This window comes from Cynocephalus volans, chromosome 1, assembly GCF_027409185.1.
Source record: "Cynocephalus volans isolate mCynVol1 chromosome 1, mCynVol1.pri, whole genome shotgun sequence".
In the NCBI taxonomy this organism is placed as follows: Eukaryota; Metazoa; Chordata; class Mammalia; order Dermoptera; family Cynocephalidae; genus Cynocephalus; species Cynocephalus volans.
Genome location: NC_084460.1, coordinates 107,634,181 through 107,700,143, shown reverse-complemented (window position 1 = coordinate 107,700,143; position 65,963 = coordinate 107,634,181). Strand labels below are relative to the sequence as shown.

General features: G+C 41.2%; 2 protein-coding genes and 1 non-coding gene across 3 annotated transcripts; 2 read left to right on the top strand and 1 right to left on the bottom strand.

Moving 5' to 3' along the window:
* Positions 1-9,128: 9,128 nt before the first annotated feature.
* On the top strand, positions 9,129-15,405 carry LOC134384130 (cytochrome P450 2J2-like). Its single transcript, XM_063105771.1, has 5 exons — positions 9,129-9,293; positions 9,865-10,006; positions 10,326-10,513; positions 14,947-15,088; positions 15,188-15,405. Exons 1-5 carry the CDS (start codon positions 9,129-9,131, stop codon positions 15,403-15,405), a joined length of 855 nt encoding a protein of 284 aa, XP_062961841.1.
* A 5,701-nt stretch (positions 15,406-21,106) lies between these two features.
* On the top strand, positions 21,107-65,487 carry PARL (presenilin associated rhomboid like). Its single transcript, XM_063107136.1, has 10 exons — positions 21,107-21,252; positions 30,673-30,868; positions 31,530-31,670; positions 33,159-33,207; positions 49,094-49,189; positions 49,912-50,061; positions 51,517-51,587; positions 61,352-61,453; positions 61,585-61,682; positions 65,177-65,487. Exons 1-10 carry the CDS (start codon positions 21,128-21,130, stop codon positions 65,286-65,288), a joined length of 1,140 nt encoding a protein of 379 aa, XP_062963206.1. The 5' UTR covers positions 21,107-21,127; the 3' UTR covers positions 65,289-65,487.
* On the bottom strand, positions 22,886-22,957 carry TRNAV-GAC (transfer RNA valine (anticodon GAC)). The gene has a single exon. It is a non-coding gene; the product is annotated as a tRNA-Val (tRNA).
* Positions 65,488-65,963: the final 476 nt, after the last annotated feature.

The following is a 65,963-nucleotide window of genomic DNA, read 5'->3' as shown; positions in this document are numbered from 1 at the left end:
CAGACATACAGAGGGCCAGCCCGTGGCTCACTCGGGAGAGTGCGGTGCTGATAACACCAAGGCCCCGGGTTCGGATCCCATATACGGATGGCCGGTTCGCTCACTGGCTGAGCGTGGTGCTGACAACACCAAGTCAAGGGTTAAGATCCTCTTACCGGTCATCTTTTAAAAAAAAAAAAAAAAAAAAAAACAGACATACAGAGCTTACAGTGCAAAGAAGCAGAGAAACCTCAAACAATCTGCTCTCTTTCTTTTTCTTGCCTGCCCTCCTCCTCCATGCCTTCGTGTCTCTTGTTTCCTGCAGCTGGCACATTGAGAGTATCCAGGATCTCTCATCACCGGGGAGCTGGCTGGAACAGTTCTGCCTGGAGTCATACAGAGACACCCTTTCTCTCTTTTCCTTGGTGTTTTCTACTTGGGAGTCCTCCTTTCTTATCCTGGGTGGGTAAGATCTGAAGGTCCAGTATGAGGGTGTGGGCCCTCCTCCAGACCAGCCACAGGAGTCCTCATGCACCAGACTGTCCAGACTAGCCCACCAAGCTGCCTCACAGGGACACAAGCCAAGGGTTTTGCCTTGAACAGTCTCTGTGTAATACTTCCCTTGGGAGCCCCACAGCTGGACAAGAATGCAGGGGCTGGGTCCCGGCCATATACCGTTTGATACAACCTCTGGCATTCCTATTTAGATAAGCAAAACAATGTTTAGCTAAGAGAAGTGATACCTTGGGAAAATACACGCCATCTCCCCATTCCTAGGTGTGATGGGGTTCAACCCTTAAATCTCCCCACCCCAGCGGAGCCATGCTGTACTCACAGAAAGACCACCACTGCTTTGGTTTCAATACTTTGTCCTTGGCCAGTTCTGGAGCCACTCTCAGAAATGGGCATGTAAGGAAAGCTGCTGCTACACCTTTCTTAAAATCTCTGTTGACAATATTGTCTACCAAATAATAGTCCACACAATAAATCTCTTTCAAAATTTGGTATTAGGAAAATTCTCTGCTTCTTGATGAGGATTCTGGAACACAGTTTCTCCTCTTACTTTGGCTGACAGGAAGCTCAGGCACTCTAAGTATATTTATCTCAATCTGTTTCCCTTATCTTTCAAAAGATTATGGATCTTTCCTTTTGACTGTCTTGAATAGATTTAATACTTTTAATAATAGCTGCCATAAATATTTTTTGGATAGGAGGAATATAATAAGAGGGTGTAATAAAGACATCTGGTTTGATGAATAATTCTACTGCCCCTGGAGTTCTTTGAAGGCAGAATGCACTGGTGTGTGGGTGTGCCTGAGTGTAGAGGGGGTGGGAGGGGAGGATGTTGGCTGCCCTTTGCCACGCTCTTCAGACAGTAAGCTCTCCCTCAGCCCTGGGATAATACTTCTTGGAGCACAGCATGGCGCTGGAGTATCATTTGCTGCCCTGCCCCCACTTCTTCAAAGCTGAGGTTGAAAGAAAGCAGCTCCCTGTGGGAACTCCACTGGAACATGCAGCAGAATTCTAGATGCCAAGTTGATTGCAAACCGTCAGGCATCCCACCGTCATTTCCCCATCTACAAAACCTGGAGACTTGCAGAATCAGCAGTTGAGGAGTGTTCATGAGGGGGTGTCAAACTGGGATGCTTTTGAAAGTGAAAGAAGGCACTGTAGATGATGAACTATGCAAAACAGAGCTGTGTCCTCTAGCCCTGGCTGTGCCCTGGCTGCCTAGACATGGTCCCTGTCTGCCCCTCCTTCAGGTAGGGATTCCTGGGTCTCCCAACCCTCCCCAGAAATAGCTACTGTCTTTTGGGGACTTCACATAATGTCCAGAGGCAGGCAGGCACCAGTATGTGCTCCAGTTCACTCCCATTGGGCACTGGAGCACAGTGGGCAAGTTAAACGCAAACATGAATAAAAATCCCTCTCTGTGTTCAGGTGGCAGGAGATAAATTGGGATCTCTCTCTTCCTTATCGTTCCTCATTTCTTCCATCTCTGGTGATCTCTATATCACCTTATTTTTATCTCCTCTCCCCTCATAGTGGAGGGAGATGTGCTGGGTAGGACTACCTTGCTGGAGTGAGAGTGTGGGGTGGACCAACCTCCAGGCACTGAGCATGGATTAGGCACTGGGTTTGGTGGATCTAGAGCTGAGAAAGGGCATCTTTTTGTTCTGAGACCCATCCATTGCAAGGGCTGAGGGGCAGATTGTTACAGAAAATGGCCCTTGCCTGGGGCACAGGCCCATTGGCTGAAGCCGTTTTTACACATTCCTTATCCACTGTTTCTCCAAGGCCACGGAATGGGCTCTCCCCTCGCTGGGGGTCTGCAAGAAGAGAAGGGAGGAGGAGAGAAAAGAGTATTTATATCACCTCTGAAGAAGGGGTTTCTGGTGCAGCATCAGACAGGAGGCAAGCAGCAGGCCTTGGGAGCAGCTGGAGAGCCCCAGAAAGGAGGCCTCTGAGGCTGGATCATGGAAGCATGACTAGCTCTGGGTTCCTTACATTTGTTTTCTCTTAACTTTAAGTGACCTTCCTTTTGAGAATGTGGGCCTGTCCCAGCTGGGAGGCAGCTGTGGAAAGAGAAGATTGAACTTGGAGACAGAAGACCTGGGTTAGAATTGTCACCCTCCCACTTTCTTGAGCAAATCACTTCACCCTTCTGAGCCTTGCTTTCTTCATCTGTAAAGTGGAAGCAATAATATCCTTCACAGTATTGCAGAGGATTGGCTTAGAAATTTGATGTGAAAATACCTCACATAGGGAAGATGCTCAGCGAAGACATAATAGTTGAATTGAATTGTTCTTAAAGGAACAAAGGAGAAGGATCTGAGTTTTGTCCATTCTTGGCCTAGAATTGTAGAAAGGAAACGGGGAGCCCCATGGCCTGGGTGGTGAAAATGGTTGGAATCATAGGGAAACCACTGAGAGGGAAGGTACAATTTGAAGGTGGACCACCACAGGGTCACACACTCTGCATGGGCATTGCCTTTAAGAGGGAACCTTGTGGCTCACCTCCACCATCTCCCTGAGGAGGCCACACCTCACAATCAGACGCTGAGGGCCCTGGCTAAGTCATGAAGGGCTTGTCCCCCAGGGCCTCCATTCCAGATCCATGTCCGCGACCTGCCTGCCCTGGAATCTGATCGCACTCTGGCCCAGTATGCTGGGTGTGTCTCTGTTCCAGGAGCCATGTCCCACCCTCAACAGCCAGAACTCCGTGACCCTTGGGCAAGGTGGGAGGAGAGGAGACTGGGCAAAGTTCAATATACTTGGGAATGCTGAGCAGGCAAGTCTCCACTAGGGTGATAAATTTCTCCATCTTAAAGATAAGTCTCCAAATGCTATATCTGATTTTGAGGAGGCTCTGAGAAACATTCCTGGCCAAGATAACCAAATGACCGCTGGAGCTCAAAATGAATGAGGCCAATGGGTAGCAGGCAGATAGCATCTTTCTATCCCACCTGTCTCCAAAACCATAATCATCATCACAGCCACTGCCTAACCACCTTCATCCATACCCAAGCCCCTACTAAAACCCTCGAGACCACCAGCACCACTCGTCACAGCCACCTCCCCAAATTACCAGAAACATCTGAAATAAATTGAACGCTAGAACAGTGTACTATTTTGGCTGAGAATGTTCTCTGGCCTCAAGTAGCTCACATTGCAGTGGGCAGAGAAGGGGCTCAAATGAGCCTGGCCAAGTGCGAAAGGCGCAGCGTGTGGGAGCTCCTTTTATCAGCACCACACTCTAACCAACTGAACTGGCCAGCCGAGGGAGCTCTCTTTTATAAAGGGGTCAACAGTGTGCTCTCCCAGAGGGACACTGAACACCGTGGGACAGGGACTCATGGGCTGCCAGGTCCTTTTGTCAGTGAGTCACATCCCTCAATGGCAGTTCGGGACTCCAAGCCATTGTTGACACCATCAAAGAAACCCAAAGCAAGGGAGACCTGGTGCCTGCCCTTGAGCTGGCCGTGCTGTGGAAAAGATGGGTGGACACCCAATGTAGTTAACAGAGCTGGGAATCAACCCAGAACAAGACGAGGACCACTGAAGAAGGTAGGGGTGTTTGGAGGTAGTGGTTAGAGATTGGTGGGGTTGGCTAGAAAAGCTTTCAGAGACCTGTAGTCTCTCAAGCACCATTTTGAGGAGGGAGGAACATGACGTGGAGCAAGGAAGGCAACTTACAAGCACAGCAGGCAGCAGTGTTGTGGAAATTGCAACAGTAACACTATGTACAGGCGGGTACATTACCCATAGTACTGTCAGGTAACATTGTGTCAGCTCCTCTCCCAGCAGCCCTGTGAGGTGAGCATTGTTACCATCATATTCGCTTGAGGTAACCTTTGAAGGCAGAACTTCTAGAGGTGGAGACGCAGGGGGAAGGCGCTCCAGGCAGCAGGAACTGCATGAGCTTTTCAATGACCCTCTTCCCCCAGGTAGAGGCACCAGCTTCCTCCAACATCTCTGTCCCTTGACTTTTTCTTTAATTGTAGTAAAATATACATAACATAAAATTCACCATTTTAGGGCCGGCCCGTGGCTCACTCGGGAGAGTGTGGTGCTGGTAACACCAAGGCCAAGGGTTCGGATCCCTATACAGGGATGGCCTGTGGCTCACTTGGGAGAGCGTGGTGCTGACAACACCAAGCCAAGGGTTAAGATCCCCTTACCAGTCATCTTTAAAAAAAAAATTCACCATTTTAAGTGTACAGTTCAGTGGAAGTAAGTGTATTCACATTGTTGTGCAATCATCACCACCATTTATCTCCAGAACTTTAATGAAACTCTGTCCATTAAACAATGTCCCTTGATTCTGTAAGCCTCAAGTGGAAAAGGCTCCCCATGGTGACTAGTATGATGCCTGTGGATTCCCTAACTGCTGCCCACACACCTTTACAAACAGTCTCTTCATTTAACTATCCTCAATTTACCCAACTGGAATGTGGCATCTGTCTCCTGCTGGGCACTTGTACAATAGCTCTGTGAGGTGGTTGGCTAAAATTATTATCTCCTACCTCTGTTGTACAACTGAGGAAACTGAGGCAAGGGGAGGCTAACTAACTTGCCCAAGGTCACACAACTAGTTAGGGGTAGAACTGGGATTTAGACAAAGCTGTCTGGCTCCAAGACAGTTGAAACACAAGAAAAGGCTACAGAACGTGACCACTAACAAACATGGGGATCCAGGGCAGGTGAAGAGTCCAAACAGACCAGAGGTTGGGGCTGGGGGGCGGGAGAGGCCTCGGGACAGGCTGCTGTGCACCTGGGGGAGGAGAGCAGGAGCAAGAGCCCAGCTTCAGTTGTGTTGAGATGGAACAACACACCCCAGGGGAGATGTTGCCACTCGCGGTGGCTGCCCCTGAGCTGACTCGTGCAGTCAGCTGAGACTGCCCAGGCAGAGGCTGAGAGAAGCCACACCAGGGTTGAGCTCCATGGGCCAGAGGTGCAGTTGATGCTGATGCAGGAGTGAAGATGTCCCAACCTGTCCCAGGCCAGAGCCCTGCAGCCCTGCTGAGCATCATGGCCCGGGTGTGACTGGTGTGACCAAATGGATTTACTCCACTGGAAAAAGATTACTGGGGTTTGCCTCCCTCCATGACGCTGCCTGATAGCACCAGTATAAAAGCGAGGTCAGGCAGGGGGAGAAGAGGGTGGCCAGAGTGTGCTGGAAGCTTCAGGACTGGCAAGCAAAGGTGGGGAGAGGAGATGGTCTCCCTGCTCAGCGGGCTGGCTTTGCTGGCTGTCTCCTTCCTGCTCCTGAAACTCGGCACCTTCTGCTGGGAAAGGAGCCACCTTCCTCCTGGCCCCTTCCCCATCCCCATCCTTGGAAACCTGTGGCAACTAAGCTTTCAGCTGCACCCAGAGACACTGCTCCAGGTAGGGAATCTGTCCTCGTGTGGGAGGCTCTGAAAGGGTTGGACAGGTGAACCTTCCTCTCTCTCAGCCCAGGGTCACTGGAAATAGAAAGAACTGGGGTCAGACATGTACAGGGGTGAATCCTGGTCCCACCACTCAGTAGCTCTGACACTTTGAGCCTCAGTTTCCTCGCCTTTCAAATACAGGGTTGTAAGGAGATTGCAAAAATTGAATGCAAAAACTTTGTGCAGAGTCTACCTAAGAGGATTCTGAGGGCAGAAGTCCATTGCAAATGTAACTCGATGGGAGAAAACTGTATTTAACAGAATTCTACTCCAGGAGAGCACTGTTTGTGGCTGGAAGGAATTTTCTGAAAAGCCACTTGAGATGGGAGTTGGGGAGAATGGGACCCTCAGGGGAAAACTCAAGTAACATTACTCAGTGATTGCTGCACGAAGCCACTCTCTGATATAGATCCATCAGCTGGAGGGCTTCAGATATATTGAGTGGGGTGTGAAATATCGCCCAGAGCTGAATAAGTATTTTTTTTAAATATCTGGTTGAAGATACCAGATGATTATGATTCCTAGCTCCTCATGCAGTGGAAAGGTCACTACACTGGGAGCTGGGAGACCTGGGTTTGAGGTGCTGGTCTTTTGCTATCTTTTTTGGCCTCTGTTTTCTAAGACATAAAATGGAGATAAAGATACCTAACTCTCGTGCTTATACTGAGGGTGGACTCGAGTAACATACACAAAGCTCACACAGGACACTAAGCCCTTAAGAAACTGTGGTATTATTTAATATCATATGTAAAACAGGTGGAACATACCCACTTCCCAGGACAGGGCCCTGACTACACACACAGGGACGTGGGGATTGGCATGTCTGGGGAAGGGGCGGGTGTGCTCTGAGGAGGTGCTCCTGAGGTGAGGGTTACCTGGTCTCTCTGCAGCTGGCCCAGGCTCACGGCCGTGTGTTCACCGTGTGGGTTGGTCCGACGCCGGTTGTGGTACTGAGCAGCTTCCAGGCAGTGAAGGAAGCGCTGGTCTCCAACTCAGAGCAGTTCTCCAGCCGGCCCCTCACCCCACTCTTCCGGGACCTGTTTGGAGAAAGAGGCAATGCTGCCCCTCTTGTTGGGGAGGGGAGGTGGCTGAATGGGTCACCACACTCAGAGAGTCAGGACTGGCCCAAAACTGTTAACAGAGGGGGAACTACCCGGAGGACAGGGCTCTCCTAAAACACGTCTGTGCGAGGGGAGGAGTGGCATGGAAAGGAACCAGCTCTGGGGGCCAAAAGGAGCTGGATTCAAGTCTCAACTCAGCCGCTTGCCAGCCCTGTGGCTTTGGGCAAGTCAGCCTCATCCTCTCCTCCTCAGTGTGCTCATCCACTAGGGGGTGCTGTCACATCCCCAGGAGGTGGGAGAGATCAAGCAGCCCCAGTACATGAGCATGCCCAGTGCAGCCTGGATCAGCAATGCTCCGATCCTCTTGTCCTCCCACAGGCTCCTTTCTCCCTTCCCTTCTTTATTTCCTCCTCCACTTCTTGTGATGACTCAAAGGCAAAATCAGGCTGGTAGACCAGGGAATGGCATAGCTGAGCCCACTTTGAAAGCACCAGGCTCACTAACCACCCCTTCAAATGCCCCTCACCCATTGGTCAGAGCACTGGCCCAGAGCTGGTTGGGAAGGTGGTTTGGGGGTCTGCCCTCTAGGCCTGGGTGAGAGCCAGGTGGTCTTGACCTTGGAAGCTGGGAGAGCTGGTGACTGTCCACCCCCCTGCCCTGGGTCCAGGGGTCATCTGCAGCAATGGGCACACATGGCGGCAACAGAGACACTTCTGCCTGGTGACACTTCGTGGGCTGGGCCTAGGCAAGCTGGCGCTAGAGGTGCAGTTGCAGAAAGAGGCAGCAGAGCTGGCTGAGGTCTTCCACCAGGAGCAAGGTAAGGGCCGGGCTAGGGGGCAGGCAGGCTGGGGTAGGCCTACCTTAACCCCCACCCCCACCCCCATGAACATCCCTGCAGAGGAGGCTGAGCCTTGCAGCACATGGTTGCATGCATGTGTTGCATGCGTGTGTGCATGCGTGTGTGTGAGCGTCTATGAAGCCTGAGAAAATTATCAGTGGTTTTGAGCTACATCAATAGAGTGGGAGGAGTTGCTCCAAGGGGGGTGGACAGAGGCTCAGGAATGCCCAGTCGCTGGGAAACAAGAAACCCTCCTCTACAGCAGGCTGAGTGTTTCCACCAGCATCCAAGGCTTTTCACACCTCCAACCATTTACACATGCTGTTTTCCCTAGCCCACACACCTCCCTTCCCTGTGAGAAACCACTGCTCCTTCTTTCAGACCTGGCTGAGGTCACCTGCCCTAAGAAGTCCTCCCTGAATCCCAGGCACAGCTAGTCCCCCCACCCATTGTTCCCATCTGTGACAGAGCTGAACCTACATCTGTTGTCATTTAAATGGCTGTCTGTCTCCCACAACTCTATCTATAAACCCAGCACCTGTCACAGAGCCTGGCTCCTAGAATGTGCTCAGTAAGCATTTGTTGAATGCATGAATAAGAAATGAGAATGAATGACTATGTAAGTGAGCGACTAGATACAAGATTGGATGAGTGCTCAGGGAAGTGCTCTTTGTGCTCTCTCACCCTGGGCCCTGCCCCTCTACTCTCAGGTAGACCCTTCGACCCTCAGGTGCCCATTGTCAGAGCCACAGCCAGAGTCATTGTGGCCCTCGTGTTTGGTCGCTGCTTCCCCTCGGAGGATCCCATTTTCCAGGAACTGACTCAAGCCATCAACTTTGGCCTGGCCTTTGTCAGCACGGTGTGGCGCCGGGTAATTGGCATTTAGGGAGGCAGGGGCCTCAGCCAGGGCCTGGCAGGGAAGGCGTGAGGTGGGCAGGAGGGAGGCCTCAGAGCCTGATTCTGGGTTCCTTAGGTGGCTTCTGCTCAGCAAGCTGACAAGTTCACAGCATCAAACCTTTGCTGAGGTTCAGCACGGGTGTGTGGGCAGGGAGTGAGAGGCAGATTATATCCTCAGAAACACAGCTTTCTGAGCCTGCAACATCCTGGCTAAACCCTGAGCACAATCCCTGCTACCACTGCTCTCATTTCTGTCTAGATTATTTGAGGGTCCCCAGATGAGAGGCAGCCCTGGCTGCCTGTGTCAGAGGCGCTAGCCATCTTTAGAGCGCCTAGTATAGTTCTCAGGTGCCCTGACTCAGGGGCTGGCTCACACCTGAGTAGGCCCTGGATGGACCTCTCTCCCCACAGCTGTATGACATGTTTCCCTGGGCCCTTCGCCACCTTCCGGGACCGCACCAGGAGATATTTAGGTATCAAAAGGCTGTGCGGGGCTTCATCTGCCAGGAGATCATCAGGCACAAGCTCAGGGCCCCTGAGGCCCCCAAGAACTTCATCAGCTGCTACCTGGCCCAGATCACCAAGGTGGGCCTGGAATGGCTGCAGAGAAAGGCACGGAGGAAGGGGGCTGTCTTCCTGGGCTGCACCTCATTTCTAGGCCATGGTCTCCGCTCCTCAGGGTTTTCCTCCCTATCTTTTCCCAGGCCAGAACTGGCTTCTACAGACATGGGTAGGGTGGGAAGTGGAGGACCTGGCTGATATCAGGGGCAGAACCCCAGGGCAGCCCCCCATCAAAAGTCAATGCAGTCCTGGGCTGGTACGTGGCTCACTTGGGAGAGTGTGGTGCTGATAACACAAGGCCAGGGGTTCAGATCCCTATATAGGGATGACCAGTTAGCTCACTTGGGAGAGCGTGGTGCTGACAACACCAAGTCAAGGGTTAAGATCCCCTTACCGGTCATCTTTAAAAAGAAAAAAAAAAAAAAAGAAGCCAATGCAGTCCTGGGACTGAGGCCCTCCCAAGGGGTTGGACCCCATGGAGTTCTGTTCCCACAAGCCTTGGGGCAGGTCAGGCCTCAAGGAGACACCAAGTCTCCGATCGGGGAAAACTTTAGACCCAGCGTTGCTCCTCCAAAACCCCTTACCCACCTGCCAGGCCGTGGATGACCCTGTTTCCACATTCAACGAGGAGAACCTGATCCAGGTGGTGATTGACCTGTTTCTGGGAGGCATCGATACCACGGCCACCACCCTGCGCTGGGCACTCATTTACATGGTCCAGTACGGAGCTGTCCAGGGTGAGAGGCCCTCTGTTACACCCTGGCTGACCACCCCCTCACCCATTACCCCTGAGTGGGGCTTTTGGGCTGCAGGTACCACCCCCATCACTCTCTTTTCTCTATGGCTCCAGAGGTGGGTCCTGCTCTTTCTGCTGTGGTACAGGAAGTGTTTGTGGCTTGGAGTCAGACAGGAGGGGCTTCAGCTCCCACCTTGCTACTTACTGTGTGATCTTGGGCAAGTCATTCCACTGCCTTGCTGAAGTCTCTTGGTTGGGATGAGGGTGGGCGAGGACAGGCCACAGGCCCTTTCCCCAAACCCACACTGAGCCACCCGCAGAGAAGGTACAGCAGGAGCTGGATGCGGTGCTGGGTGCTGCCCAAGCAATTTGCTACAAAGACCGTGAGAGACTGCCCTACACCCACGCCGTCCTCCATGAGGTGCAGCGGCTCAGCAGTGTCGTGGCCGTGGGCGCTGTTCGCCAGTGCATGACCTCCACCTGTGTGTGTGGCTACCCCGTGCCCAAGGTAGGTGGTCACTATGTGGCCCCACCCCAACCCAGTGACTGCAGAAAGCACCTTTCCTGCCCAGCATAGCCATCTGCTGCAGCTTCTGCCAAACTTTGGGCTCTCTGTCAATCAATTAGTCATCTATGTATGGTATTTGGAATAGGGGTTATGATTATAAATGAATGTACTCCCTGGGCCGACCCCTTGGGTCACTCAGGAGAGTGCAGCGCTGGGAGCGCATCGGCGCTTCCGCCGCGGGTTTGGATCCTATATGGGGATGGCCGGTGCGCTCACTGGCTGAGTGCGGTGTGGAGGACACCAAGCCAAGGGTTGCAATCCCCTTACCCGTCACAAAAAAGCAAAAAAAAAAAAAAAAAAAAAAGAATGTACTCCCTGATGGATAATTTTAAAGTTCCCTATTGTTCAGAGATCAATCCTTGCAGACATTTTAATACACCTCTTTCCAACATTTTTTCCAAATATGATTTATATACTTGTGATTGTGCTGAATATATTATTGTGAATACATCATTTCATTTAACTTATTATTCAGTTTCTTCTACAGCAGTGGTTCTTAAGCTTCCAGGTAAATCAGAATCACCCAGAGGGCTTGTTAAAACAGACATGGCTGAGCTCCACACCCAGTGTGTCTGTGGTGGGGTCTAAGAATTTGCCTTTCTAACAGGTTCCCAGGTGGTGCTGAAGCTATGGGTCCAGGGACCACACTTTGAAAACCACTGCTTATATCACTCTTAATGGCTGCATAATATTCCACCAAGCAGATGTTTTCTAATTTTCAACACTTGGTGAACATTTAGGCCATTTGCAATTTACATGCCTTAGGCTTGGTCTGCATTTTATATAATTTCCTTAGAACTGATTTGTAGCAGAAATTGCCTTTCTTGTTTTTCATTTTATAACAAGGTTAAGAGAACAAGTACCAAATAAGGGGAAAAAGAGGAAAAGAGTTATATAAAAATATTTAAGTCAAGAACAGCTACTTCATGTGCACATAAAACTTCAGTCTAAGCTTTCTTGGAGTCAAGGCCAAAAAGAAAAAAAGGAAATCCCAGTAAGTTATGACTCTTATTATGTACTCAAAGGAAGCATGCCTGTACCAGGAAAGCATTGGCTTATCACACTCCAAGAAGTTATTATGAGGCTTATCATTTATAATATTCTTTTGAGGGCCGGGAGCCAAAATAATAGTTAAAGTTTATAGCTCTCTGGTAATCCAGCTTGAGACAGGTTTCTATGGAGGTTTTTGACATGAGCTGGACAATAACATAACAATACCTGCTCTTTGCCAAACTTACTGTGTGTCCACTACGTCATTCAGTCCTCACTACAACAAGAGGTACAGTGGTCTTTTATATTGTTGATTGAGCCATGCAGATGCTAGACAAAGGATGTTGAATTAGTTATTTATCTTACTGTGTTACAAATTATTCAAAACTTAACAGCTTCAAACAGCAGCATTTATAATTTCACAGTTTCTGAGGTCAGGAAACTGAGTGCAGCTTAGATGGATGCCTCTGTCTCAAGGTCTGTCGTGATGTTACCATCAGGTTGTTGGTGGAGCTACAGACTAGGGGAAACTTCACTTCAAGCTCACTCACATGGCTGTCTTCAGGACTCAGCTGCTCATGGACTGTTGCCTGGAGGCCACCCTCAGTTCCTCGACACATGGGCCTCCCCATAGGGCAGCTCAAAACACGGCAGCTGACCTCCATCAGAGAGCAAGCGAGAGAGCACCCGGAATAGACGCCACAGTCTTTTGTTAGAAATGAGTTACTAGACCCAGCCACCCTCAAGGGAAGGGGATTATGTAGAGTGTGAATCCCAGAACTCCAGGATCATTGGGGGGGGGGGGGCATTTTAAAGGTAACGTACCACAGATGTGCAGGTGGCAACGTTGCCATTTTCATTAAAATGAAAGTCACTCATCTTAGAGCAACCCCTCTGTACGTAGAGGTGGGGGCTGGAGCCCCGAGACTTTCCTCAGAAATGGACTTTGGCTCTGCCCTGATGCTCCAGCCCATCTTTGGTGGGAGCTGCAATGGTACACTGTGGACACTAGGGAAGTGATGGGGAGAGAAGGTATGGGCACCCAGTCTTCTTCATCATGAGAGTCTTTGTTCAGCGCTTACAACTGACCATGGTTTAGGGCCTACTCCACTCCAAGGGCCCTGCCAGAATGCTATTATTAAACTTATTATTAATTTGATCAGACTTGAGATGCCACCTCCATACATCTCTTCTTCATAGCAATCTGATCCTTTAGATGTTATTGTTATTCCTTTTTTACAGACAGGGAAACTTCAGTGTAGAGAGTTCAAGTAACTGCCCAAAACACACAGCTAGTACGTGACTTACCTGAGTTTCAAATTCATGTTCCTCTGACTCCAAAGTTTTTGCTCTGACTCTGAAGTTTTTGCACCATACTCCCTGCTGTTTGTATTGCTCCAGAAATGCCTCTCTAGGTAAGTAAAATGTACTAATGTGTTAAATGGAGATGTTTTGCATTGTCCATTGGTCACCTGACTGGCTGATACTGTCTCCTGGAATGTGAGGACAGGATCAGCTAATCTTACTGCTGGGATGGCAGGAGGGCCCAGGCCCAGGTTATCTAAAAGCTGTGCCAAATTAGGTCAAGTTAAAAAGTGGGGGACCAGAGTTTAACACTGTCTCATGCCATTGGAGATTAGAACTTCCCTCATTAAGAGCCCATTCCTGCTGATTTGATTCTAGTTGTTCTGTGATAAAGACTCCAAGGGACCATTAACAACCTGAAATTAATATTCAGCTTTTACAACTTGGGTGAGAGATGTTTGCTGAAAGTGGAGTCAAAGCCTGACAGTAGATCATTAAATGTTACAGATATTCCTAAACATTTCATCAGCTGAGCAATAGTGACAACAGCATTGGACCCTAGTACAATGGTTGTGCTTCAAGCCTGTCTCTCTTTAAACATCCTATTTGATTGTAAACTCCAAACTGCCATTTACTGGGGAGGAGCTGGCATAGAGTCCCCGGGGGGCACCCAGCAGGCAGATGGTTCTGTAATCTGAGGGGGCGGGAGGGTTGGCCTTTTTGCACAGTGGATAGGCTGTGCTCTGAACCTGTTCCATGAGCTAAATCAGTCACTTTGCAAGGAGGCCAGATCACCCCACAGAACAGGATATAAATTTCCCTGGAGAGAAGAGTGCCTTGCCAGGAACCTCTTCATCTGAAGATGATTATTAAGAACTGTTGCAATGCAGAGGGTGACTTAATCCCAAGTAGAAAAAACAGGGGGAATTCCCAGGACTATAGTTGGGAAATGTATAGCTCACTCAGGCAGCAGCAAGGACACTTGCCTCCCTAACACCTCTGCTTAAAGTCACAGGGTAACCAGGTCTGGGCACGCTATTGGTCTGGATGGCTAGAGTCAAGTCCCCTCCTTAAGCCTACAGTATTGCATCAACAGCAAAAAAGAAAAGTGCCTTCTAAAAATATTTACAGCGGCTCAACTTCTTTACTTGCTTCTATTTGGGATGCAGACTTCAAACTCTGCCAAGCTATATTTTTTTCTTTGTTTTAAATTTCAAGCTATCTTTGTGAAAACCACGAATCCTATAGTTAGCCTTCTGATTCCCACAGGGGTGGCTGGTTTAATTCCATGTATTTGGAAAATGAGCCACAGGTATAAGGCCTTCCTCAGAACACTGTAGCTGACTGTCCTAGGTCCTGAGACCATAACCAATCCTATCCTTGTTCCACTTTGGCCTCCTTATGCTGTTTCTGGTCAGCCCAGAGCCCACATGATAAGAAGCAGAAGTTGCCCTGACAGGCTTTGGCTCCTTTCTGCTTCCATCTGATCCATCTGATTCTTTTTCTAACCACTCACTTCTCCTTTGAGGTACAGTGAAGGCTAGGGTTAGGGTTGGAGTTAGGGCTGAGGTTATGGTTCATGTTCTCCTCTTCCCAACCCTAAAGAGTGAAGCTTTCTGTCTTCTGTTCTCCTCTCTGCCTTTCCATCACTCATCTTTCTTTCTCGTTGTTTGCCATTCATTTCTCCTCTTCCTGTTTCTGTCTCTGTCTCTCTCTGATATACACACACACCCTACCCCAGTGTTTGTTGCCCTGTGCCATACCTGGTCACTTCTAGTCATGCCCAGCAGCTGCTGGCCTCCATAGGAGGGAACAGCTCTATATCTCTAGACCTGGGTTGGGAGTCTTCAGGAAAAAGGTGGGTTGCCCTCAGCCAGGAGGGTGTAAGACTCAGCTCCATCACTGATGTGAGCCCAGAGGGAGGGTATCCTAAGAGGGCCTGCCTACTGAATCTCCCTGAGCCAGTGCCCCCAGGCCACTCCTACACTGGATGTTCTCCGAGCTCACTTTGGCCCTGTGTCAGGGCTGGGTACTGGGCCATCTGAGGCTCCCTGAGCCACACCAGCTCCTCTCTGCAGGGCACCATCATCTTGCCTAACCTGGCCTCTGTGCTCTATGACCCCGAGTGCTGGGAGACCCCTCGACAGTTCAACCCTTGCCACTTCCTGGACAAGGATGGAAACTTCATGGTCAATAAGGCTTTCCTGCCATTCTCTGCAGGTACTGAGCACAGTGCTGGATTCTGGGTGGGGGGTGGGGGTGTGGTGGGACAGATACTGGGGACAGCTGCTACCCTCTGACCTTTCCCTCTCCTTCCAGGGCATCGCATGTGCCCAGGGGATCAGCTGGCTCGAATGGAGCTCTTCCTGATGTTTGCCACCCTCCTCAAGACCTTTAGGTTCCAATTGCCAGAGGGGAGCCCAGGTCTCAGGCTAGAGTATATCTTTGGGGGCACTCTGCAGCCCCAGCCTCAGGAGATCTGTGCAGTGCCCCGCCTGAGCAGCACCCGCCCACGTACTAGGGAGGAGGGCCTGTAGCCAACTGGGGGTCTGCAGGCCTGTCCCCCATGAAGTCCTTCCTCAGTTTCAGCTCCTGCAAAGTTAGAGAAGAGGAAGAACAGGGGTTCCCCCGGCTCAGGTGCTCTGCCCACAGAGCAGATCATGTCGTGTAATGTGAGGTGACATTAGAGAGTAGACATATCAAGGATTCTACAAAGATAGTTCAGTTTGGGTAGTTCAGTTCTTAGATTAGTTATGCTTTGGCAGGGGAAGATTTCACAAGGTTAGGAGTTTGGTATTAAATCAGTTCACAAGGTTAATTTGGTGAAATTGAGTCTCATAAGGTAGCACCTAAGTACATTCAGAGGAAAAGGCTATCAAACAAAACTATAAATACAATAATGCATGCAAATAGTATGGATGCTGAGGACTGATAAGCCAAAAAAAAAAAAAGGCAGCTTATTTTCTGCCCTCTCCTGACCAGAGGAAAGAAGTGCAAGTCCCTGCATCCCTAGCACAGGTAAACAGCCCCCAGTCTCCATCAGGAAAAGCCAGCGCCAATGTAACTGTTTCCAGAAAACTCTCCACCAAGAACCCCCTTTAAATTCCCCACAAGGGTCCCCAAATTTTGAAACATTGCGTCTTCAGACAATTCTTACTTATTAAAAAAGAATGACTAGTATTAATGAAATTCAAATTCAAATCAAAATGTGATACCACTACACACTTATCAGAATTGCTAAAAACAAAACTCTGACAGTCCCAAGTACTGAAAAATATACAGCGCAACTGGAACTCTCATAAACTGTTCGTGGGAATTTAAAGTGGTACAACTACATTGGAAAACAGTTTGACAATTTCTCATAAAATTAAACATTACGGGCCGGCCCGTGGCTCACTCGGGAGAGTGTGGTGCTGATAACACTAAGGCCACGGGTTCGGATCCTATACAGGGATGGCCGGTTCGCTCACTGGCTGAGCGTGGTGCTGACAACACCCAGTCAAGGGTTAAGATCCCCTTACCGGTCATCTTTAAAAAAAAAAAAAAAATTAAACATTACACCATACAACCCATTCCCACTCCTAGGTATTTTACCCAAAAGAAATGAAAATATACGTTCACACAAATGTATGCTATATGATTCCCTTTCTATGATATTCTTTAAAAGACAAAACTATAGGGACATAAATAAGTCATTGCCAGGGTCTGGAAGTAGGAATATAAAAGGACATAAGGGAGCTTTCTGGGGTAATGAAAATGTTCTGTATCTTGATTGTGGTGACGGTTACATGGCTATCTGTGTTTGTCAAAACTGATACAGCTATACACTTAAAAGGATGAATGTTATTTTACATAAATCATCTCTCAATAAACCTGACTTTTAAAGAAGAAATGGTTTAGGGCTGACCTGTGGCTCACTTGGGAGAGTGTGGTTCTGATAACACCTATAAGGCCATGGGTTCGGATCCCTATATAGGGATGGCCGGTTAGCTCACTTGGGAGAGTGTGGTGCTGACAACACCAAGTCAAGGATTGAGATCCCCTTACTGGTCATCTTTATAAAAAAATATAAATAAATAAAGGAATGGTTTACCTTTATCCTTTGTTTTTTTTATGAAGACACATAGGAATGAACCAATGCTTCCAATTAGTAGGATATCAATCATTACTACTACACTGGGATGGGAGGATTCCAGCCAGAAATAAGGAAATGTAATGCATTAATTCGCCTCTGGCCATTCTGCAGGCAAATGTACAACTTCCTCTAGGCTTTTTGAAATCTTGAAGCTTTCCCACAGACACCCTATTTTCTTTGTGAAACCATACCCAGGGCCAGGGAGTCTAGCCTGGGACCCACTGGGCAAGTGGAGTCCCAGAAAGCAGTAGAAAGCTTGGGGGTCTCATGTCTGGGAGATCCCCCACCACACCCTGGGCTGCCAGCTGAGGCAGGCTCTGGGGTAGAGAAAACAAAGCTGGGCCTTAATTCAACGGCTCCCTCCTCACTTTCTTAACCTTCTGTCACTCCTCTCCCTGTTAGAGCCCCTGTGTGGAGCTTGCAGCACCTTCTAACACCCCCCCACCCAGCTAGCCTCTTGTCTTTGGTCCTTGGTATGTTACTCCCTCCCCTCAAAGGTCATCTCCTACAGGAAGCTTTCTTCACATGGGCTTTGACCTTGGTTAAAATCCTGGTTTTGCTCTTAATAACTCAACTCTTGTGTGCTTCAGTTTCCTCCTGTGTCAAATGGAGCTTTCCCTTAGGATTGCTGTGAGTGACAATGCTCAGCACAGAGCTGGCATGTGATAAATGCTCTGCATAAGTTGGTGGAGAACTTCTTCTACCATATGACATCCAGAAGCACTTCGCACCTTTATTTATGGACCTAAAATAAAATGACAATGGTGAGAGGAGCCCTTCCCCTATGGATAGGCTTCCCTCTCAGTTTCCAATTATTACCTCATAATGGCATGACATGAAGATAAGCTATCATGTGTTGAATGCCAACTGTATGCTAGTGAGTGAACTAGGTACCTAACATATACAAGTCATTTAATCATCCAAGTGACAAGGCACACATAATTACCTGAATTTATAGGAGTGACAGTTAGGATCTTGCCCATGAACAAGGAGTTAGAAAGTGTGCTAATATTAATAAACCTCAGTTTTCTCATCTGCAAAGTGGGGATAATAATGCTAACTCATTTGATATTAAGATTAAATTAAATATGATAATACACACAAAATACCTAGCACAGTACCTGGTACATACTAAGTGCTCAATAAATGGACAATAATAATAAGAAATACTCTTTTGTCCAGATCATGGTCAGCATACCCCCATATATCCTTCTACTCATTGTCTCAACTGACTGACCCCTGGCTGTCCTGTGAGGACACTGCTTCTCCTGCAATCTCCGAATGGAGGCTGTTTATTTTTCCTGTGTCAGTTCAGGTTCTGGCTGGAAACAGCACTCTATCTTACTCAAATTGAGCAATGAGGAGAGTTTAATAACAGAACACAGAAGCCAATCCATGTGCCTCAAGGAAGAAGAAAATAGGAGAAATAAGTACTCTACACTCATTCTCCTCCTATGGGCCAACTTCATGTTCATGCTTGTAATTGGCTGAGCTCAGTTGGGAGCAAGATAGCGAGACAGCACACTGATGTGGTCCATAAGAGTCAGCTTCAAGGGGCCTGGAACAGCATACAAGAGTGATCTGGAGGGGCAAGCAGAGAAGATCTGCATATCCCAGCCCCAGATCCCTTGGGTTCTGGAGGTGGACTATATCCTCTTCATGACCTAATGATTTTTCTGCAGTACTTGTCCACAGCTCACCCTGAGCACTCATTTCTCCTCTGTTGAGACTCTGCTCTTTATCTTCAAGTATCTCTTCAGCCCTTTTTATAATCTCTGGTTTGTTCCCCTGATGGCCAGCCACCAAAAGCAAAAAAAGAAAAAAGAATCAAGCAATACATTTAAGACTAGTAAAATTTACACACTTGATTGATTATATGCCATGCCTCAATAAAAAATTATTTAAAAAAAAATCTTCTGGCCACCTCCTCTCATTACTGAAGTCTTAGGATTCCATTCCAAATCCTGCCATCATCCTGGTGACCCTAAGTTCATGTGAGCAACCCAGTCAACATCCAGGACTCTCAGTTTCTGGGATTTCTCATCTTTAGTGATATCCACCTTCAGCCATCAGCCGTATGGCCACACCCAAGTTCTTGTCAGAGCCTAGAGAAGCTCCCCCTCTGAAACTATAAATTCACAGATCCCTATGAAGAACTTTGAAGGGTCTGATATTTCACCCTACTTGAAAGCTAACAAGTTAGCCTGACACAATTTTATGGGTGTTGGTAAAAAGACAAGACTCTTGGGTCAGAGATGAAGTGGAATTTCTTACAGCAACAGCATTAACCAGATTATTAGAATTTTTGTGCTGGTTCCCTGAATCCCAATTCTGATGGAGCAATACAAAGAGGGCTAGATGTCACCTACACACCCAGTGGGTTGCATTATGGGAGAAGAATGCTGACTTTTGGAACCAGAATCTTTTACAATGGGCAGTATGCCTGCCTGTGCTGTATAGGGCAATGCTATCTTTCTTGAAAGGTTATAAGCAAATCTGCCTTTTGGTCTGAAGGAAAACATTATCTCTACTATCTAATGTTGTTTGCTTACTGACTGTAAAAACATACTGTAAAATGGTAGATTCCCCATGCCCAGGGCTCTTAGTTGAGATGCAAATCCACTGCATGTTCAGCATCTATTGGCCCATGGCATTGCCACCATGGGACTTGAAGAAAAGGGGAACCATGCAAGCATGATGCTCATGATACTTGCTGTGCTATGATAAAGACTTTTGTTTCTACCCCAGACTTTTGCCAGCACCTAAACTTTAAGCTTGCAAATAGAATAAAATCAAATCCTAGAGTTGACATCTATGACAAGTCATGCCCTGGGAGACATCACAAATGTTATTTTCTCGGCCTAGAACATTACAGCCCCTCTCTTTGCTTGGTGGCCTTCATCAGTTTCTCTGGGAAACATTCTCCTCTAGCCTTCCATCTCCCATCCTTCAAATGGGTTATATCCCCCTCCTCTGAACTCCCACAGAGCCTTATGCTTCTCTGATCATAGCACTTCTTACAATGTATTACAACTGCCTTTTTATTTACTTGCTCCTTTCTCCGCCAATACAGTAGGACCTCTGTGAGGTCAGAAATAGTATCTTTCAAATTATATCCCCAGATTTAGCACATTGCCTGGCATACTGTAGGTGCTTAATACGTATTTATGGAACGAGTGAAGTGCTATTGTAGAGGTATACATGAAGCAATATAAGAGTACAAAAGAAGGGCATCTAAACCAGAGTGGAGGTCTGGGAAAGGCCTCCTTGAAGATGTAACATTTGAGGTTGATCTGAAGGACAAGTTGGTTAGGCAGGTTGAGAAGGGAAAGGTGTTTCAGGCAGTGAAATGGTGGTGTGAATGCACAGAAGTGGGAAATGGGATGGTGCCTGCCAGTTGATTCACTATGGCCCTAGCTAGGGTTGGAGGGATGGAGTGGCAAGGAATAAGCCGACCGGCAGGTAGGCAAGAGCGGAATCACGAAGCAGTTTGAATTTTATCTAGAAATCCAGATTTTCATTGCAGGCTTGGACTTTTTGTTAAAGGTATGAGACACATACTCTCACGTGTGCCATAACGAGACAACATGAAACGGTGACATGCAGAAGAAAGAAGAGTAATTTAAGGAAACTTGGCTTGCAATACTGGTTCCTGCAGGGACCAGCTCTGTAACTCTGGGCAAGTCACTTCACCTCTCGGAGCGTCTGAGGCACTGTGAAACAGTGATGAGAATATCTACCTCAAGCGGTGTTCCGTGAGGATTAAATACGATGACTTAGGTAAAACGCCTGGAACGTGGCATTACTCAATAAATGTTAGTTTTTCCATTCTCTTTTCCTCTGGGCCTCATCTTCCTCGTCTGCAAATGGGATGGGGGCCGGGCCGCTCTCTCATGCCGCTCCTGGCTCCAGGCTCAGCCCTGGGACAGCAGGAGATAGGAGGAGCATGGCGGCCCCTGTTCTTTCCGCTAGTTCGGCCTCCGCTCGGCCGCACGGGGGGCGCTCTAGGCTGCTGCTCGGCGCTCTAGGCTGCTGCTCGGCGCTCTATGGCTCTCCTTCGCCCCGGAAGTGATTCGCGGCTGGGGTTAGTAAGGTCGGGCCATGGTGGGGCCGAGGTTGGAAAGATGGCGTGGAGAGGCTGGGCGTGGAGAGGCTGGGGCTGTGGCCAGGCGTGGGTTCCGCCGGTGGGCGGCCGCAGCTGCGAGGAGCTCACTGCGGACCTGGCCCCGCCGCGGCTGCTCGGACGCAGGTAATGGCCACCGCTCCGGGCTTCTTGCCTCTGGCGCCTGAGTTCCGGCCGCGCATCCTCAGGGGCGGAGGCCGTCCGGGCCTCTCTTGCTGTCCCCAGCGCACCTCTTCTTGCCTACCTATCCTCCTTACCTGCTCTTTCCTCTCTCTCCCTCCCGTACAGTCCTTTCTCCGGGTCGGGGCGCACAGGGGCCGGCCCCTGCCCAGCCCTTCGTGAGCCCGCGCTTTGCCCTTTAGCATAGGGAGGGACGTGACGGGAAGAGAAACTAGCCTGTGAGGGCTAATTGTGTGTCACACTTCATAATCCAGAGTGGAAACAGTTGAACCCATTTTTTAAGTGAAGCAGTTGTACAGCTGGTAGAATGGCAGAGCTGAGATTTTATTCTTTGTTGATTCTAAGTATCAAACGTATGTTCCACTGCAACCACTTACCTTTTTAAAGCGTTTAGTGGACGAAGGGAGGACAGAGTCAGAGGAGGACATTATTTTGCCTCTTGCTAAGTCGTAGGAGAGGCTTTTCTGTTGAAGAATGGAGACTATAGAATATCTGGTTTCCAGATGTCCTGGAGAAAACTTCCCGATTCTGGATTAGAAGCTGTGTGAAGAGTATGGTCTTTATCAGGATTTGCTGATTTTGCGTTAGAATAATTCAATTCTAAACAGGGAGGAGAGAGAAATTCCTCAGCTGTCCAAGAATCTGATGTATATTTGGCTAACCCTCCCAATGTCTGACTTAGATGGGTGCCTTTAATACCTGATTGATGGTAGCAAGGAATAGGAAGTGTTTTTAACACGTGGACGAGGACCAGCCAGTGGTAAATAACTGAGGCTGCAATACGGTGGGGCCATTGCCTAATCTTAAAGCATCGCCTGGAGTGTTTGTAGAATACAGTATGTTATTTCCCAGGCCCCACCCCAGTCATACTAAATCAGAATCAGGAGAGGGGTGGGAAGAGTGGAAGAACCTGTATTTCTTTCTATCTTTCTTTCTTTTTTTAAAAAATAAAGATGACTGGTAAGGGGACCTCAACCCTTGACTTAGTGCTGTCAGCCCCACGCTCTCCCAAGTGAGCCAACTGGCCATCCCTATATAGGGATCCGAACCCACAGCCTTACTTACTGTTATCAGCACCACACTCTCTCCCTAAGAACCCGTATTTCTTATAAGTACTCCAAGTGAATTTTATCAGGTATTTGTGAAAAATTTGCATACATTGTATCTTAAGGGTACACTGCAACATGGAGCTTTAGGCACTAATCTTAAAGTCCTGGGAAGATGTAGAATGAGGAGGTCAGGTGGAAGTGGTGATAGATTTCAATGGTCCTGATTTCATTGAAATCCAAATCTCATTTGAAATTGCATGGTTTGAGGGGAAAGAAAAGATTAATATGTCTGTTAGGAAGCAATAGCTGTGTTAAATGTTTCAGATTTGTGTATACATCACTGTACTGGTTTTAGGAAGGGTAAGTAAAAGGTAACTTGATTAATAAGGAGCCTCCAGTAAATATTGGGTGAGAAAACCATTTGAAACAAATGAGCATGAAACACTTGTGACGTTGAAGATTAGCATCTAATTTTTTTAAAGCTTGCCATTTGTAAGTTTCTTTTCTTTTCTTTTCTTTTTTTTTAAAGATGACCGGTAAGGGGATCTTAACCCTTGGCTTGGTGTTGTCAGCACCACGCTCAACCACTGAGCTAACCGGCCATCCCTATATAGGATCCGAACCCGTGGCCTTGGTGTAATCAGCACCGCACTCGTCTGAGTGAGCCACGGGCCGGCTCCTATACAGAAAGTTTCAAAATGATGTTTTCGTGGTTGCATAGAAAAAATATACATTACATGAGAGTGTAGGTAAGCCTGAAATAGAACATTTGCATCCTTGCCTTTGTAAATAAGCATTTAAAGTTAGTAGGGAGCATGAGCTATTTTGTATAACTTTTATTAGGTCTGTTTTGACTTCCTGTGGTTCTAAAATTAGCATGCCGAAGAATGACCCAATCCATGATTCCGACCAGGAATTTGCATTCTCCAAGCACTATAGATGGTAATACAAAGGTCTGCAAAGAGTGTAGGCCCAAGGCAGCCCACCAGCCAAGAAAGGGTTGTAAAACAAATGCAGCAATATGTGACAGGTTTCAGTAGTCCACAAAGACTAAAATATTTATTATCTGGCCTTTTACAGAAAGGAGAATCTCATTTAGGTTCTTCAGAAACTTTACTGTTATCAAACTTCTGGCAGTACTTCTGTAAAACATGATTTAGACTTGAAAGTAGAAACCTGCATAATTAACAATTGTATGAAGCTATCCAAGGGAAGAAAATAGTACAGAACTTAAATTTTTTATATTGAGATGACAATCTTAAGATATCTTTAGATAAGATACTTGACAAATTAAATCAAGTATATTAAATTAATTTCCACATTTAGCTCACCATGTATTAACTCAAGATGGGTTTTAAGAAAATAATTTTGGCAGGCAAGAGTTTACATAGAATCCTCCCCCCAACCCCATATACCTATTTTGTTTTAAGTGGAATGAATCTACTCTGTGTGCTTAGACTCATCTTGTCTGCATTTGAGCATTAGGCTATTTCTGTTCAATTTGTTCGTACAAATCTTTTGTAACATATGAGAGTACTTCAAAAGTTCGTGGAAAAACAGAATTAAAAGATAATATGAATCCTTCCATGAACTTTTTGAAGACCCCCTGTAGACATTATTGCTGACCTGTATGCACATTTAAGTTTCTTTGTCTTTATCCTCACACTGTTAAAAAAAAAAATTCACTAACCATTAAACCAACAAATATATGGATATAACTTCTATTTAAAAGTTATAGGATCATATTAAAAAACTGAACTCTAACCATTGTGTGGCTAGTGGTAATTTAAGTATTCATGAAATCTTCCCACTTTGAGCACATTGGGCTGCTTCCACAAATCACTAGTTATTGGCAGAAGGACCTAAGTAACAGAGCTAAAAGGCAGGCCTGCCTTCATGAGTTGTTATACCCCTCAAGGAACCCTCTTCCTCCATCCCCATCCATTTTATTGTGTTGCTTCACTTTTTGTTTTCCTAACTTATTTCAGGTAATTTTTTTCCATCTTATATACCCATCTGAATGGGTAGAGCTAAATAACCTAAACCTGTGAATAAGATCTCAAACATTTGCAGTTAGAGAAATTTAGCAGGCTTTTTTCTGGTTGGTTTTGCATTTTAAGAAATTTAAAACAAAAGCTCCCTGAAAAGAATGCACCTTGTCATATAATATGTAATGAATGTACTTACTACAGCTAAAAGAATCCTTATGCCAACAGAAAACCCAATTCTGACCTAAGCAGTTAGGGCAGTTTTATGCGATTGAAAATTCTAGAGGTAGAACTGGCTTCTAGTGAGACAAGATCCAGTGCCTCAAATAGTCACCAGAACCCCACTTTTTTCTGATGGAACTTTTGTATTGGAATTCTTTGTTTTGTTTACTTAGTCAGATAGGATTAATCTGTGGATAACAAACCATCCTGACATCTGTAAGTATTGTTGGGAGAGTGGGGAATCAGGTTGTAGCTCCTTTCTATTCAAAGTGGTTAATGAACTAGCAATTTGGGCATCATCTTGGATGGGGTTTGGCAGACTTATTTTGTAAAAGCCAGATAGAAAATCTGACCACATATGGTCTCTGGTGCACATTCTTTTTCTTTTAAACAACTCTAAAAATGTAAAAACCATTCTTAGCTGGAGGGTCAACTCTACCCTGCAGACCATAGTTTGTCAACCCCTAATTTAAGAGCTTATTTAGAAATGAATCTCGAACCTACTCCACCTCAGCTGTACTAAATTAGAATCTGATTTTAATGAATCCTCTGGTAATTTGTATATAGACTAAAGATTTTCCCAAACTTGTAGATCTCAACACTGGCTCCACATGAGAATCACCCGGAGAGCTCTTAAATAATACTGAGGCCTTAGTTTCACTCCTCGAGATTATAGTTGATATGAAGTGAAGCCCTGATACAGTATTTTAAGAGCAGATCAGGCAATTTTAATGTATAGCCAGGATTGAGAATTACTGTAAGCTTTTAGAATCCTAAGTGCCTCTGCCACAACTGGTATGGTAGATTAAAAAATATGGCCACAATGTCTTGCATCTCCTGTCATCTGGAGTTGGAGTTGATTCCTTATTCTTTAGAGCTAGGTTGGCCTGTGACTTGCTTTGGCAAGTAGCATGTGGCAGAAGTAATGTTGTACAAGGTCCAGAGGCTGGGTGTCAAAATGCCTTACAGCTTTTGCCTTTGACCTCTTAGACAAGCACTCCTCCTGCCATTGTAGAAGCCTCTGCTAGACTGCTGAATAGAGACCATGTGGGGCAAGGTAGCCAACAACCAGCACTAAGGCTCCAGATGTGAGAATGAGGTCATCTTAGATTTCCCAACTCTAGCCAAGCAGTCACATGACTGACTGCCTGAGTGACCCAGGTGAGACCAGCAGAAGAGCTGCCCAGCTGAGGGCAGCTAACCTACAGAATCATGAGAAATAATAAATTATGATTTTAAGCCAGTACGTTTTAGGTTGGTTTGTTATGCAGTAATAAGTGAGACAATCGGGAAAGCTGCTGCCAAATCAGGATCTGCTGATCAAAGAAAGATCTATACCACCTTCACTATTATTTTCACAAGCAAAATCGATGCCTCACGTCTTCTTGTTAAGTTCGGTTCCAAATTCAAGTATTATGCCAGTGTATGTGATTAGCACACCTTGATCACATCTGGAACCCTAACTACTAGGAGGCCTGGGAAATAGTTTTTGGCTTTCCAGTCCCTGTAGCATATGAACCTAGCACCTGAGGTAGTAGGTTCAGTGAGCCAAGACATAGTATCTAATTCTGTCCAATAAATTCTATGTCCAACTGTAATTCCATATGTATACACAACACAAAATATATGTATACGTCATCTGATACGTATACAAATATTCTAGGCAAAACGTCTGGCTCTGCTGCAATTTCAGATTCCCACCTTAACGTGTTTGTGTTCCTTTTCAAACATTCTGTGCTTCAAAAATTTTAAATGAATTGGTGTGATTTAGAAGAAGTAATCTGTTATTAGAACTGAGTGAGTAGTATTAAGCTGTTGGAAATAAAAAGGGTTCTCATTTGTATTTCTTGGTCTAGTAAGAGAAATGCTAGAAATCAACAATACTAGGTTAAAATTTGTGATCTCTATAGTGTATACATTTCCATTACTTTATGTCATGCCTTTGTTTTGGCCCAAAGTAACATCACTTGTTTTGATTACTTGCCACTTTATTTACTAGACCTAGCTCCAAGCTACTTTGGTGTATTTAATAAAAATCAAATTCAATTGCAAAGGATTAACATCTGCCACTTTAAAGATTATATCTGTTAGGAATGCATTTGGCTGTAAGTAAACTGATAGTTATTTAAATAAGTGGGAAGGAAGTTATTTTGGAGGTAAGTAGCCCCAAAATGTTAAAGTTAGTATCTAAATCCTTTTGATCTTTCTCTTGGTATTCAAGATGACTGCCCCATTTCTAAGCATGACATCCTTTTTCAAGGCAGAAAGAAGGGGGTGTGGTTTGTGTGTCATCAGTGATGTGTCCATTTTTATCAGGTAAGCAAAACCTTTCCTTGAGGCTCCTGAAAAATTCTTAAGTGTCATCTGGCCAGGATTCTGTGTGATGTGGCCACCCCTAGCCGTAGGGAAGGCTGTAAAAGTTAAGGTAGTTATCTTTTCTAGCTGCTACAGAAAAAGCAGGCAATAGATTTGGGATTAGCTGTTCAATGGTGTTTGCTAGAGGATATTCATAAGACTGTTAACAGGCTCTGAAGGCCATTTAGGGCAACATTAGCATTGTTGATAAGTTTATAACTTTCTCAAGTAGGTTTCTTTGAAAGCAATATCACTGATTTGGAAGTGTAAATTCTGGATTAAAATTTCTAGTCAAATTACCTTACCATCACACCCATCCTCACTATGTGATTTCTGAGAAGTTGAACTGAGGAGTGGACTCAGTGTTGAAGAGAAAGGCCAGTCTAGGCAAGTAGTAATAATAATAGTAGCTCTACCACTTTTCTGAGTTTCATTTGTTACTAAATACCTCCACCTGGATGTCCTACAAGCATCTTTTTAATGCTAAAAATACTTTATTGAAATATAATTTACGTATAGAAAAATGTACAAGTATTAAGTGTATAGCCTGCGAATTCTGATAAATGTGTATACCTGTGCAGCCATCACCTAAACCAAGATAAAGAACATTTCCATCATCCCAGAAAGTTTCTTTTGCCTCTTTCCAGTCAAGCTCCATCCACTCCAGGCAGCCATTATTCTGATTTTTATCACAACAGATCAGTGTGCTGTTCTTTAACTTCATATAAATGGAAATCACACAATCACATATTATGTACTCTTTTGTGCTTTATTTCTTTTGGTCAACAATGTTTTTGAGAGTTATCCATGACATGTGAACAGTATTATTTTCTTAGTTTTCTCCCCCTTTTTTGGGGTCGGGGGGTGGGGGAGTGTAGTAAGTACTCCATTGTAGGACTTTATCACTGTTTATTCAGTTCCCTATTGGTGGAAATTTAAGTTCCAGTTTTTAGCTATAAGAATAAAGCTGACAAAGGTTAAGGGTTTGGAAGCCCTTACCAGCCAGCTACCAAAAAAAAAAAAAGAAAAAAAAAAAACCTGCCATGACTGCAAGAATTTTAAACAGTGTCCCAGATGGAATTGTTCATCTCTCATCTTTTAATTTCCCATTTTTAGGCATTGATTTTCCTTATCTTAGTGAATAGTACCATATTCCTCTTAGTTATTCTAAATGAACCACTCATCTTTGATCCCTTCTTCTAATAGATAATTGTGACTTATTAGGGGCTAGGCTTAGTGATAGAGATACAATGAATGCAAAACTGTAATCTTGTGGGGGCATGGGCAATAACTGAGACAAATATTACAAGAATGCTTTAGAACTCTAGAAGTGCAAAGGAGAGACCAACCCAGCCTGGGTGGCGGAAGGATAGGGAAGACTTCCTGGAGGAGGAGACATATGAACTGAATTCTGAAGGGCACAAAAAAATTAACAAAGGGAAGTATGTACCAGAATAAGAATAAAGTAGTAGCATTGTCATAGGTGAGAAAGCAAGGCAGATCATGGAAACTTTAAGGAAGTCAGTATAACAGGTGTAGAGATGATTTGGGGTGGCAGAGAGAAGTGGCAAGAGAGAGGAAGGGATAGATTTAAGGTATGTGTGCTGCGTTTGATGGAGTGATGAAAAATTATTGAAGTTTAAAGCAGAGTAACATTTGAGAAGGATGAATTTGGAGTGGGGCAGCATTGTAAGCAAGGAGATCTGCTGGGAAATGGCAGAGTATTCCAGGCCAGAAGGGATGAACTAAGGGGTTGTATTGCAATCAGGGAGACATTTTTGGCCCTCTAAAAGGGCATTTGAGGAACTATTGAATGAGGAAAAGTAATGTGAGGAAAGAAGATGCAACGTATTAGCATTTGAAGTTTAGTAAGCTATTGCCATAATTCAGGTATGGGGTCAGGGTTTAGACTAGGAATGAAGAAAAATTTTGACAGAGTTGGTTTTATCTAGGCTGGTAAGAAAAAGGAGAGAAAGAACACTGAAATGACTTAGATTTTTAACCTCAGTGACTGAGAGAACTGTGGTCCCACTGAAAGAACAAGGACATCAAAATGGAGCTGTTTGGGGCCGGCCCGTGGCTCACTTGGGAGAGTGCGGTGCTGATAACACCAAGGCCCCGGGTTCGGATCCCATATACGGATGGCCAGTTCGCTCACTGACTGAGCGTGGTGCTGACAACACCAAGTCAAGGGTTAAGATCCCCTTACCGGTCATCTTTAAAAAAAAAAAAAAAAATGGAGCTGTTTGTAGAGGAGAATGAGTTAGTTCCCTTTTGAAAATTTGGTTTTATTTTATTTATTTATTTATTTATTTAAAAGATGACCGATAAGGGGATCTTAACCCTTGACTTGGTGTTGTCAGCACCACGCTCTCCAAGTGAGCTAACCGGCCATCCCTATGTAGGGATCCGAACCCGTGGCCTTGGTGTTATCAGGACTGCACTCTCCCAAGTGAGCCATGGGCCGGCCCGAAAATTTGGTTTTAAAGTAATGGGGAGCACATCCAAGTAGAAATATTCAATATATAGTTGAAAATACAGGACTAGAAAATTGAGATTAGGACTAAAAAAATGTAATCGAATCATTTACCTGCTTAAAAGTCATTCAAGCCACAAAAATGAATTAATATATTTTTTAGAATTGTATTTGTTTATCACTTGTACATTTTTGTGGGGTACAGTTTGTTGTTTCAATACACGCATGTGCTGCATGATGATTCACTTATGGTAGGTAGCATAGTTTTGTACCTGTTAGTCTTTTGGCCTGTTTTTTTGTTTTTGTTTTTTTGTGGCTGGCCAGTAACAAGGATTGAATCCTGGACCTTGGTATTATCAACACCACACTCTAACCAACTAAACTAACCAAGCAGCCTGAATTTATTCTTTATTCAACCAATGTGAGCATTTTATTTCAGGGACTGGGTTACAGAGATGAAAATACATGTTTGATCTCTTCTTTCAAGGAGTTTTGAGTCTAGTAGGATGGCATGTTTAGGGTACAGCAAGGACAAACAGGAAGGGAACACTCCTTTTTTGATCTGGAGAAGTTATGGTTTTACTAAAGAAAAAGAAAAATATTTGAAGAATTTATATGGGTTGAGTTTGAATGAAGTAAAAGAGCTATTGGAGCCTTTGAGCATATCTATCATTAAGGGATAGAAGAAAAGGGGAAGCTATCAGGAAAGTTAAAGATGAATTTGAACTTTAGGGAGTTCAGTCTTACAGAAGCTAGGACTGGAAGACATGATTGATAGTGCTAGATTTTTTTTTTTTTTTTTTTTTTTTTTTTTAAGATGACCGGTAAGGGGATCTTAACCCTTGACTTGGCGTTGTCAGTGCCACGTTCTCCCAAGTGAGCCAATTGGCCATCCCTATATAGGGATCTGAACCTGTGGTCTTGGTGTTATTAGCACGACACTCTCCCAAGTGAGCCACGGGCCAGTTGAGTTCTGTAGCTTTTTCCAGGGCTGGGGATTCTTTCTTTGTGGAGGGTGGATAGAAATTATTTTGTTGATTCATACAAACTAATAGCCCAAACAGGTACCCTTTGAAGTTGCTGTAGTTTGTGTCTCACCTTTCCCAGAAAGTTTAAATGTTGTGACTCTGAATTCTACCTGGGAGTAGTTCTAGCTCTTTTTGGACTGTAAAGTGAGAGTAAACTTAGATGGTGATGATGCAGGCCAAGCGGATGCTCAGAGAGGCTGATATTTGCAAGATGCCATTCTATTTCTAATCCGTGATTTTCCCCGTAGGTTTAACTTCTTTATTCAGCAAAAATGTGGATTCAGAAAAGCACCCAGGAAGGCTGAACCTCGAAGATCAGACACGGGGACAAGTGGTGGAGCATACAAGAGAAGTGCATTGATTCCTCCTGTCGAGGAAACAGTCTTCTATCCTTCTCCTTATCCTATAAGGACTCTTATAAAACCTTTGTTTTTTACTGTTGGGGTAAGAGCTCACATCACTAGGTGTTAACCTACCTTGCTACAAGTGCATTTTTAAATGCACCCTTAAAGTAAGGACAGGTAGATGGGAATCAAGAGGCTCTGAGTAGTTGGGCTCACGAATTCTGATTACAGAATAGGAATTTAATAATTGCTTTTAGAATTTGGCTGAGTTATGTAAGCCCTGGAGAAGAAACTTATGGACCTCATATTTAGTACAGTATTTCAAGTAATACTGAGTTGGGATTTTGAATTTTTTTTTTTTTTTTTTTTTTTTTAAAAGATGGCCGGTAAGGGGATCTTAGCCCTTGACTTGGTGTGGTCAGCACCACGCTCACCCAGTGAGCGAACCGGCCATCCGTATATGGGATCCGAACCCGGGGCCTTGGTGTTATCAGCACCGCACTCTCCCGAGTGAGCCACGGGCCGGCCCGGGATTTTGAATTTTATTTGAAGATTTATAGCTGGAAACAGACTCCAGGCTACTGTGAAGCTAATAAAATGGGAAACAATAAAATGTATTTTTCACCTAATAAGTTTCACTGTACCAGATGTTTCTTCTGTTGTTTTGTAAATGGCAGTGAAAATGAAATATGATCCTTGAAAATATATATAACTCTTCTTCCCTTTTAAATTTATTTTGTAATATATCTAATTTTATATAGTTTACAGGCTGTGCATTTGGGTCAGCTGCTATTTGGCAGTATGAATCACTGAAATCCAGGGTCCAGAGTTACTTTGATGGTATAAAAGCTGATTGGTTGGATAGCATAAGACCACAAAAAGAAGGAGACTTCAGAAAGGAGGTAACAATAAACATTTATTTCTTCTAGTTAATCACAATTTTTGAAGTCTAGTTATTTATGAAGTGTTTTTAGTTAATTGTAACATGATCTAATGTTACATCTAATGTTCACATCTAATAGATGTGAACTCAGTGCACTTAATATTCTTTTGAATCCTTTCATCACGGTAAGTATTTATTAGTGTTTTATATGTCCAGCAGTGTCATAATTGACAATGTTCCAAGAATTTTGTCCATCTACATGCATCAAAAATCACCTCAGATAGTTCTTAAAAATTAATGTTTTGTGCCCCATCCCAGCCCTACTGAAGTTTGAGAGCTACTGTTTTACTTGCATCACCATGTTGGATTAGAGTACATATCAGAATCACAGGGAGTTTTTCAAAAGGGTTGGTTGGCTCAGTTGGTTACAGTGGGGTGTTATAACACCGAGTCCAAGGGTTTGGATCCCTGTACTGGCAAGCTGCCAAAAAACCAAACCAAACAACAAAAATATGTGCCTTAGGGGTAAAGCTACCAAGTAGATTTTAAAAAGCTCAGTGACATGAGGTTTACATTCCTCTGGTAAATACCTGCTGTCAAATGTTTCTAACTGCTGAGGGGATGGGATGCAAGAAAAAGGTACAAATATAGAGCTTTTAGATCTTTTCTTTTACTTTATATGTAAGTTAATGGCTCTCTTTCCTTTAACTGATTTTTTAAAAAAATATTTCCTTTTAAATAAAACATATAAATATTTTAATTATTTTTCTTGCCAATACTTAGTAAGCACTGAGGCCGTAGGTTAATATGTGATTCCAAGTCCATTTGGTTTCAAGCACAATTGTTTTTTGTGACACATTTCCCTTCCAATTTGGAGAGACGGTTGATGTCCTCTTATCTTCTTCCTGGGAACAGTGATCATGGCCAGGGAGAACCTGAGTAGGAAGCCTTGGGTTTTCTTTTTACTAATAAGAATTTTAGGTTCCTTGAATTAGGGAGGATTTATTCCTCCTTGTTTTCCCATAGACACGTTCTCTCTCCTTATTTTTTTTTTTTTCCTTTTTTGGCAGCTGGCCAGTACGGGGATCTGAACCCTTGACCTTGGTTTTATAACACCGTGCTTTAACCAACTGAGCCAATCGGCCAGCTGTCCCATAGACACATTCAAGAAGAATGAGCCCTATCTGTGTTAGGCTTTATAACAGAAGAATAATGGATGATATTTATAGTGAAATTAATAACTTGCAGTAGATTTTTATTTGGTACAGTATATTTGAGAAGATAGTAAACTGACCTATTCCATAATCCTAAGTCCCTTAGAAAGCTACAGTTTTCTAGCACATCTCTGCACTATGAAGTTTTGACCCTGAAATGTATCCAAATAGTTCTTTAGAATACTGAAAAATGACATAAGCCATGCACGTACAGGCATTTTCTTTCTGGATTTTCATTTTCCTAGCCTGAAATTATTTCACATATGGTGATACCAATTTTCCTTCTGTTTTAGATTAACAAGTGGTGGAATAACCTAAGTGATGGCCAGCGGACTGTGACAGGTTTGTGTTAGCTTACAAGTTTTAGCCATTCAAGGGAAGAGAAATCAAACCAAAAGGTACAGTATGTCACAGGCAATGGCTTTTGTAACACGCTCACCAATGGTTTAGAAGACAGAAAGAGTTTCTGTTATCTGTAGGCTAATGTAATAGTATAAAAAGTAGTGTGGCATAAAGATTTACATGATGCCCTGGGTCAGCTATCTTCTAATTTTGATCTAGTATGATACCAGTCAAAAGATCAGTTTGTTGTAGAATCCCAGCTTGTGAAATAGCTTACAAGTAATTATTCCTCTCTTAAAGAAACTAAAGGAGACATTGATTAAGTGCCTTTTATATACAGGGTGATTTATACACATCCTTTCCCTACCTCACAGGGTTGCTTACGGAGTAGTTGTCTCCCTTTTTACAGATATGGAAACTGACTTTCAGAGAAGGAACTTTTCGGAGGTCAAACTGCTAGTAAGTAGTAGAGCTGAGTTTCAAAACCCAGGTCTTTCTCATTCAAAAGCCAATTTTCTCTCTACTCCACCATGCTATTTATAAAACCCTCTTTAAATGTAAGCATTCCATGAATGTCACCATGATAATTTTATTTTTATTCTTTGTAAATTTTTATGGAAAGACATCTAGCTTTTCAGGGTAACACTTGTGCAACTCATTCTGTACCTACCTAGATGGAGAAAGTGTGTTTATCTTTCTTCATTCAGACTGCTTCCTTTACCTGGAAGGGTTAATTTTTCTGATCTTATTGGAACTTGATCTGGCCTTCAAGCTGATAGTTCAGATATTGCTTCCTTCAGAAGTAATTTCTTTTTTCTGAACTCTTTGCAGTTTTTATCATTTATATTACAACCTGCCTATTATAATTGTAACATAGCATTCTTGTGGGCAATGTAAACATCTTGAGGACAATGATGAGATTTTTCATTTTGTTATAGTATCTAGTACATATCTTGCACACAGTAAAGGCACTTAGTTAAAATCTGTTGAATGAATGAATATTGAATGGGATCTTGAACCAAGGGATTGAGATTTTTCAAAGTATGTTGCTATACCGAGACTGTAGAATTGATTAGTCAGTGAGGTCTTAATAAACATGGTTACTTCAAAGATATATCTATAGTAGCACATCTGTTGCAACCAAGGTTAATAATGTGTTTTGTTTACTTGCTTGTTTTCCGAAAGTAAACAAAATTAACAGCAGTTCCTTATGGTAGCAAAGTTTTTATTTCCTTCAGTATTTTCAAAGCCTTTCACAATCAGTTGGTACCTCATTCTTGCTGTGTGACAGAGACACAAAGATTACTCAAAGCCCAAACATTAAGAGCAATGAGAAGCCGAGGGGGCTGCACTGAGAAAACTCCCTAAAGAAAGGAGTCACCAAATGCAGCCCTGAGTTGGTATTTGCTTCAGCTTTTATTGTAAAGACAAGGAAATACAAGAGAAGAAACAACTTAATCATTTATCAAAGGAATGAAAAAAAATTGTCTATGGGGCATTCTCTGGAAAGCATCTTGAGAAACAAAGGAAAGGGAGTGAAGCTGGGTAAGAAATGTCCTTAATATCCTTATTTAATCTAGCAGAACATCCTTGAATATCTTTGTTGTGCTAAGAGCATTTTCCCTTTGAACAATCCCTGTTCTGCCTCAAATCTCCTATCTACTTTTTTTTTTTTTTTTTTTTTGTGACCGGTAAGGGGATTGTAACACTTGGCTTGGTGTCGTCCGCACCACGCTCAGCCAGTGAGCGCACCAGCAATCCCTATATAGGATCCGAACCCACGGCCTCGGTGCTCCCAGCGCTGCACTCTCCCAAATGAGCCACGGGGTCAGCCCTCCTATCTACTCTCAAGGGCTTTTGCCCTGTGTAAGTTCCCTGGTCCTTCTCAATCTTAACATTCCTATACTCTTCCACAATACTCTTTGAAGATGGTAAAGATTTTGTGCCACTTAACATATGAAGAAACCTGGGATCAGAATTTAAAACCTTTTCTCAGAATTCTTTTATTGGCATTCTTTCCCCTAGCCTTTTTCTTTTTTTGGTCAAATCCATCATTTGGCATGAAAGGCATAATAGTAAAGAGACACGTTGTGATCTACGTAGTGAGTGTAAAGTGCTTTGAACAACATAAGTGTGAATGGTCATGCTAAAGATCTTAAACCTTTATTGTCAAGTTACACAATCCAAGTGACTTTTAAAAGCTGAGGCAGTGCTTTTTGAGCTGCTCAGTGTCACATCCTCCTTCTCTTGTAGGAAATAATTATTCTAATAGCAGTGATTCTGGCTTTACAAAACCTGACAGTGATGTTAATAATGAATTTAACTATGTCCTGAGATTCTCAGGGATAAACTGGTGCTTTAGTTATGTCTTGTCTCCTTTCAAAGTTGCCAGTTAGTCCAGCTTGCCTTGCTTAGCTTTCGTGATTGCTTCTATTAGACTCATCCTAAGTGAGATTGGCTCAGCTCCTGGGGTTTTTTGTGTTTTTGTTTTGTTTTTTGGTGGCTGGCTGCACCAGGATCCGAACCCTTGACTGTGGTGTTGTAACACTGCACTCTAACCAGCTGAGCTAACTGGCTGGACCTCTTGGTTTTAATTGAGGTTAGATTTATGGGGTGACAGATTCACTCTGTCCAACTTTCTTTCCTTGTATTATATATATGTTCTGAGTGAATTTTTTTTTCCTTTTGTATTTCAAAAGAACTTGACAAATTATGGCTTAAAGAGTTTCAAAGCTCTGTGAGAGTAGTGTGCTGCTTTGCTTTGTAGTATTCATACTTAAGCAATGACAGCATGAAAACTCTAGTAGGTTGAAGATTTCTCACTGTTACACCAGACACTTCACATAGGGATTCCTTACTATCTGAACCTACTGGGCTCTGGAATTTGGATTGCAAGATTTTAGATATAGCAAGTTTAGACTGCAGAGTGTTGTATCCAAATGTGTTTGGTTCCTGAGTTTCAGATAGTGAAGGGTATCTCAAATTTATACATATCTCTTTGGTTCCTAGCTTTAGATAGGAACAGTTCTATGTAAGGGATATGTGTAATTTATTTTATCGTTAAGGTAGAGTCCAGTGGTGAGGTGAAAATACCTCCCTTCCTTATAGCTGATGCCAGGTTTGGAGTCCCTAGTTTTTGATTATTCTACTATCTCAACCTGTCCCTGGGAATTTAAGATGTGTTTGTAAACTTGTTCTAATCCTTTTTTGTTCGGTTTTGGGATTTTTTTTTTTTTTTTTTTTTTTTGTCTTTATCTTAATCATTACACAGAAATACCTCCCCAAACTTTAGATTCCTCTGAAAAAAAAAGGTTTTATAAGCACACTTGGTATTTGTGGGATAAGGGGGGAGCATAAAGTAGCACTTTTCAAAGTTAGACTTATCCCTGGTGCTTTTTATATTTCATCTGGTTTCCTGTTCTATTTCTTTCTTTTTTTTTTTTTTAAAAGATGACTGGTAAGGAGATCTTAACCCTTGACTTGGTGTTGTCAGCACCACGCTCTCCCAACTGAGCCACGGGCTGGTCCTGTCTCCCTGATCTGTAAGGCTTTTTAGCCTGTTCTGGAGGTCCCCAGGGAGAATATTTTCTCCTACCTTTCTAGTTTTCAGGAGAGTCTTTGAGGCACTTGCCAGGTTTTCCTGTTAGTTCAGCAGAATTTTGACTTTGTTATATTGGGACTTAGGGAAAGCTGAGAGAAAAGAATCAGCCAAATTACTGTTTCTGATCAAGGAGGGGACAGGGAGAAGGAGAATAGAGAGATCTCAAGAAAACTGTGCCCCAGTTTTTCTACCAGTCCATAGTTTTTGTCAGCTCCAAAGTTTAGGCACCACTGTGCTCCACTCCAGGCCCTTGGCCCTTCTCCCTTGAACCTTCTGCCACAGCCTTTAAGGTCTTTTTTTTTTTTTTTTTTTACTATTCTCTTTCCACCAGGCTTATTTTTTAGTTGCAGTTTTCTCTCTCCTTATACCTTTCTAAAGTTTTTGAGCTGTCGTCCCAGACTAAAGTCTTCTTCCCTAATCCTGACGTTGCTGGTAAGACAATGTTTCCCTCGGTCTTCTAACTCATCTTGACCTTTTAATCAGTCACTGCTTTTCTGTGACTCCCAGAGGCACCCCAGCCTTTGGACAAGTTATTTCTGGGGAAAGAATGGCAAAAATAATGCTTGAGTGTCACCTAGGCTTCAAGTACTATGCTAAGTGCTTTACATGCATGTATATCATTGTTATTAATCATTGTAAGAGCCCTGTTGGTGGTAACATCATTTTTCAGATGGTGTAACTGAGGCTCAACGAGTTTAAATATCTGTCTGAGATCACACAGCTAGAAAGGGACAGAGATGGGAATCAAATCCATTTTGTAGTTCAAATAATATGCTTTTTATTATGTCCTTTAACTTCATACCTTAGCAAGTTACCACTAATTATCTTTCTGATGAACTACACTGCCTTTCCCCATCCCAGGTATTTGGGTGCTGATTCACAGTCCAAATTGCAGCAACTTGTTGCAGGGCAGTAGGCTGGCACCCAGGGAAGAAAGGGAGCCCTTTTTGACTACCTGTGTTAGGTTTTGTCATTGTAACATGAACAAATGTGCGTGGTAGTAGATTAAAGTAGCGGTGAACAGTACATAAAATGCAAGTTTTTTTCTCATCCTGAACTTGTAGTTCTGCAGTTTCCTTCCCCATAATAACTATTGCATCTTTAGTTGCTTGTGAATTCTTCCAAAGCATCTATTTATATATAGGCATTTGTATCTATCTGCGGTTTAAAATAGAAGTGGTAGCATGTATGCGTATTCTTCACCTTGATTTTTTTCACTTAATAAAGAGCATTTCATATCAATACAATAGATCTATTGCATTATTTTTTATGTTTTATTGGAGAATAATATACATAGAGGACTGTGCACATGTTAAAGGTACAACTCAACTAATTTTCACAAACTGAGTATATTCATGTAACCAGCACCCAAATGAAGAAGTGGAAATTACAGAACCCCAGGTTTATTCTTTTTAATGGCATTTTGGTATTCCATGTGAATGAATATTATTTAAGAAGTCTTCTATTAATGGGTATTTAGATTGTTTTCAGTCTTCTATAAATAGTACTTCAGTGAATATCCTTGGAGAGATCTTTGTACCCTTGTGCAAGTATATTTTTCAGATAAATTTCTGCAAATAGAATTGCTGGGTCAAAAAGTATGTACATCTAAAATTTTGTGTATTGTCAAGTTGTTTTAAAAGAAGTTGTATACCAGTTTAAATGTTCTCTGATAATGTATAGAATGTACATAGGTCAGATTGGTTTCTAAAAATTGTTCACAGGGGAGGTTAGATAATCTCATCTGCAGGGAGAGTGCAAAGAAGTAATGACCCTTTTTGTGGTTAGCAATTATTGTGAGGGCCTTTGCCTCCCTTAATGTGAATTTGTCTCATTCTTTCTATATACTAATATTAGTTTCAAACTTTCTGTCACCATCCCAGTGGGAGGATGGAAGATATATAGTCTCTCTGGGTTTCTTCTTGATTCCAGGTAGCTGTGGGCCCAGTCTTTAACTGGTTTGGTAGATGCTGCATAGGAAAAGAAGTTACAACCACTGTGTGAGGTCAAAAAGTTAATCCCTGCACCTGCCTGGTTCTCAGGAAACCTGAGGTAGGGACTACTTGAGCTCAATTCTTTGGCTGTTGTGAATATACGTGCTTGTCAGTGTCTGGACTGGCTATGTCTGGGTCAGTATAGCAGCCCCTTCAGATAGAGGAGCTGTGGAAGGGCAAATTGGCCCATCCCAGAAACAGAGGGGATCCTGTGTTTAGCTACTTGACTCCAAGTGGGATATTGAGTCCTTTTTTAGGAAAAGAGAAAGAGGTTGTATTGCCTTTCTTGAACTAAGGAGGGAAATAGATTGCAGTCTTTGAACCGAGCAGTGCTTCTCAAATCAGTGCATTACTATTTTTAAAAATTTAGATATAATACACATAAGATTCACCATTTAAAAGTGTACAATTCACTGGTTTTTATTTATTTTTATTTTTTTGTTTGTTTTTTTGTCTTATTTGTGACCGGCACTCAGCCAGTGAGTGCACCGGCCATTCCTATATAGGACCCGAACCCGCGGTGGGAGCGTCGCCGCACTCCCAGTGCCGCACTCTCCCGAGTGCTCCACGGGCTCGGCCCAATTCACTGGTTTTTATTATATTCACAAGGTTGTGCAACTATCATCATCTAATCTCAGAACATTTTCATATCCAAAAAAGAAACCCCATACCCATTAGCAGTCACTCCCTGTTCCCGCTCTCCTTTCAGCCCTAGGTAACCACTAGTCTACTTTCTTTGTCTATGGATTTGCCTGTTCTGGACATTTCATATAAATGGAATTATGTAATGTGTGGCCTTTTGTGTCTGCTTTCGCTTAGCACAGTTTTTAAGGTTCATCCATGTTGTAGTATGTATCAGTACTTCATTTCTTTTTATGGTCAAATAATATTTCATTGTATGGATAGATCACGTTTTGTTTATCCATTCATCTATTGATGGACACCTGAGTTTCCATTCTTTGGCTATTATGAATAATGCTGCTATGAACTTTCATGTGCATGATTTTTTGTGGACAGTGTTTTCATTTCTTTTGGTGTATACCTAGGAGTGGAATTGCTGGGTCATATGGTAACTATGTTTGACTTTTTTTTCTTAATTGTGGTAAACAACATCTAACATGAAGTATACCTTCTTAACCATTTTTGTACAGTTAAGTATTCAGTATATTCACATTGTTGTAAAACAGGTCTTCAGAACTTTTTCATTTTGCAAATCTGAAACTCTGTAACCATTAACCAACAACTCCCCTTTTTCTCCTACTCCCAGTCCCTGGTAACCACCATTCTACTTTCTGTTTCTACAAATCTGACAACTTTAGAGACCTCATATAAATGGAACCATAAAATGTTTTTTGGTGACTGATTTATTTCACTTAGCATAATGTCCTCAAGGTTTACCCATGGGGTAGTATGTGACAGGATTTCCTTCCTTTTTAAGGCTGAATAATATTCCTTTATGTGTATAAACCACATTTTGTTTTTCCATTCATTTGTTAATGAACATTTGGGTTGTTTCCACCTCTTGGCTATTGTGAATAATGCTGCTATGAACATGGGTGTGTAGATCTCTGAGACCATGCATTTAATTATTTTTGATATATACTCAGATGTGGGATTGCTGGATCATATTGTAATTGTATTTCTAAGTTTTTGAGGAATCTTCATGCTGTTTTTCGTTGTGGTTGCACCATTTTACAATACCATCAGCATGCACAAGAATTCCAATTTCTTTGCATCTTCACCAACACTTATTTTCTGTGTCTTTTGTTTTTGACAATAGACATTCTAATAGGGGTGAGATGATACTTTGTTGTGGTTTTGATTTGCATTTCTCTGATTGTTGATGTTAAGCATCTTTTTATATGCTTTTGGCCGTTTGTATATCTCTGGCGAAATGACCATGCAAGTCCTTGGGTTATTTGATTTTTTGTTGTTGTTGAATTGTAGGAGTTCTTTATGTATTCTGGTTATTACCCCTTTATCAAATATATGACTTGCAAATACTTCCATTCTGTGATTCATTTCTGCCTTTTTACTCTGTTAGTTGTGTCTTAATGCACAAATGTTTTAAAGGTGATGTAGTCCCATTTGTCTGTTTTTGCTTTTGTTGCCTGTGCTGTTGGTATTATATCCAAGAAGTCATTGCTAAGTCCAGTGTCATGAGGTTTTCTCCCTTTTTTTTCTTCTAGGAGTTTTATGGTTTGGGGTCTTAAATTTTTGTGTATGATGTAAGATAAAGGGCCAACTGCATTCTTTTGCATGTGGGTATTCAGTTTTCCCGATGTTCCCTTTTTGAAGAACTGCCAAATTGTTTTCCAGAGTAGCTACACCATTTTATATTCCCTTAAGCAGTGTATGCGGACTCCATTTGTTATTGCCTGTCTTTTTTTTTTTTTAATATATCAGCAACTGCAATTAAATTTTTTTTTTTTATTGTGGTAAAATACATAAAACTTATCACTGTCGTTATTTTAGAGTGTACAATTCAGTGACATTAAGTACATTTGCAAAGTGGTACAACCATCACCACTATCCATTTCTAGAACTTTTTCATCATCCCAAACAAAAACTCTGTACCTAATAACAGTAGCTCCTCATTTACTCCTCTTCTCTACCATTCTGCCTTCTGTTTCTATGAATTGCCTGTTCTAGATATCTCATATAAATGGAATCAAAAACATTTGTTTTTGTGTGTCTGACTTCTTTTGCTTAACATAATGTTTTTATGGTTTATCCAGACTCATATTGTAGCATGTATCAGAATTCCTTCTTTTTTTAAGGCTGAATAATATTTCATCGTATGTATATACCACATTTTGTTTATCCATTCATCTGTGGATGGACATTGGATTATTTTTACCTCTTGGCTATTGTGAATGATGCTGTGATGCATGGATTCCAGGATTTCCACATTCTTGCCAATACTTATTTTCCTTTGTTTTTCTTTTTTTGGGGAATAGTCATCCTAATGGGTGTGAAGTAAGTATTATCTCATTGTGGCTTTGATTTGCATATCCCTGATGACTAGGAATGCTGAGCATCTTTCCATGTGCTTATTGGCTATTTGTATATCTTCTTTGGAGAACTGTATAATTTCTTTGTCCATTTTTAATTGGGTTGTTTGTTGAGTTCTTTATACGTTCTGGATATTAATTCCTTATCAGATATACGATTTACATGTATTTTCTCCCATTCTATTGCCTTTCTTTTGATTATAACCATCCTACTGGGTGTGAAGTGATATCCCACTGTAGTTTTTATTTGCTTTTCCCTAATGATTAATGAACATCTTTTCATGTGCTTATTATTGTTCATTTATTTTTTCTTTGGGAAAATGTTTATTTCTCTAAATCCTTTGCCCATTTAAAAATAGTTATTTATCTTTGTGTTGAGTTGCTTTATATATTGTGGATACTAGACCCTGATTAGATATATAATTTGCACATATTTCTCCCATTCTGTGAGTTGTCTTATCACTTCCTTGATAATGCTCTTCGAAGTACAACCATTTTTAATTTTGCTGAAGTCCATTTTATCTATTTTTTTGTTTTATTGCTTGTGCTTTAAGTGTCATAAACTGTGGCTAATTCAAGGTCACAAAGATTTATTTGTATATTTTCTAACAGTTGTATGGTTTTAGCTCTTACATTTAGGTCTTTCATTTATTTTGAGTTAATGTTTGTATTTGTTGTGAGGTAGAGGTCCAAACTCATTCTTTTGCTTGTAGATATCCATTTGTTCCTGTACCATTTGTTGAAAAGACTATTCTTTCCCACAATTAATTGTCTTGGAACTTTAGTCGAAAACCAGTTGACCGTAATTGGGTGGGTTTATTTGTGGACTATCAGTTCTATTCCATTGATCTGTATGTCTGTCCTTGTGCCAGTACCACACTGTCTTGATTACTGTACCTTTGTGTTGTAAACTTTGAAACTGGGAATCGAATCCTTCAACTTTGCTAATATGAAGTATTACATTGATTTTCACATGTTGAACCAACCTTGCGTTCCTGTGATAAATTCTGCTTGGTTGTGATTTATAATCCTTTTTATATGCTGTTGTATTTGGTTTGCTAATATTTTCTTGAGAATTTTTGCATGTATATTCATAGAGGGATATTGATTGCTTTCTTGTGATGTCTTTGTTTGATATCAAAGTATTATTGGCTACATAGGATGAGTTGGTAAATGTTTCTTCCTCTTCTGGTTTTTGGAGAGTTTGAGAAGAATTGGTGTTAATTCTTCTCTATATTTGGTAGAATTCACCAGTTATAATAAGTTGAATATTGTCTCTCCAAAATTCATGTACACTCCAAACCACAGAATGTTACCTTATTTGAAATAGGGTCTCTGCAGATGTAATTAGTTACAATGAGATCATACTACATTAGGGTGGGCCCTAAATCCAATGAAGAAAAGAGGACAAAGAGAGACAGAAAAGAAGACCATGTGAAGAGATGGAAGCAGAGCAACACCAAGAATTGTCGGGAGCCACCAGAAGCTAGGAAGAAGAAAGGAAGGGTTCTTCTCTAGTGCCTTCAGAAGGAAGCATGGCCCTGCTGACACCTTGATTTTGGACTTCTAGCCTCCAGAACTGTAAGAGAATAAATTTCTGTTGTTTTAAGTGACCAAATTTGTGGTAATTTGTTACAGCAGCCCTAGGAAACTAAAACACCAGTGAAACCATTTGTTTCTAGGCTTTTCTTTGTGGTAAGTTTTTTGGTTACTAATTCAATCTCTTTACTTTTTCTTGGTCTTTTCAGATTTTCTATTTCTTCTTGAGTCAGTTTTAGTAGTTTGTCTTTCTAGGAATTTTAAAATTTCATCTAAGTTATTCTCATTTGTAGGTCTTCAGTTGTTCATATTATTCTGTTATAATCCTATTTTTGTAAGGGCAGTAGTATCATTCTGCTTTCATTCCTGATTTTAATAATTTGAGGGTTATTTTTTTCTTTGACAGACTTTTAGCTACAGTGACAATTTTTTTTTTTAAAGATGACCAGTAAGGGGATCTTAACCCCTGTCTTGCTGTTGCCAGCACCACGCTCTCCCAGGCGTGCTAACCGGCCATCCCTATATAGGGATCCGAACCCGTGGCCTTGGTGTTATCAGCAACACACTCTCCCAAGTGAGCCACATGCTGGCCCTACAGTGACAATTTTGATCATTTCCAAGAACCAACTTATGTATTCATTGATTTTTTTTTCTGTTTTTCTGTTCTTTACGTTATCAGTGTTCTTACGTTTATTATTTCTTTCCTTCTGCTTGCTTTGAGTTTAGTTTGCTCTTCTTTTTCCAGTTTCTTAAGGTGGAAAGTTAGGTTATTGATTTGAGATCTTTCTTCCTTCTTAATGTAGGCATTCTCAGCATTGCTTTTGCTGCATTCCATATATTTTGGTGTGTTGTATTTTTGTTTTCTCTAATTTCCCTTGTGATTTCTTCTTTGACTTATTGGTTATTTAGGAGTGTGTTAATTTCCATGTATTTGTGAATTTTCCAGATTTCTTTCTGTTATTGATTTGTAATTTCATTCCATGTGATCAGAGAACATACTTTGTATAATACCAGTGTTTTTAAATTTGAGACTTGTTTTGTGGCTGAACATGTATTGGAATATGTTACATGTACACCCGAGAAAAATGTGTATTCTGTTGAGTGTAGTGTTCTATAGGTGTCTCTTAGATCTAGTAGTTTTATAGTGTTGTTCAAGTCTTCTATTTCCTTGCTGATCGTCTAGTTATTCTATCCATTATTGTAAATGGAGTATTGAAATCTTCAACTATTATTGTTGAGTTGTTTATTCTCTTTTTAGTTCTGTCCATTTTTCTTCATGCATTTTGCAATTCTTTCAGGTGCACATATGTTTGTAATTGTTATATCTTCTTGATGATTGACCTTTTAATCATTATATTAATGATTAACACTTTTTTTTGCCTCTAGTAACAAATTTCTTCTTAAAGTCTATTTTGTCTGGTTATGCCTGTAGTCTTCTAAATCCCAGGGACATGTTGGAGGCTTTCAAAGCCCCGATGGAAATCTCATACACCTACTTTTCCTCATATGATTTTTTTTTTCTTTATTTTTTTGGCAGCTTGAACCCTGGGCCTTGGTGTTATAACTACCATGCCCTAAACAAGTGAACTAACCAGCCAGACTCTTTTCCTTATAAGATGTTTAGTTAATCTCATATTTGCAACAAACTTTATTCACCATCTCAGGCGGCCTCCGACTTAAAACATTACCTGTGATTGTTTTTGACAAATTCTCTCTGGGAAAAGGAGTTTTGCACTTGGGGAGCTCCTACTCAGGTTAACTAGAGACATCCTTGTAAGTGGGGTCTTCCAGAGAACCAACAGACAAGTGAAATAATGACAATTCTTTGGGAATGAGGCTTTGAAAGAGCTTCAGCTCCATTCTACCAGCTACCTGTGGTCATTGTCAGGCTGTACTGGGAATGTGGGTTGTTTTTAAGGCTACCTTACAGCTGGAGAGCAGGGATGGGACCAGGGCCAGTTAAAAGGCTACAAAGCTAGCTGTTTGTTCTGGGATTCAGCCATTTTTCTTAAATAAATGCTCCTTGGTTTGCTGCAAGCCTTTGGTTAGTTTCCAGAGTTCTGAAAAAGTTGCTTCTGACAACTTTTGCCATTTTTTTCATCGCTTCTACGAAGGAGAGTTTTCAGAGATCCTTTGTTGTTTTCACCAATGTAATCCAGTGCATCTCACTTGGTAAAGGTGGGCACTGAGACAGCAGCAACTTTTCCAAAGCAGTAGTGCCAAGCTTGTTTAAGAGAGTACTGAGTCAGGAGGAAGCAGGTAACACCTCTCGTAAATGCAGATGGAAACAGAGACTTTAAGCTGTTTCATTTCTCATAGGAGAAGGAGTGAGGAGGGAACCATTATTCTTTGAGTATCTGCACGCTGAATGCAGGTACTATCTTATTTAAGCCTCACTACAACCTTTATGAGGTAGAAAATATTATCCTCATTTTACAAATGAGGAAACTGAAGAGAAGGGGATGAAATGCCATAGGCCACAAAGCTACTATGTGGAAAATCTAGGATTCAGACCTGAAAAGGCCATACTTTTACCATATTTCACATTTATTGGGTCATCACTGTGTGACTGCCACATTAATCATGCTTTCTCATTTTATCATCAACCCTTTTAGGTGGATTTTACTATCCCCATTTTACAAAAGAGGAAACTGAGGCTGAGAGGTTAGGCTTTTTACTCAGGTTATGGTGTAAGAGGAACAGAATAAGTTGTGGTGGACTCCTTCACCTATATTTTCAGCCAGTGTGCAGCACTGCCTCAGCAGGCCTAAGATTACCACACATCCTCACCTGCTTCTGGGGACCAAAACCTATGCTGTTTCCCAGCTAGGGAGACCTTTGTCTGGTGTCTGAAGTTCTAGAGTGACCAAGGTAAAAGTAAGTTCTCCTGGCTACCCATGTCTTGGTGTATAGTAGAAAGAGCACTGGATTAGGAATTCTGGCATGGCCACTGAATTTGGCTCTCTGACAGCTTGTACCTTTTAGAGCCTCAATTTTCTTACCTATAAGTGGACTTCAAAATGGGGTTTGCAAGGGAGAAAATATGCGCATTTTACTTTTCTCATTTCTTTTTAATTTGTTGGTGTATTTTATAATGAATTATAGTGATTCATGTACCTAATTTGTAAACGAGTATACCTATACTGGGTGTATATATTCAGTCATTTGCTGATGAGGTGCCTAATCAAAGTTTAGTGACCACTGATTTATGAAGTGAGGGATTTTGACTACAATCTGTCCCAGTGACAATACTGTGTCATAATTTACCAAAAGGCTTCTCGCATTTGGATTGAAAACCTTGGCAATGTTAAATCTTTGGCTACTGTGAATCTTGATGTCTGGTTATCTTCTCCTTCTTCAGGTCTTTTCCCTACTTATAATCACTTCAGGCAGAGAGACAGCCTATTTCTCTACAGTGCTGTGGTGTTTGTGGTTTCCAGAGTTGTGTGTGCCATTCACCATATGTCACTGGCTTGAGGAAGTAGCCTATAAAACTGACAAAGCAGGCAGAGTAGTTGTTGCCATTTTTCAGCCTTGCAGGCAGGATCAGAGATACCGTCTTGCTCTCTGCATTGAACTACAATTAGAGTAAACTCTAAAGCGCTGTCTTTATGATCACGGAAGCCTGATCTGTATGATCATGGCCAAGCTATTCTCAGGTCATCTGTACCATAAAATATCAATCACTATGTACAACAACCTGGACCTAAGGGAATGCTTTAGGTACTAAAGACGTTTCACTGTCCCAAACGAAACTATAGAACCCTCGGCAACACCAATCACTGCTCTCTTCCTGTAGGATAAACTCCTGAGGTTCCGTTTCTCCATCAAAGGAGGCTCTGCCCTTCCTCTGCCTGCCTCCCCTAGCCAGGGTTCCAGGCTTCTCATTGGAAGGTATACACAGTGCTCTTCCTAGCCTTGCTTATGACCACCTTTTCCAATCCTTTCATAAAAACTGCCCCCTCACCATCTGTGAAGGTGTTCTTGTTATTTACCATAGGTGGTAAAAGGGGGTGCTGTCACAGTCCCCACTAATGAGACATCTGATACAACTGATCAGATTAAGTAATTAAATAAAATGCAGCAAAACTTCATTTTATGTACTATGAAGAAAGAAAAAGATGCTACTAGTTAAATTAACACGCCGTCAATTGTAAGATGCATCCTGATTTCAGGTATTAAAATGGGAAAAATGTCTTAGAATCTATGAAAAATGCTAGCTTCCTTTCCTACCTCTCAAGTGGGAGAGCGAAAACTGGACAGACTAGAAACGCCAGGGGATATCTGAGAGCCTTACAGACTGAGCAAATATGAAAGCCAAAGGCAACTCCCAAGATGTAGCAGCTGGCAGGGACTATACAAAAAATTTCTTCTAAAATAAATCCTCTTACTAAAATATTGCTGGAATCAGTCCTTACTGTCATTGAAGAGGCTGATAGTGCTACTTGCCTGTTGCCTAAAGAGATTGGAGGAATGAATATAAGTTTAAATTCCTTTAATTCAACAAGTATATGAATGCCTACTGTGTTCAATGAGTTGTGGCAATTCATAAAACTAATGTATTTTTTTAAAGTTTGTTGTTTATAAGAATAATGTAATTTCTTCCCTAAAAAGCGACTAGTTAATTGTATTATTTAATAAACATTCTTAATTTAGCGGTAGTTCTAGCAACATCAACTCTTGCAGAAAAGTGAGTCACTCAACTCCCACATGTAAACATACTTCAAAAGCAGTTATAAAATTCTTTCAGATTATCCCTGAATTCTTATCAAATGAGTTTTTTTCTCAGACATGCTGACCTTCACCTACAGATGAGGTGATCCATAGATGTTTCCATAAGCTGTCCATAAGTTTAAAAAGCATACCATTCACTCTTAGCTTTTCTACTATTGGCCAAAGAACCTAATTCTTTTTTTCTTTTTTTTTTTTTAAAGATGAACGGTAAGGGTGTCTTAACCCTTGATTTGGTGTTGTCAGCACCACGCTCACCCCGTGAGCTAACTGACCATCCCGATATGGGATCCGAACCCGTGGCCTTGGTGTTATCAGCACCACACTCTCCCGAGTGAGCCATGGGCCGGCCCCCAAAGAACCTAATTCTGTACAGCTCTTCTGTCTTTGGCTTGGCCATTATCAAACAATTACAGATCTGATTATTTATTGAAGAGTAAATCGTTCTGAAGAAGTAAAATATGGATCTGGATGAAGTTAGCTCCTAGAGCATTTGCAGTTTTCCAGGAATTCTGACTTTACTAACCCTTGGCAGTTTTGATACTTTAAAAGCATTGATTTTACTTGCTTTTCCTTAGCTCTCCTCCCTACATCCCCAAATATAGTACTCTTAGAAAAATGTGGTAGAAAATCTTTTTTATTTAATTTTAAAGGAATTTATTTTTTAATTGACACATCGATTGTACATATTTATGGAGTACAGAGTTATATTTCAATACGTGTATACAATTTGTGATGATCAAATCAGGGTGATTAGCATATTCATCATCACAACACCATGATTTCTTTGTGATGAGAACATTTGAACTCCTCTCTTCTAGCCATTTGAGAAAATACAATAATTGTTAAGTATAGATTGACTAGAGCTACTCTAGAACTTATTTTTCTTATCTAGCTATAATTTTGTCCATGAATTGTGGTAGAAAATCTTATTCAGGTGGACTTTAGATCAGACTTTCTTTCCTCTTATTTTTGACCTCCCTAAATTATAAATATTTATTTTGTAGGTATCATAGCTGCAAATGTCTTTGTATTCTGTTTATGGAGAGTACCTTCCTTACAGCAGATGATGATCAAATATTTCACATCCAATCCAGCCTCAAGTAAGTCTAATTTGTGTGATTTTATTTTAAGGTGGAGATAATATGAAAGAAATAAGCTTTATGTTAATTGAAATGCTGTAAAAAAAAAAAAAAAAAAAAAGATGAGTTACTTGTTAGCAATTATAAGCAAAATCTGGAGGGTAGGCTATAAGCTCCTTAAAGACAGGGACCTTGTCTCTTCATGCTATATCCCAGGTGACTAAAATGTACCTTACACATATTGGATACCTGAATATTTTTTAATGAATTGAGATCCATGATCACTACAAGTTTATTCCTTGAGGAGAATATTATATACAACTTTATACTTGAAATAATTTATTCATTCTCTCTTTTTTTTTTTTTCCCTAACTAGCTTTTACCATATGGACAAGTGGCTTCATTGGACTGAGAATTTTTATTGGTTGCTTACTAAGTAGAAAAGAGATGTATTAAGATAGCTTTTTACCACTTTGAAAAGTGCTGTTTTATTCCATCTTATTTAAGCTTTTAACTGGCTCCATTTTTCCCATGTTTGATTTGTTTGATAATAATGGAAAAAGTTCTAAAATATGAGGGGGTTTTTTTTGTGGCAACTGGCTGGTACAGGGTTTGAATCCTGGACCTTTGAGTTATCAGCACCATGCTCTAACCGACCAAGCTAACCAGCCAGCCCCTTAAAATATGAGAGTTTTAAAAAGCTGTGTGTTGCATAATTACCAAACCATTTTTTTCTCTTGTAGAGGTCCTTTGTTCTCCAATGTTGCTGTCAACATTCAGTCATTACTCCTTATTTCACATGGCAGCAAATATGTATGTTTTGTGGAGCTTCTCCTCCAGCATAGTGAACATTCTGGGTCAAGAGCAGTTCATGGCAGTGTACCTATCTGCAGGTAATAAGCTTTATTCTCAGGGCCTTTGAGAGTATAAGCACTCTAACTTATCTGTGGAAGGGACAGAGAATTATTACAGCCATATTCTACACACAGTAAGTGCGTAATGCTCAGGACATATTTGTTAAGTTGTGCGTACCGAAGGGTACCATAGACTGATGGAACTGTTGCTTTTCCATCTTCTCATTTTGCTGATTTCCTCTTACATGAATTATTTGGGTATGCTTAGTTTTAAATTAGGATAAGCAAGAGTTAAGGGTTAGTCTAGAATTTAAGAATGTCATTTTTATCTCACTGGGCCTTGAGTTCTTTAGCTCAGGCCCACTATTTTATAGATTAATTGTTTCTAGACTTCCTGGCTGCCTCAAACATCTGGCTCTTTGTTAAATAACTGTAAACAAGTTTATTTCTCCCTGTGTGTTGTTTCCATAAAGCTTTCAATCAGAGCTGTACAATATGATTGTCAAGAATGAGTTTGTTCTCTTTTTTTGTAAGAATGTGTGTTGGCACGGAACTGCTTCCTAGTCATGGTCCTGGAGAGACGGCATCATTTCCTTATTTCAATTAGGAAATACTAATGTACAATTATTTCTAGATGCTGTGAAGTTGGCAACTGGCCAAATTTTACTTACCTCGCTGCAGAATTTACTTAATTAAAGCAATAAAATATAAACATTCAATTTTAAAATCCTTATATTTAAAAATAGTATATCTAATAGTTTTGCTGTAGTGGGGGGGGAATAGCAGTGAGCTTGGAGACAGAAGACCTAGGTTCAGAGCCTATTTCTGCTACCAGCTGTATGATGTTACAGAAATGACAACCTCTCCGATGATAAGGGATTGTAGAAAGGATTAAATAAAAGCATCTACCACAAAGCCCAGAGTGGGTGCTTAGTCAGTGTAAATTGAATACTCATGTGTTCCTAGTCCCTCAAAAGTAGCAGCTGAGCAATATGTTTGGCTTATAAGATGAGCGTGTAGTTCTTTCCTTAAATGTTAGTTGTGTTGTTATAGGTACAAAGGGTCTGTTTCAGATGCCATTAATGCCTGCTCCATAGGAAGTTGCTTTTTAAAATGAGCTACATTGAGCTCTAATGCCATTGGAGTCACAGGGTCCTAAGGAGTCATTTAATCTAGTGTCTCACCCCAGAGATTCTGATTCTGAGATAGCTGGTGAGTTTGGGAATTAGTCTCCTTTCTTCATGTTATAGATGAGGGAGATAACAGAGATAATAAAGGAAATGATCCTATGTCACTCAGCAAGACATATAGTGGGCCATACTTTTCTTTCCCTATAAAATAGCTGAAGTGATAGGCAATGTAACAATTCATGTCCATATCCTTGTAGTGATCCAGATAGAAACCTGATACTGTTAGTCTGTGTGGAATGAAGATTAGAAATGGAAACCATTTTTGTGTGTCATTTAAATTATTGAAATGTGACTTATTTCTCAGGTGTTATTTCCACTTTTGTCAGTTATGTGTGTAAAGTTGCCACAGGAAGATATGGACCATCACTTGGTGCAGTAAGTATTTCTAATTTAAAAAAATTTTAATTTAATTTTAAAATTTATTTTGAAATAATTTTATACTTTAAAAAAGTTGCAAAATTAATATAGAGTTCCCATATACCTTTCACCCTGCTGTTAACTAACATCTCACAGAATCATAATGCAACAATCAAAACTGGGAAATTAACATTGAAACAGTACTATTGACTAATCAACATTTAATTTAGAATTTATACTCTTGTAAAGCTTTGTAAATTTCAGGCTCTAGCTTTTAACTGTTGGTCAGTTATACATAGTTACTAGAATAGAGTACACATCAAGAGGAGTAAGTAAGAACAGTGAGTATCCAATCCCCATAAACCAGATAGCGTAATCTGGCATTGGAAAATTCTAACTAATAACAGATTTGAATCTGGTACTGTATCCTCCTATTTAGTCAGTATTTGAGTGTCTACTGAGTAGATTAGGCACTGTGTTAGATCCTGGGGATACAGCCAGTTAGCAAGATAATCCAGATTCCTGGGGCTGGCCCGTGGCTCACTTGGGAGAGTGTGGTGCTGATAACACCAAGGCCACGGGTTCGGATCCCTATGTAGGGATGGTCAGTTAGCTCTCTTGGAAGAGCCCACGTGGTGCTGACAACACCAAGTCAAGGGTTAAGATCCCCTTACTGGTCATCTTTCAAAAAAGAAAAAAAGATTACTGCCCTCAGAAGTTTATGTTCCAGATGCTTTAAAAAAAAAAAAAAAGTTTTAAAAATGTATTTAACTGTAGATTTGAGTTTAATGGCAGATTTCTAGGCACATGGAAATCTTTAATATTTCTCTGAAGATTACACATCCAGTTTGTTCACATTTAAATACTAATATACTTAAATGCATTCAAATATGGAATTTCATATGTACAATAACTCTAAAAAGGTTCAATTTTTGGAAAAGAATCCTTATATAAAATAATCACCCCCTAATTTGTGTGTTCCTCAGATTTGTGTATACTTAATTCTCCTAATGAGGCCTATATCTTGTCCTACATGCTTTCTTACTTAAGCTTCTTTTTTTTTAAAAAAGATGATCGGTAAGGGGATCTTAACCTTTGACTTGGTGTTGTCAGCACCACGCTCTCCTGAGTGAGCTAACCAGCCATCCATATATAGGGATCCAAACCCGTGGCCTTGATGTTATCAGCACCGCACTCTCCCAAGTGAGCCATGGGCTGGCCCTTAAGCTCCTTTTTTATCTTCATGGAATGTTTGTTTTCTGTATAACATTTGGTTCCGGTATACTTCAAATCATATTCTCTACCTTATTCAACAACTAAGTACCTGTTAGAAGAAGGCAGTGAAGACCATAGATGAATCAGAAGTGGACTCAGACTTCAAGTTTAGTTTAGTTGGGGAGAAAACATTATACATACATCTAATGCACACTAAAAGGGATGAGAATTCTCTAGAGGACTCTGGGGGTTCTGAGAGTAGGGGAAACTTTTCTCATTAGCTGAAAGGATCTGGGAGGGCATTTTGATGTGCCTTTAGACAACTGTTACTCTAATTTTACAGATAAGAAACCAAAGTCCAAAATTAATAGCATGGTATTTGGAATGAGAGTGGGGTTGAATCCCAGCTCTGCCACTTACCTGTGATTTTCAGGACGTACTGAATTCTCTGGACCTAAGTTTTCCCATATAAAATGGAGATAATGCCATCTATTTCTGATTTGCAATGCAAGTATGTTTAGAGTGCTTAGCACAGTAAGAAGCACATAGTAAGAAATGTGGAAGTGGTAGTTCCTATTCAGTTATCAAAATCCTGTAGAGCCATGGTAGGACATGGTTATCACCAAATACTTTAATTCATCCTTGGATAAAATTAAAGAAAATTAAATCACTAGGTATGATGGCATTTTTAATGAGAAATTTGAAAAAAAAAATACTATTGACAAAATTGTCACAAAATATAAAGTATTGGTCTTACTGGCTTAGTCATAATCCTTTGTTAAAAGATGGAGACTACCAAAGTATATTTGTCAATTACCATGTTGGCACTAGGGATCAAGAATACTGACTAGTTTTAGTTAAGGGTTTGGTTTAGTTAGAGCTGTGCATATTCTGAATCTCATCAAAAAGTTAGTTTCTTACTAGTTATTGTTGGGAAGCTTTTCTCTAATATTCTGCTTTTCAAAAACTTACTTTCTGTGAAATGTAACCCCTAATCTTGAGGTGGCAAAGATCATCAAGTGTCTGTTGTAGGAAGCAACATTTGTTAAAATGTTTGTTAGAGAAAATCCTTTTCACTTGAAGTTGTAAACAGTTTCTCATAGGCTAAATTTGCTCATCAACATTATGATGACATGTTTGCTGTGTCTTCATTGATTTACCTGTGTAAATGACCTAATCTATACATAAACTGATTTCTCTTGCTAAGTTAGGAAAGTATCATTTTCATCTTCGTTATAAAGTTACAAGTAAAATAAAATGGTCACTAGAGCAGATTCATTTGTAATTCCATTTTGATTTACCTATAGTGCTTTGAAGTGCATCTCTTTGTATAACCTTTTTAGAGGTGCTCAAAGTATTGCATTATTTATACATCACTTATCACATCTACTGGTGGTGTCATTTTACCAGTTTGAGTGAAGTATAGAAACCTTACCTCCCTAGGGCTGTCCATTTAGCTTATTGGTTAGAGCATGGTGTTATAACACCAAGGTCAAGGGTTTGGATCCCCACACTGGCCAGTTGCCAAAAAAGAAAAAAAGAAACCTTACCTCCCTTTACATCCCTGTACCTTCCCTAAATTATAATTGCTTAAAATATTTTCTCTACTACATTAATATCAGTCACTGTTATAATTTTTGCTTCAACCATTAAAATAATTTAGAAAATTAAAAGAGAGGGAAGTTTATTGTATTTACACATTTTTATTTTTTCTGTTGTTCTTCTTTCCTGATGTTCCAAGATTTCTCCTTTTATCATCTTTCTGTTTAGAGAACTTTCTTTAGTCGTTCTTTTAGGTAGATCTGCTGGCAACAAATTCTCTTTAAGCTTTTCTTCTTCTGAGAATGTCTTGATTTCTCCGTTTCTTTTCTTTCTTTCTTTCTTTTTTTTTTTTTTTTTTAGTGGCTGGCCGGTACAGGGATCAAACCCTGGACCTTGGTGTTATCAACACCACACTATAACCGACTGAGCTAACTGGCTAGTCCCCATTTCTGACGGATATTTTCATTGGATATAAAATTCTGGGGGCTGACAGTGAATTCTTTCAGCACTTGAAAAATGTTGTGCCACTTCCTTTTGGCCTCCATGGTATCTGATGAGAAATCCTTTGTTGTTCAAATAGCTATTCCCCTATAAGTAAGGTACCGTTTCTTTTTTTTTTTTTTTAAAGATGACCGATAAGGGGATCTTAACCCTTGACTTGGTGTTGTCAGCACCATGCTCACCCAGTGAGCTGACCAGCCATCTCTATATGGGATCTGAATCCGTGGCCTTGGTGTTATCAACACCACACTCTCCCGAGTGAGCCACGGGCCAGCCCAGTAAGGTACTGTTTCTCTCACTACTTTCAAGATTTTTCTCTTTGTGTTTAGTTTTCAGAAGTTTGACTATGGTATGTCTTGTCACTGATTTCTTTGTGTTTATCCTGTTTGGAGTTTGCTCAGCTTCTTGAATAGGTAGGTTTGTGTCTTTTGTGAAATTTTCAGCCATTATTTCTTTGAATACTTTTTCAGCTCATCCTCTGTCTTTTCCCTTCCTGGGACTCCAGTGATACCATGTTAGATCATTTGTTAGTCTCACAGGTCTCTGAGGCTCTGTTAACTTAAGTCTGTTCCTTCTGTTCAGATTGGTTACTTTCTATTATTCTGTCTTCAAGTCCACTGATAGTTTTCTCTGCTCTTTCCATTCTGCTGTTGAGCCCATCCATCAAGGGTTTTAATTTCAGTTATTGTATTTTTCAGTTCTAAAGTTACATTGTTATTCTTTATCTTATTTCTTTGCTATAGTTTTACTTGTTTCAAGCATGTTTGTAATAACATTTGTGTCATGTTGGTGTCTTATTAATTGTCTTTTCTCATTCAAGTTAAGGTTTTTCTGGTTCTTGGTACGATGAGTGATTTTCAGTTGAAACCTGAACATTTTGGATATTATGTTATGAAACTTTGGATCTTCTTTAAATTTACTCTTTTGGCAGGCCTTTTCTGACACTGTTCTGATGAGAGACTGGGGAGTACTGAGTCATTACCACCAGTTTGGGGTAGAAGTCCAGTTTCCCCACTCAGCATCGTTTGCCACTTGGGGGACAGGGGCTCCTGCTACTACTGCAGGGCAGGGTGGGCGTTCTGGGAGTGCAGGTTCCCTAGCAGGACTCTGCTAATACCACTGGCGCTAGCAGGAGCACAGGTGTCTTGTTAATGCTCCTCTTCACTGACACTCGCCATTAAGGGTATTGGGATGCCTCATTATAGTCTGGCAAGAGTGGAAGTCTAGGCTCTCCTCCACCCAGCCTTTGCTGATGGGGTTGGACCACAGTTTTTTCAGTGTAGTTATTGTCTAAAAGTTCTGTCTTGCTAGGATATCCTTTCTTGGTCCTTGGCTAGAGAGAGCATTTTGGGGGTGGGAGTGAGCCTATTTTGTCTGTGCTTATTGGTGTTTCCATGTTGTCCATTTCTTCAGAGCCCAGTCTGAACTGTATGAAGCCAAAAATAAAAATAAAAAATAAATAACCCAGGGAACTCACCACTGCATTATTCATTGGAGCTTAAGTTTCCAACTTGGTCTGCTTTCCTCTGTCTGGTTTTCAGAGTCTTCATATATTTTTTTTATGTATATATACCTGAGTCTTTATCTGTACTTGGCTTTTGGAAGCAGAAGGCCTTCTAGAGCAAATTCATTTAAAAATCATAATACAAAAAAATCACAATTAAAAACCATTAATATGATAGATTTGAAGATTATATAGATATGGAAAATTGCTTATGATAAGTTAAAAAATTATATGTGAATGATGACTACAAGTACACAACAAGTATACATAAATAGATTATTGATGAGAATAAAAGATCTTCATCTCTAACCATGGGTCCAGACCTCTAGGTCTCCTTGGATCTGGATTCGTGACTCCCAGAAATTTTATCTAAAATATGTGTGAATGTAAATTTTTTCTGAGGAGAGAGGGCCCTTTTTTGTTAGACTCTTGAAAGCTTCTGACTAGAAAAAGTGAAAAAAATATCTGCATAGTAGTAAGCCCAAACATTCATCAAAAAAGCAAGTTGTATTTATTCAGACATAAATATATTTAAATCTGTATAAATGTCACGTTGAGAAAATTCTAGAAGTATAATGGAACTGCCTCTTTAAAATCATATGCAATAAGTACAGTAAGTTGTAGTCACAAGGGAACTGGTTTTATGTAGAATTGCCCGGCTAATGACAGTTTTCTTTAATAGAGGGAAAATAATAATCATCTTTGGAAAAATAATTGAGTGATTTCACAGAGTTTTAATGCTTTTTCATATCAACTAATTGAATTATATTTGCTTCATTATGGGAAAACTATAATTTTGTTGGGTTTTTCTTCCAGAAGATAAGGTTTCAACTTGATTTCTTCTGGAATTTGAGTTGGATTTTTTTAGGTTTTCTTTAAAAAGAGACCTAGGATATTAAAGTTGCACATATGCCTTGAAGCATAGAGAGTGATGGGCTGCTGTTTGCTCTACTTTCAAATTCTTGTGACATGCCATCTACACTGCTTAATACAGTGTGTGCTCATAGAGAGGTCAGATGTTGAAGTACCAATCAGAACAAATCTTTCCGAATAAATATAAATGTGGCTGGTATAACATGCTGTACTCCAGGGGAACCGTGACGCAGCAAGGTTTGTGCGAAAAGCCACCACTTTCTGAGATGGTTCTGATATCCTTGAAAGTTGCTATAACTCACTTAGGACAGGGAGTGGGAACCAGGGGAAAGTTGAACAAATCGTGGAGGCTCTGTGTTTGCATGCATGTGTGTGTTTTCACACAAGCAGTGATTACCCTTTTAAGAGAAGTCAGGGTTTTGTAAGAACCCCATATGTTACAATTATAGACTTGCTCAGAATCCAGCGTGGCCAATATACAATAGCAGTTAATCTTCAATACGGAATATAGAATTCTGACTCCTAACCCCCACTCCAAGGGTGGCAGCTACCACCACATCCAGCCTATTCCCTTAAATATGTGGCTGAGGTTATTTCCTCATTGTTCTTCCACTTTTTCAGCCTAGGTAGTGGGTTGTCTTTGTCCCTTTACCTTAATTCAGGTCTTGGATTCTCCTTTTGAGGCATGTTCATGCTGTCCTTCTGTCTTGCAGTTACCCAACCTGTTCCTAGGATGCAACTTGAAGTAGTTTCCCTGTTCAGGCCAGCTGGCAACTATGTATTAGTGACTGTGGACATTTGGTATCTCTGGGACTCATAATGATTTTCTTCAAAGTATTAATAATTCCTAAAAATACGATAATCTTATATTCTGAAGCAACCTTTCAAATAGAAGACACTAAGAAAACAGTTGGTGATTGAGAGGTAAATGCTATTTTCCAGAAATAACCTTTTTAATATGGGGAGGGGGAAACTTTCCTTTTTTTTTTTTTTTTTTAAAGATGACCGGTAAGGGGATCTTAACCCTTGACTTGGTGTTGTCAGCACCACACTCAGCCAGTGAGCGAACCGGCCATCCGTATATGGGAACCGAACCCGGGGCCTTGGTGTTATCAGCACCGCACTCTACCGAGTGAGCCACGGGCCGGCCCCGAAACTTTCCTTTTAATTATAGCGACTTCTTTTACAAGACATTTTGTTTTTAGATGTCTTTTTTTTTTTTTTTTAACATCTTATTTGTAATTTAAAACTTACAGAAAAGTTGCAGGAAATAGTACAAAGGACTCCCATATAGTCTTTTTTAGAAAGCAAGTAGCTTGGGTTTACTGAGGTATTCTTTATATATTCTGAGTACAAGTCCTTAACAGTCTTTCGAAGAGTAAGTTTTTAATTTGTATGAAGTCTGATTTTTAAATTTATTCTCTTATGGATAATGCTTTTGGTGTCATAGTTAAGACATTTTTGCCTAACCCAAGATCACAAAGATTTTTCTCCTATATTTTCGTTTGTTTTTTATTTTTATCTTTTATCTCCTATGTCTTCTAGAAGGTTTTTATTTAGCTTTTACAGTTAGATCTGTGTTTCACTTTAAAAGAACTCTAATATTCTTGACCCAGATTCACCAATATTTAACAATTGCCACATTTCATTTATTTTCTCTCTATATTCATACTTATTTTCTGAACCACTTGAGAAAAGGTTGAATATATAATGTCCTTTTGCCTCTCAATGTTTCAGTGTATATTTCCTAAGAACACAAATATCCTTATGTATCCTACAGTATGGTTATCATATTCAAGAAATTTAACATTGATAAAATACATTCATTTAATCTACAGTCCATATTCCAATTTTGTGAATTGTCCCAATAATGTCCTTTATAGTTGTTTTCTTCCCTGTCTAAGATCATGTATTACATTTAGTTGTCATGTCTCTATGGTCTCCTAAAAGCTGGAGCATTTTTACAGCCTTTCTTTGTTTTCATGTCATCGGTTTTAAACAATGCAGTCCATTTCTTTTATAGAATGTCCATCAATTGGGTTTGGTTATTTTGTCATAATTAGACTCAAATTTTGTGTTTTTGGTTGGAATGTTACATAAATAATGTGTCCTCAGGTATCACATGTAAACTAGAGGCACATAATGTCCATTTTCCCTTTACTGGTGGGGATAATTTTGGTGAATGGTTAAGGTGTTCATTGTCCAGCTTCTGTACTGTAATTATTTTTCCTTTTTAGATTAATAGATAATTTGTGGGCAGATATTTGAGATTATGTAAATATCTTCTTCATCAACCTCCCTCTCCCCACCACTACCTATAAATAGTACCAATTGATTATTCTAGCTTGAATCAATTTTTACTACGAGTTCTTGTAAGGGTAAAGGTATACATCTAATTAGCTTTCCCTAATATTATCTTCCATTACTATGGCTCACTTATCAAATCTTGGAAATTAACATTAGTACAGTACTAATAACTATAGACTATATTTGGATTTCCCCAGTTTTTCCATTATGTATTTTTTTTGTTCCAGGATACTACGTTACATTTAATTGTCATGTCTTTTTAGTCTCCTCCAATTTGTGACAGTTCCTCAGTCTTTCCTTGTCTTTCACGACCTTGATGCTTTTGAAAAATGTCAGGAAAGTGTTTTGTAGAATGTCCCTTAGGGGACTTTTAATTATTTTTAATAGATGACTGAGATTTGTCTCTCTGAATTTCGTTAGAAGACAAACAAGTTAAAGTGCCTGCTTCCCTTAGCCCTCTCCGTGTTCTCTGACCGCACACCACATGCCAGCCACATTTGGCTTTTTTGCATTCCTCCACTGTGCCATGTTCATTGACTTCCTGGCTTGGTTTATCTTGTTTTTCTGCCTAGGACACTCCTTTACCTGGCCAACACCTGGTTACTCTTCCATGCAAAGCTCCATGTCACTATTAACCCTGAGCTTACATTAGCTCTCCCTTTCACGTGCTGCTGCCATAGCATGCTGTGCCTCCCCATCATAACTCATCATATTTTTGTTCTTATTTATGTCTTTCCTGTCATGCTGTAAGCTCCGCGAAGGCAAGTATTGCAGATCTTGTTCACCTCTGTATCCATATCATCATCTAGCATAGTGCCTCCTACATAGTGGGACTCAAGTATCTGAGTGAATGGTTATCTTGAGATTTAATGTAAACTAGAGATTATGATCCAATTTCCCAAGGATTCCACCATCTGGAGAAACTGGGAACATGTCTAACACTGAGAAGTTAGTTAGCAGTTTATCCAGGAGATATTTTGTAGCCATTATATATTTAAATTATGAAGATTATATAGCAACCAGGAAAAACACGTATAAGAAAAAAACTAAATATGTACACAGTGATTATAACTGTGACTGTAACCAGAAAAGGTTGATCATAAGTTGTGGGGCTTGCTTTTAGATTTATATTCTATAGTATGAGGTGGTTAGGGGAAGTGGATCCTTCTCAAATAGGAGGATGCCTGTGTGTACCTGGGAGGATGCCATGAAGGCGGCTGATGCAGAGCTCCGGGATGAATGTGGCCTGCTTTCCTGCAGCCTGACATTTACTCAAAGGTTTTAAGGAAAATGTTTTTGTTTCTTTATGAGGTTGAATACAAATTTCACATGAATTTTGAAAGTAAAACATTATTCTTGGATGAAATTCTGTGCATGTGGGTTTCTTTGGGCACTGTTTCTGGTAGGGGGAGCTTTGTTGAAGTTTGAGAAGTCCTTCGTAGGCATTACGGGAAGTGTTGCATGTGACACATTTAATGCTGTCCCTGAAGTTCGTTGAGCACTCATAGGATGACTGTTATACATCTTATTGCCCTGTAGTAAAAGTTCAGTCAGTTGGTTAGAGCACAGTATTATGACACCAAGGTCAATGGTTCAGATCCCCATCCATACCGACCAGCCGCCAAAAAAAAAAAAAGTTTAGTCTTTACAAGCGAATACTATTTGATGGACCTGTAGCTCTTTTGCCTGATATTAGTAACTGAAAACTCTTAAGCTTTCTGCTCACCTAGAAATGTGTGGTATATAAACTTTCTGGAAAGAGTACTGCTCTTGTAGACATCGTAGCCACTAAGCAGTTGCACATGGAGTTTCCTGTTTTCCCCACTGTGTTACTTTGCAGTCGGGTGCCATCATGACTGTCCTCGCAGCTGTCTGCACTAAGATCCCAGAAGGGAAGCTCGCCATTATCTTCCTTCCGATGTTCACGTTCACGGCAGGGAATGTAAGTATTTTTATGAAGTGAAGTTCTGGGGACAGTGGTGACATTTTACATTTACTGAATCCTTGCCCTTAAATTAGAAATGTCAGTGCTGGAGGAATCAAAGTATCTTCTGTTCTCTTTCTGATTTTCAGGCCCTAAAAGCCATTATTGCCATGGATACAGCAGGAATGATCCTGGGATGGAAATTTTTTGATCATGCAGCACATCTTGGGGGAGCTCTCTTTGGAATGTAAGTTTGACCATAATTGGTTGCTGAACTGCTTCCTCAGATCCCCTCCCTTCCCCTCTGGAAGGCAGAGGGAAGCATTTAGCTGTGTGCTGGCAGCAGGAGCAGGTGTGGTTGGGAGAATAAGGAAACCTCAACGTGGTCTGCTTTGGCCTTACCCAGTTTCACTGTGTGAGGTGGGACGGGAGAATATCATCCCTGCCCGTGCCTTGGTCATTTGTAATGAGAGACAGTCTGTGCCTTTACCCTACCCTTAACCTTAAGTCACCCCAACTCCAGACCTGTCATCATTCCTAGCCCCTCTTAGAGACTGCTCCTCAGTCCCCCAGTCTGTGCTGTCATCTCTTTTCCCCACTCTTGGGCTTTCTTGCCCTCCTTTCCCCTGCTTGGCCCCCCACCCTGCTACCACTGACCTTCATCTCACCAGGGCTGTGCAGACATGATGAGTTGACAGAACCATTTCTCTACCTGCAGTGAGTGTGTAGGAGAATGCCGCATGACTGTAGTAGAGGCCAGGGACCACAAACCAATGCGGACCACTTACTAAGCATCTTCTATACAGGCTCTGAGCTAGTTACCTTGCATTATACTACTGTTAATCCCATTTTACTGATGGGAAACTGAGGCTCAGAAGTGATCTTCCCCAGGCCAAACAGCTCTTAAGTAGCTGAGCAGAGATTTAAACCCAGATCCATAGCCCTTTCCACCCCATCACATCATATTGAATACAACTAGCATTGTGGTTATAAGAGCTTCCATTTGTGCTTTAGAAATGGGTTTTTGCCTAAAACGTAGTATGTAGTTCAGTAGCAACTTTATCATGGAAACTTCCTCAGCACTCTTAGAGCCTGATCCTGGGAGCCCCTTCAGCAAAGTTGTTGTCTGTCTGTGCTGGATCCCTAATGGGCCTATCTTTTCTTGCATAAATGTTGCCTTTTGCCCTTAGTTAGTTTTTACTTTCTTTCATGGCAATGGAAAACTTAAGTTTTTTAATAAAAAAAAAAAAAAGTAGAAAAATCTAAGTGAAGTAGTTTTGCCTAGCAGGCAGTGGAACTGAATGCCATTTATAATTTTCAGTGGTGATTAAAGAATAGCATATTTGAGTTCAGCTTTAACAGTAGCATTATTATAAATAGTAGAAACTGACCTCATATTACAGTATGAGAACATAAAGATGTATGAAGAGGGGTTCTGTTTTATGAGCTCTAAATTTATCTGGATCTTTCCATGTATACTTACATGGTCTTCTCCCCAGTAGGTTTTTATTCTTCTGAGCTATAATTAGAAGGCCTTTTTCCATTCTGAAAATAATCGGATCAAATGCATTTTAAAGTCCAGGATCTGAAAGACTGAGGAATCCTTTCTCTTTGCTGGTTCTAATTTCAACTCCTTTCCATTTACTAGATCTCAGCCATATATCTAGAATTCGTCTTTTCTAACACCTTTAATCTAGATTTAGAAATCTATTAAAAATAAAATCTTTTGTTTTTTTAAAGTGCCCTGATTTTGTTGATGGCAAAGATTTCGTTTTATCCACTTGCACATTTCTTTGACTTTATGTCCCCAACCAAACTTACTCTTCACATTGTACTGTTGCAGTAATAATAGCTAACATATATTGAATATTTGCTGTATGTGTAAGCTAAGGACTTTGATTCTTATAGAATTCTGTGAAGTAATTTTACACCCCTGAAATCCTGTGAGGTATTCCATTTTACAGAAAAGGAAGCTGCTTAAAGAAGATAACTTGTCCAAGATCACACAGCTAAAAATTGCAGAGCTGGAGTTTCAGACTTAGCACTACATTATTAGGCTGCTAAAGCAAAAAGGGGGACCTCAGAAATTAGTCATTTTGAAGTATTTTCTTAAGAGTACCTGTAAGATACACTTTGCTTGAAATAAGTAGGTTAAAAAGATTTGGGAAGACACTTTATTATTGGAGAGTTCCTGACAAGTGATTCATTCATTCCTTGGAAGGATTTTTACAATTGTATTTGAATCTTAGGTTGATCCTTTTTCTCTTATTCTAAAATCTAGAATTTTACTTTAATCCCAGAGAATTTTGTTATGTGCCTATTAATTAGCATGTTTTTTAAATCCCTTTTTTTCTTTCTGTAAATTTACTTAGTGATTATTTTCTTTGGTTTTTTTTTTTTTTTTTTTTTTTTTTTTTTTTGCGGCTGGCAGTATGGGGATCTAAACTTTTAACCCTTAACCTTGGTGTTACAACACCACATTCTAACCAAGTGAGCTAACCAGCCAACCCCTGAGGTTTTCTTTGTCAAAATTTTAATGGTAATGATGTATTTTCATTATCAAATTTTAACTATATTTAGTGACTATTAATAAGCAGGTACAAACGAAGCCCTTTATAATAAAAAATACATGTTCAAAACACTTAAAATGTTAAAACATTAAATTGCTATTCTGATATGAATCTAAGTCAAATAGAGCATTTTCTCAGTCGGGTCTGGGAGATGCAGAATCAACAAAATCTGGTTTCTGCCTCAGGGAATATGAAATCTGGGGAAACCAGGGCAAAAATAAAGGTTTCAGTCATAAAAGCTTTCATTAACTGCCATTCCACATCAGCTGCATGTCATCCAGGAAGCCTTCCCAGCCACCCCCAGCCCTTGTCAGGAGGTAGGTGCTCCCTGAGTTACACTTGCATTGTGTGCTGCCCTCAGGCAGGGAGCTGGGAGCTTCTCAGAGGCAGGTCCTTCTCATTTGTCACTGTCTCTCTCATCTCATAGGAGATGCTCCCAGAATGTTGCAGGCTGTGTGATGGTGAGAGCACAGGCTTTGGTGTCAGATTTGAATTCTAGTCCAAGTCTGGTGATTCCTAGTTGTGGAGCCTGAACAAGTTAAGTTACTAAACCTCTCTGCTTCAGCTTCCTGGGCTCCTCACTTCAGGCTGCTCTTAGCTGTTTTTTAACAGGAAAACGGAGATTGCAACAATGTCTATCTTAAAGGTGGGCAGAATTTGGATCAGCAGATCACCCTTTGTGTAGCCAGGTGGAAGATGACAAGAGGCATGTAAGCTGTTGTAGCTGTTAGTGAATTCTGATTTTGACATTTCTTACACTTGCCCATAGTAAAAAGAGCCTGGGCTTAGAGTCAGTCTGACCTGCCTGTGAGTCCTTGATTGGCCGCTTAGAAGCTATCAGCCTTGGGCAAATTATTTTCTAAGTTTCCTCATGTCTATAGTGGGAGAAGTGATACTTGCAGGGTAGTGGTGAATGGAAAGTAGTGTATGTGAAGTGTTCACATTTCAGAGCATTCACCCATCGTCCCATCCTACTTCGACCTTTTACATACTCTGTATATTAAAACTAAATCATTTTTCTACTTTAAATAATAGGTTATTTTAATAAGCTGCATAGTAAATGACAGTGGCATTTGATTTTTAAAATGTCAACTTGATATCATCATGGTACTTACCATTTGTATGCCATCCTGTTTGAATGTCGGACTTGGTTTGTTTTTCTTTTCTCCAGATGGTATATTACTTATGGTCATGAACTCATTTGGAAGAACAGGGAGCCTCTAGTGAAAATCTGGCATGAGATGAGGACTAATGGCCCCAAAAAAGGAGGTGGCCCTAAGTAAAACGGGGGGTGTACAATACTGGTACATCTGGTCCATGCTGCCCGAGAGCCCAGGAGCACATCCGTCCTGAAGTGACTATGTCTGTGCTTCTGCCGGGAAGACACCCAGCATCTCGCCTTCCCAGTGTTTTAAACTATATCCCCCAGTACATGTCTTATTAGAAAGTGAATTATGACAAAGTTCTGAAATAAAGGTTTGTATCTCTAGTTTGTAAACGGAGTTTGTGTTCTCTCATTAAGAGCACTGCTGTCCTTTGGCCTTCTAGCATGTCTGCTTAGCATTTACTCTTACCTACTGCTTTCCTTGGTTGATTGACAGTTAAAAGTTAAGAGTATCTTCTCTCTGGCATGGTCTGAAATAACAGCTGCAATAATTTTCTCAATTTCCCAAGAAAGGTAATGTTTTCTGGCAGCAAGTGGCATATACTAAAACTATTTTTAAATTTTGCTTTCTATGTTAAATTGTAGCTAAATTAAGAGGTAGAAAGAAGTGACTTGAATAAATTCAGACTTGACTCTGAGCCAAATTGAATCTTATGTTTGAAAATGTACATTCTAATTAAAGCATCTGACTGAAATAGCGACAGTGGTTGTCATCACAGCCTTACTGTAGCAGAATCCGTGTTGCCCTTTCAATTACAAATTAGGTCTAGGAAATGCAATTTGAGAATTAGTT

What these genes read in the sequence shown, in the direction of transcription:
- LOC134384130 (XM_063105771.1), top strand. Translation starts at nt 9,129, where the DNA reads ATGTTTCCCTGGGCCCTTCGCCACCTTCCGGGACCGCACCAGGAGATA. An exon ending in CCAGTACGGAGCTGTCCAGG is followed by an intron (nt 10,007 to 10,325) that starts GTGAGAGGCCCT and finishes AGCCACCCGCAG; the next exon opens with AGAAGGTACAGCAGGAGCTG. An exon ending in GTGGCTACCCCGTGCCCAAG is followed by an intron (nt 10,514 to 14,946) that starts GTAGGTGGTCAC and finishes TCCTCTCTGCAG; the next exon opens with GGCACCATCATCTTGCCTAA.
- PARL (XM_063107136.1), top strand. Translation starts at nt 21,128, where the DNA reads ATGGCGTGGAGAGGCTGGGCGTGGAGAGGCTGGGGCTGTGGCCAGGCG. An exon ending in AAGGAGACTTCAGAAAGGAG is followed by an intron (nt 31,671 to 33,158) that starts GTAACAATAAAC and finishes CTTCTGTTTTAG; the next exon opens with ATTAACAAGTGGTGGAATAA. An exon ending in GGCAGTGTACCTATCTGCAG is followed by an intron (nt 50,062 to 51,516) that starts GTAATAAGCTTT and finishes CTTATTTCTCAG; the next exon opens with GTGTTATTTCCACTTTTGTC.